A 65,285-nucleotide genomic window follows, 5' to 3' on the forward strand; every position below is an offset into this window, starting at 1 on the left:
TGACATCACCCCATCATTGCATCCTGTTGAACTGATGTAGCAATGACATGGTCTGTGTTTATATTCAGTAATGATACAGTTATAACCATTGGAAATGTTAATCAACTATTAGTAAAAGCTTCTACAAGCCATCAGGTCTGCAGTTACCTGTGTTTCTAAAACTTCCACCACAACACAAGTCTGATTAAATGTCTAAAGCTTGTTCATCTTTACTCTATTTACTCTTATTTGTTGTGGGTTATAAAAACCTACCTGCTGCTACTGTGAGCTGAAACGTGCACATCTCCTATATTTCACACATCCAGTCACCCCAGAACTAACAGCTGCAGATGTTGGAGACAAAGTCAATTGAACATAGGCCTACATATTAAGTTAATTTGAAAAGATCAGTTGATTGCACTCAATACAGTACCTGTATGATAATGATAATAATAATGCTGCCAATGTGCTTCACAGTGGTAATACACCAGATATAGTGAAACATCCTTCTGTTAAAATACATTAGTTGCACAGTCTGTCTGCAGCTCTTTCACACACTGTGAAAAACAGAATCACACAATACAAAGGAAGTGATGTTTGACACTGTGGTTAAGGGGGATTAGCTGTGAGCCCTGTGGCAAGGAAGTCAGTACTAGCCAGATACCTGCACTGGGTAATGGACAGAACAAGATCAACACATCCACCCTACCAGTCATCAGATATCCTGCCTGGCCAAAGGACCATGCATGGATGGTTTCACCCTAAGTCCAGCATCCTGAGACTGTACACTATGCAGAAGGAGGGAGGCTGAGGGCGAGTGAGCATCAAAGTCACTATGAAACAACCAACATCAATGAGTACATCAGGAAAATGGTGAATGTCTCAGGCAGCAGAAAATCAAATGGCTGTCATAGTGTCCAGTAGATGTTAATCAAGGGCTGGAGGTCACAGGGTCAAGATGGAAGATTTAAGGATACTTTGTAAATTCAAAGGTGAGAAGAAAAGTTTAAAACAATATAAGCACAGTAAAATGTGCAAGACACTTACAGATAGAGTTGTGGTTTCAGGTTTCAACACTTCAGTGTGGTTGAATAGCCGCACGCAAGCAACTGAGTTCCTGTTCTCATCTCATAGTCTGTGGTCTGATCTGTCCTTTTCATTTCAGTCTGTCAGCATGAGGGTCAAGATCTGCAGCGTCCTGTTGGCCTTTGTCCTGGGCTGTAACGTCTCTGCAGGTAAGGACCTTTTAATCCCATCAAAAATCGTAAACTTCTGTTTCTTTGTTGTTTTGATGTCATTAAGTGACCGACAACATATTGTGGAATACCACAGGGTCAACACTAGAACCGCCAACATTCCAAGTACTCCTAGAACCGCCAAGAGGTCATTTTGACCTCCATTCATTCTAAAGGCCCTTTCACACCGCGGACGTAACGAATAAACGACACGAAATTGCGAAATATTCGCGGCCAAATATTTCGCATCAAAACCATTCACACCGGCGGCGACGCGAATATGCGACAGATGTGACGATTAGATTCCAAAGTTTCGCTTTGCGACGGGTGGTTCTTCGCCTCCACGTCATTTCTTTAATCTGTTAATTATCCCTCATGTATTCGCTACGTTATGCCGCTGTCGTCTTGTTACCAACTTTACTCAACACAGCAGCAGCTCACTGTCTGATCACTGATCAATATCTGATATGAACACACTATTGCTATTTCTCCTCCTCCTCTCCTCTTTCCACTTACCCCCCCTCCTCCTCCTCTTCCTCTCCTTCTCCTCCTCTTCCTCTCCTCTTCCTCTCCTCCTCTTCCTCTCCTCATCCTCCTCCTCCTCTCTTCTCCTCCTCTTCCTCTCCTCCTCCTCCTCTCTTCTCCTCCTCTTCCTCTCCTCCTCCTCCTCTCTTCTCCTCCTCTTCCTCTCCTCCTCCTCTCTTCTCCTCCTCTTCCTCTCCTCCTCCTCCTCTCTTCTCCTCATCTTCCTCTCTCCTCCGAGACACAGGTTATTTATTGTTTACATTAGCGGCCAAGCACGTGTCCATGCGCCCGCATGTCCGTGTGTGTGTGTGTGTGTGTGTGCGCGTGTGCATGTGCGTGTGTCTGTGTGTACGTGCCCAGAGAGACGGCAGGTGGAGGCTGACTGGCAGAGATCAGAGCAAAGACGGTGAACAACTTATTTTTCCTGTGAGAGACTGTGGCGGCCCGAGACTGTGCGGCCACCGTCTGTTATGGGAAACAGCTGTCTGTGTTCTGACGTGGGGGCTGTGACGTACCTCCTTTTCACGGCACATGATTGGTTGATGCGTTTATTCGCCGGGCGAAAGCTCGGAAAAATCGACCGCACGACGAAAAAAAATTATGTCGCATTTTCGCCGCGACACATTCGCGGTAGGTGTGAAAGGACCCGTGATGAAAACCGGGGTTCGAAAAAAAATATTAATGCGCGAATTATTCGCGCGAAAAATACGTCTCCGGTGTGAAAGGGCCTTAATGCAAAAATGGTAAATGGACTGCATTTATGTAGCCATATACATTATATAGCCAGCCAGACACACAGTTCAAAACACATTATAGTAATGCTTCACATTCATATACACACACATACTTTACAAAAAATAACAATAGTCGTTGCTAGGCAACCAACATAGGCGACTCTTTATTTTTCTATTTTTCGAACAGTGTGTGTATATAAAAAAATTCAAAATTGTTACAAATTTCTGAAATCATGTCCATTTCTCATGAGAGCAAGGGACTGCCACTGTTATGTTCAATGTTTATGAGTAATGTTCATTTGTTATCTGTTTGACACCTGTTTTAACTGTTTGACAACTTTCTAATATCTGAACTCGTGTTGTGTTGTGGGATAAGCTTTTGCTTCTCCCGCTTTCCCTTTCGGCCATGTGTATGTATTATTTGAACTAAGATGAAGTGTGATGATGATGATTTAAATTGACATGCCCGAAATAAACAAACTGATTGATTGATGAGGTCAAAATGACTAACTAAATAACTAACTGTCTAACTAACTAACTGACAAACTGAGGGTGCACTCACACTAGGCAATCGTACCGTGCCCAAGCACGTTTGCCCCCTAAAGTCCGGATTCTATTGCTGGTGTGAGTGCAAGCGTTCCGTGCCTGAGCACGGTACACTTCCCTGGCCCGGCACGGTTGGGAGAGGTGTGCTTGGGCACGGTACGCTTGGCCAGGAATGCGCACACGTAATGCGCTGCGGGCTCGTTCTCCACCCAACACGTTCTCACTCCCAGTGCGTCAACCCCCTGACGAACGGTCACTGTCCCTCCTCGTCACATGCCTGACTCATTAGGTACCCGTTTTTCGTCATGAGGTGACGAGCGGGGATTTCAATTCATTCCAATGCAACCCCCTTCGCGGCGATATGTGACGCTCAGAGTAAAGTGATCCAGCCGACCGGACGCGGCGCTGAACGACGCACTGAGCTGGAAAACTTTTTTTCCCCTTTGAAGCTTTATTGAACCTGGTGTGTCTGACATAGCTTTCATCCAAGCCGTCATTTTGGTTATTATTTATTTACTGATCTTGGCGTTGGTGCAGAATAATAAATAAACAAACAAACAAACAAATAAATAAATTACATCCTTGTCGGAAGACCAGACGGGGTGGGGGTGTGTAATAAATAAATAAAGAAAGAAATATTTTTGTCCCGTGCGTAATTGTCAAGATCCGCATTTCGATTAAACTCGCCTTTCTTCTTTTGTACGAGTTGTTGGACGACTGCATTTTCATTTTATTTACTTATTTCCCTGTCCTAAGTCATGTTTATGGATACACAGTTGAACATATTGTCATTTTACCCTCGGCATTTTCCCCTCACTTTGCTGAATATCTGTTGATTCATGTCATAAACACGTTTTGTTCATTAAAAATATGTGGTGTTTATTAAAAATATGTTGTTCATTCAAATCGGTTGTTGTTCATTGCAGAACAATAGAATATTAATACGGTGATTTATATACAGATATTGATCGCGCAGTGTGACCACAATCACTACGCACATTGCATAGTTTAGGACCTGTTTATGTACGAATTCATCTGTTGTTAGGTCATATTATTATTGCATGAAACACACAATACAACTTTTGATCACAAAAAAACTACCGCACGTAACATTTTACTTTCCGTAGTAAAAAAAACAGGTTCGCGCTAATAACTTTTGAATGGCGTGACGTAATTTCACAAGCTTTCCCAGGATTGGTCGGTGTTGAGTGCTGAACTAGAGGATGTGACGTCATTGCAACGGCGCCACCATAGACTGCGACACTGCCATCTACGGCGTCTGGACGGAACTACAACACCTTAACAGTGTGTTTGTGATCATGAGGAGTGGAAATTAAGCCATGTTGATTTAATTCAACAGCATGTGAATAAACAGTGAGGAATCAGAACAGTTAGACAGCTCTTTTTCAACAAAGTCCAAATAATTCAAGTAACTCAAGTCATATAGGCCTTTTTTTTTTTAATTGCAGAAAACAACATTTCTCCCCCCTTCTCCCTCCTCCCGCCCAGGAACCTTAGTTTATAATATAGTGTAGAATGAACCCGTCCACTGTAGTAATGTTTATGCACAACTGCACCACTTTAGCCAGCTCCTTTATTTCTGGTTTTACATTGGACAAACTGATTAAGGCTCCATTTTCAGGAGACACAGCTATTCTTTAATAACTTCCACATTCGTTGGGTTACGTTCAGAGGTTTATCAGGGCAGGGCCTAGGGTCATCCAACTCTCTCATAGAGTTGGGTGTCGGGGTGATGAATAAGGGATGACCCTAGGCCCTGCCCTGATAAACCTCTGAACGTAACCCAACGAATGTGGAAGTTATTAAAGAATAGCTGTGTCTCCTGAAAATGGAGCCTTAATCAGTTTGTCCAATGTAAAACCAGAAATAAAGGAGCTGGCGCCGTAGATGGCAGTGTCGCAGTCTATGGTCGCGACCGGTGGCGCCGTTGCAATGACGTCACATCCTCTAGTTCAGCACTCAACACCGACCAATCCTGGGAAAGCTTGTGAAATTACGTCACGCCATTCAAAAGTTATTAGCGCGAACCTGTTTTTTTTACTACGGAAAGTAAAATGTTACGTGCGGTAGTTTTTTTGTGATCAAAAGTTGTATTGTGTGTTTCATGCAATAATAATATGACCTAACAACAGATGAATTCGTACATAAACAGGTCCTAAACTATGCAATGTCATAGTTTAGAAGTTTAGAGCCAAAACAGGTTGAAGTGTCAGTAGTCGCTGCAGGGACGATTGATACAGCTGTTTCAAATGTCCCTCACGCCTCCGTGCGTAGTGATTGTGGTCACACTGCGCGATCAATATCTGTATATAAATCACCGTATTAATATTCTATTGTTCTGCAATGAACAACAACCGATTTGAACGAACAACATATTTTTAATAAACACCACATATTTTTAATGAACAAAACGTGTTTATGACATGAATCAACAGATATTCAGCAAAGTGAGGGGAAAATGCCGAGGGTAAAATGACAATATGTTCAACTGTGTATCCATAAACATGACTTAGGACAGGGAAATAAGTAAATAAAATGAAAATGCAGTCGTCCAACAACTCGTACAAAAGAAGAAAGGCGAGTTTAATCGAAATGCGGATCTGCAATTACGCACGGGACAAAAATATTTATTTCTTTATTTATTTATTACACACCCCCACCCCGTCTGGTCTTCCGACAAGGATGTAATTTATTTATTTGTTTGTTTGTTTGTTTATTTATTATTCTGCACCAACGCCAAGATCAGTAAATAAATAATAACCAAAATGACGGCTTAGATGAAAGCTATGTCAGACACACCAGGTTCAATAAAGCTTCAAAGGGGAAAAAAGTTTTCCAGCTCAGTGCGTCAGCCGGTGTCATGATGGAGGCCAGTGGCAGGAGAGAAGGCGGCAGCCGGTCGTGGAAGCATTGTGGTCGGCTTCATTGCTGCTGCTTCGTGGGACTCTCGGACTCGTTAATTTTGATATTCAAAAACCGGTAACACTTTATTTTAAGGGGTCCTTGTTCCTGTGTATCTACCTAATTAATTACAGTGTAATTACCTATGTAACCGTATGTAATAACATGTACTTACATTGTAAATACATAGTGTATTTTGGTGTACTTACAGGTCCTTGTTACACTTGTAATAAGAAATGCCAAAGTGGCCTCTCTCTTTGCACAAGCATTTCTTATTACAAGTGTAACAAGGACCTGTAAGTACACCAAAATACACTATGTATTTACAATGTAAGTACATGTTATTACATACGGTTACATAGGTAATTACACTGTAATTAATTAGGTAGATACACAGGAACAAGGACCCCTTAAAATAAAGTGTTACCCAAAAACCTTCTAATGTCCGTTTTACCGGGCTTTTTTCTTTTAAAGCAGATAACAGCGGCACGGCCGTTTCGGCTAATGCTGTGTTCAAGGCAGGCTTTTGAAACCGTAAGTTACAGCTTCAAGTCACAACTACGACTTGGTAGCGTTCCAGGTAACCCGTAGCTCGTGTTTTTACCGTCCTGTTGTCTGTGAAAGTTCCCTATAACGGCCACTCGTAACTTCCGACCCGTGAACTCGTACCAGATCGAACTGGTATGACTTCACAGGAAGGAAAAACACAAAGTACGAGTTTCCTTGAACGCACCATGAGTTAGCAGCCCCCGCCCTTGTCAGGCATCAATTGGTCCTCGTGCTACGTCACCACATTCACGCGCATCCCTTGGCTGCACACACAGCCCTTCATGCCGTTCTCTCCCCTCATTGGATAACACTTGTATCCCACAAGGAAAATTTTCTCCTCGGGTTACAGCAGAGCAGAGTGACGGAGAGACTCGTGTTTAGGCTGAAATACTTCATGTAAGTGATTGCTGACGGAAAATAGGACTATTTAGGACTTATATTAACAAAAACATTCCACTGATATCTGCTTTAATTTCGCTGGACTGTCACTGACTAGCATAGCGAGGCAAAGGGGTAAGCTTCTACGCTGCGCGTTGTAGCTACACCGTGTGTACGTAATGACGCAGGTAACCAGTCAAATACCACTGAAATAAAAAATAAATAAACCATCGACGTAGGTAATATTTTAAAAATGTGTGTTTTAATGTATTTCCCACCTCTTTCTAAAATATAATTTAAAAACAACAACGAAAAAAAATGATTTTATTTTATTTTCTGTGACAATCTAGGGGAAGCTAGCTTCCCCTAGCCTATTGATAGCGCCGCCTATGGAATGACCTCTCTGATTTAAATCGATCTAACTGCCATAATAATGTTTTATTTGCGAGTCTGACAGCTGCCAAAAAGATGCTAGCACTTCGCTGGCAACCCTCTCACACACTCTCTCGGACTCATTGGTTATTTTCTCTGTTAGATATCCTATACATGGACTGTCAGCAGCCAGAATGCACAATGCAAAGCAAGCTGTCCTCAAACTGGTCTCTAGAGCCCCTGTGTGTGTGTGGGGTGGGGGGTAGGGGGTTGTCTATATTTGTCTGTTTTGATGGAAATGCGAATTAAAAATAAAAAAAAAGAGCTTGTTATCGTAAATTGATTGGTTTTATAAGTTGAAAACAAATTATTTCTTTTGCAGGAATAATATCCATAGTCGTTGTGGAGAATCATGGAGTCACTCTGCCTTGTCCTCAAACTGTGGAGGGTTCAGTGATATGGAGCAGAAAGATTAAGGAAAAGGTGGTTCAGATTCTTAGAAGTTATGGTGATGGAAGTGACACAATATACAATGATCCAGACAAACAATACTCCTCATTAGCAGATAAGTCCCTGCACAATCAGAGAGCTGTTGTCTCAGACAGTGGAAGATACTCCTGCAACGACCAACCAGCTGTGGATCTGACAGTGATCCCATCAGGTAACATCAACCTTTATCAATCGTGTTCATGTTTCTGTTAAGTGTGGATTTTTAAATGAGCTCCTTCACACTTTAAGTGTAAAGATTATTTCACTGTCAAGATTCCAACAGCATCCGGCTCAACATGTTAAATATTCATCACAGTCACTCACCATTTTTATTAGGAACATTTATGTGTTCAGTTTGTGTGAAGTCTGTTTTAGAGAAGTGTGACCTGGACTCTATGATTATTGTGCTGGCTGCAGTTTGTGATGCTGAGAAATTAATGTGTATTTTGTCCACCTCATTTACATCAGCAACAGAGGGCTATAACACTTCTCCACAACTTCAGCCGGATCAGGTGTTAGTTTACACAACATCAGGAATGCATGAAAAAACTTCATGACTGTAAATCACACAACATTAACTCTTTTGCGACCATTGATGAGTAAACTCGTCACAGCCTGCCGAACGTTCACAACCATCAACGAGTTAACTCGTCAAAACCGTTTTTTTTTTTTTACAGATTATGATAATAGACACTCTCAGGTACCCTGTGTGTGAATATGGTAGTCCTCTGATATGTAAAAACTGTTTTAAACTAAAATCAAAACATAATGTTTTTTATATAAAAGACTAATCGGTCTCCTTGAATGCTGCTCTGGGGACAGCGTGCAGCGCTGTGCGGCTGTCGGCTACAGTGTTACGACTTTCTCACTGAATCTGGCGACTTTCCAAACCCTCTAGGCGACTTTTTTTTTGTCAAGCGACTAGCGACAAATCTAGCGACTTTTTCCGGTGCTGTTACAAACGTTTCTGGTTTGGAGATTCGGACCTGAAAGCCCATTATCTCTGCTGTTTTCACCGTGCAGCGGAGCGGGCGCTGTGAGCCGACCGCCCCCGTCCCGAGCACTCAGCGGCGTCCAGTCACACAGCAGTGTCACGGAGCTGCTCCGCTGCAGCCAGAGACCCACACCGCTGCACCGCTGCACTCCACGCTGCCACACCCCCCAGATTTGCCTCTGAAAATATTTATTTAGCCGTAGAAATGATTTGGGAGACATGCCACACTGCAGAGTACCGGTAAAATGAGCGGATTGCCACTTGACACAAAAGTGCATTTTTCTCTGAAACTAGAGCGGGAGCTCCGTTTTTGGAGAAACCCTGCTCTCTTCTTCTCCTTCATACTCACGAACGAAACGGCAGAAAAACTCGCCATTTTTTCGAGGAGCACGTTGGAAAGTCACTCTTCAACCATGTGAAAACCGTTTGTTTCTAGGTGATGTACAGAGTTCGGTTCGACGTGAGAAAAAAGGTAAAAAATAGCCAAAAACATGTGGTCCTGAGCGGATGTGATGAGAAATTTGTGTGGTCGCAAAAGAGTTAACATTTGTTTCTCTCTGTATTTGCTCTGTACAGGAACAACAATAGAAAATGCTCCAGAGATGACCAACATCACTCTGACATGTCCTGGAGGATCAAATTATGAACCATGGAGAAGAGAAGTTGCTGGAAGACAAAAGAAAATCAGAGGTTCTATCTCCTATATGGACAGGACGTTGTCGTGGTCTATATCACATGTGCAGCTTGATGACTCTGGACTGTACAACTGTGGAGGAGGAGCTGTGTATCTGAACGTCACCAAAAGTGAGTGAGGTTATAGACAAAATGTCAGAGGGGAGGAAGAGAAAGATGGAGGGAAATAAGACAGAGTGAAGCAGTTCTTTATTTAGAGCTCAATGTTCTGACTGATACAACCTGCTAGCCTGACTCTGACTCAACACCACTGTATTGTAATGATGACATTTTGAATTACACTAGTCAATACGGAATTAGAGTGAAGTTTTCAATAGTCTCGTCATAAAGGTGGATATATTAATTGAATCATCAGTCATCAAAGTGTTGATAGAGCTTCCAATAATGTGTGTGTATTCCCTATATTACAGGTATGCTGACTTGCTGTCTCACTTTAAGTAAAATGTAACAGGGGGTATCTCTTCTCTACAGGTTCTCCACACAGCTTTTAAAAGTGTATAGTAATATAATCACAGATCCCTGACATTTTAAATTTGACCAGTCAATTTGGAACTAGGTTGTCTTTCTTAAAGTTTTCACTGGCAATAACTGTGGATATTTCAATAGAATACTGTCCTATATATTTCCAATACAGGTACGCTGACATCAACACCAGTGGCACCATCAACAACCATCACAACAACAACAAAAACAACAACAAAGCCTACAACAACAACAACAACAAAGCCTACAACGCCAACCACAACAACAACAAAGCCTACAACAACAACAGCAGTAACATCATGGACAAGTACAGGTATGAATATCACTGAGAACCCAAGATAGCCTGACTCTGATTCAGCACCAATGTAATGTAATGATTGGTACACCTTTTCTTTTTTTGTTTTTGTGTAACTTTTGACTTTGCCATCATAAGTCATTTTACATAAACATTGATACTTTGGTCACTGTTTACAAACTCCATGTGCTTGTGGATCTGTGTTCAGTCCAGCACATCAGTGACACGGAGGAGGTGTGGAGAGGTGTAACAGAAGAGGAGGATGATGAGCATAATAATAATTCACATACGTTATTTACATAGAATAAGGTGAATGTGTCTGAAAGCTTCTATTTCCTGTGTTTTAATTACAATTTCTCCACACAAAATACAAAACAACAGAAACAACAATGACAGTGACGACAGCATCACCAACAGCTTCAGCTTCTTCTTACCTGTGGCTAATGCCTGTTCACACGGTGCTTGTGATGCTCTATCTAATCACCATGATCAGCATCATCGTCGTTACCCGGAGAAAAGGTGAATATAGTTTGACTTGTGTTTGATTTCCTGTATTTGAAAATGCAAAATGTGCTGAAGCTGAGACATTTGATGTTTGTTGATTTGTCATCAGATTTGGAGGAAATGTATGAAATCTGAGGAATAAGATCTGTCATATATCCCCAGTGTTGTAGGCTCCTTAAACGACCACTTGGTGGTGCTGTTCCTAACCACTATGCCTCCTTTTGAGCATGTGCATTGGCTGAAAAGTTGCAACACCTAGTGAATTAAACTATCATCCATCATCTCCATATTTGTTCTCTGTCTTTTGCAGCTCAACAGATACAGAAGGAGAAACTTGAAGAATCTCTTGCACCTCCTCTCCAAACTCCTCCTCCTGTGGATGAAAGCGACTATGCAAATGTAGAATGAAGAAGTTTCCATTGTGTAAATAATGACTCTCCTGCATCATTGTATCCTGTTGAACCGATCATGATCTGTGTTTATATTCAGTAATGATACAGTTATAAATGTTGTAAAATCATTAAAATGTATAGATCATTAGTAAAAGCTTCTTACTTAACTTCTGCCATAGCACAATTCTGATTTCATGTCTAAATGCACATTCACACATTATGCACAACTTGTTCACTTTTGCTCAGTATTTGTTGTGGGTTATAAGAACCGACCTGCTACTGTGAGCTGAAATGTGCACGTCTCCAACATTGTATCTAATGACCTGCATCATTACTGCATCATCGTCAGAGCACTGTGTCGACATGAGGAAGTCAGAGTCAATGTGCCTCAGATCTCATTTCCTTTCTTTATTTCACTTTTTATGAGGGAAAACCATGTGAAATAAAATGTTAATCATCACACCAGAAGATTTCTACAGATTTTAAAACACTTATGGAAGGAAGGATCAAGGCACATCACCTTCTACTAAAATCAACCTGTAGCACACTGTCTGTCTGTCTGCAGCCCTTTCACCCACCCACCCACAGTGAATAGACAGAATCACACAGACAAAGGAAGTTAGGTCTGATACTGTGTGGTTAAGATAGAAAGAGATTAGCTCTGAGCCCTGATTCTACTCTTTTCTTTGAATCCTGTATTTGTTAACCCCTTCACCAAACCCTGCACAAGTTTTTACAAGTTGGTTTGTAGTGCACAAATTACTGTGATACTGAAGGAAAAGATTTTGGGGTTTGCATTGCATTGCAGGCGGCCACGGTTCGAGTCCCGCGTCGGGCGGCCCTATCCTGCATGTCACCCCCCCCCCCCTCTCTGCCTCCTATTTCCTGTCTCTCTCAACTCTTCTAAAAAAAAAAAAAAGGTACGATTTTGGCATAGGATGCAACTTCTTTCACTTCTTTTGTATAACACTCTTAATAACACATATCATATGGACATGTCCTATGTCCTCTTTTTCTTTCACCTTCTGTTTAAAGTTTCACCTTTCACATTAAGTGAAGAGAAAGATGCACAGACAGACAAGACAGACAGATGTGGCCTCAGATACGCTGCACACCCACAGTTTTGCAAAAATAGCAGGACATCTGGTTACTGGCCGGATGTGGCTCTCGTCATTCACTAACCGAAAGGTCGTCATGTGGACTGCAAGAACCAGGAATCGGACCGCTGAAGTGTTCTTGGGCAAGATACTGAACACACACAACCCCCCCTGACATTGGGTTTTGAGGGGTTTGGTCCATGTGAGGTTTATTTTAGTGGTGGGTGGTCTGAAATAGGTTAACCAGCACTGTTTTAAAGGAACAAGCAGTTTTCTTTAGTGTAGATTAGTTAACATTGAGGGCTTAGTCAAGTATTGATGCGGTTACTTGAATCAAGTCAGGGCATCTTGAAATACACCAGTTTGAACCTACAGTATAAATTGTCCTTATCCTCCTCCCGCCATTGGTTCCCAACCTGGGGTCCGGGCGTCAGTGATTTCAGGGAGTCCACAGAGCTTTGTCTTTTCTGAGGACAAAAGCAGGGAGGGGGGCTTCAAGGAAAAAAGGTTGCTTAACCAACATCCTAGCAAACGGTTTGCACACGCAAACGTACATGTGTGACAATGCATATGTAAGTTTGAGCAGTGAAAATCAGTGTCCTTCCATTTTCCTCAAATATGCGGCATGTGATTCTTGAATGAAGCCATTCAGTTTAAGTTTGGGTCATAGAATCCTTAACCTTTTTATTATTATTATTGTGAAAGAGAACAAATAAAACTGTTAATTGAAGGTATTAACTTTAAAAACATTCTCATATTTCCTGACTCTTCTTGACATGCACAGGGTTGTTTGTCATTATACATGCATGTGAGCTGTCAGTGTGGTTTTCAATGAACGCGTCAATGTGGTTGAAGAGGGGCACCAATCAGCTGAGTTCCTGTTCTCATCTCACATAGAAAGTGTGGTCTGGTCTGTTGTTTTCAGTTCAGTCTGTGTCAGGATGAGGGTCCAGCTCTGCAGTGTCCTGTTGGCCTTGGTCCTGGGCTGTAACGTCTCTACAGGTAAGGACTCTTTAAATCCATCAACTACATACAAGTATTAAGCTTCATTTGAACGTAATTGGACAATCTCAACAAACAATAATCAAACAAAAGAATAAACAACTGCTCAAACTCTGTCTGTTTTGTGTGTGTGTGTTTCTTTTGTTTTGTTTTTGTTTGTTAATGGGTTTTTTTTATGGAAACACTTATGAAAATTTTGAAAAAAAGGAGCTTGTTATTGAAAATTGTTTCTTTTGCAGGAATAATACCCATAGTTGTTGTGGAGAAACGTGAAGTCACTCTGCCTTGTCCTCAAACTGTGGAGGGTTCAGTGATGTGGAGCAGAAAGATTAATGGAAAGGTGGTTAAAATTCTTACCACTGATGGTGATGGAGACACAAGATACAATGATCCAGACAAACGATACAGTTCGTTAGCAGATAACTCACTGCACAATAGGAGAGCTGTTGTCTCAGACAGTGGAAGATACTTCTGCAATAACCAACCAGCGGCAGATCTGACAGTGATCCCAGGTAACATCAACCTTTATCAATATTGTTCATGTTTCTGTGTTGCTAAGTTGATTTAAAACATTATTTTACCGTAAAGATTCCCAATCTCTGGTGACTTGCACTTTCTGCATCAGATAACTCATCCTCTACTTTTGCTCACAATCACAGAAAAACTTGTTATCTTGAAATTTATGTTTAATACACATACATTGTTTCTTTTGCAGGAATAAAATCCATAGTTGTTGTGGCGAAACATCAAGTCACTCTGCCTTGTCCTCAAACTGTGGAGGGTTCAGTGACGTGGAGCAGAGAGATTAATAGAAAGGTGGTTAAAATTCTTACAAGTGATGGTGACAGGGAGACAAGATACAATGATACAGGGAAACGATACAGTTCAAGAGCCGATAAGTCACTGTACAATAGGAGAGCTGCTGTCTCAGACAGTGCAAGATACTTCTGCAACGACCAACCAGCTGTGGATCTGACAGTGATCCCATCAGGTAACATCAACCTTTATCAGTCTTGTTCATGTTTCTGTTCTTAAATGAGTTGCTAAGTTGATTTTATTTTACTCAAGATTCCCATCCTGTGGAGTGACCTAACAGCAGCATCCTGCTCAACATGTTAAATACTGTGTTATCACAGCTGGATACCAGTTTTATCAGGAAAATGTAGGCATTCAGCTCTGTGTGAAGTCTCTAAGTGTAAATTGGACTCTATTATCATTGTGGAGATTGTGATGCTGATGAACTGTAATGTATTTTGTCCACCTCATTTATATCAGTGACAGAGGACTGAACAACAACAACACTTCTCCACATAACTTCTGTCAGATCAGGAGTTAGTTTACACAACATCTACCATTAAAACATGAGAAAAGTACATGACCTTTACATTATACAACATTAACAGTTTCTCACTCTGTATTTGCTCTCTATAGGAACACCAATAGAAAATGCTCCAGAGATGACCAGCATCACTCTGACATGTCCTGGAGGATCAAATGATAAAACATGGAGAAGAGAAGTTGCTGGAAGACAAAACAATATCAGTCGTTCTGTCTCCTATGTGAACAGGACGTTGTTGTTGTCTATACCACATGTGCAGCTTGATGACTCTGGACTGTACTACTGTGGAGAAGGAGCTGTGTATCTGAACGTCACCGAAAGTGAGTGAGGTTATAGACAAAATGTCAGAGGGGAGGAACAGAAAGATGGAGGGAGATAAGACAGAGTGAAGCAGTTCTTTATTTAGAGCTAAATGTTCTGACTGATTTTAAAACCCTCATCTGTAAAATGGTGCTAAACAGCTAAATTGACTCTGACTCAACACCACTGTATTGTAATCATTGGTATGATCATTTTTGTAGTTTGGACACTGCCAGCCTCTGTTTATACTCAATACATAAATCTACGCTAACAAGTTGCTGACATTTCTGATTTCTTGGCTCAGAACAATACATAAATGAAGTAAAACAGGTCTGACTCCGGTTGAACACCACTGTCCACCACTGCAATCTTTGGTAGTACTACTATCATTTGTTTCAGTTTGCAGCTTTGGACACTGCCAGCCTGCTTATTTCCCCCTGTTTCCATTTGTTATTCTAAGATAAGCAACCCAGATTCTGTCCATAGCTTCGTAAATGATATTTATGTTTAAATTCTCCTTAAATTTGGTTTCAGTTTCTCATAATATAAAGAAAGACACATGGAATTCAAATCTCACTTAAAGTAAAATGTAACAGGGGGTATCTCTTCTCCACAGGTTCTCCACACAGCCTTTAAAAGTGTAGCCTATAGTAATATAATCACAGATCCCTGACATTTTAAATTCAACCAGTCAATTTGGAATTACGTTGTCTTTCTTAAAGTTTTCACTGGCAATAACTGTGGATATTTCAATACAAATCTAATACTGTTCTATGTATTTCATAGCATCAACAACACCACCGACAATAATTACTGCTGCTTTACTATGTGGAGTACTCATCCCCTTCTTCCTACTCCTCCTCCTCATCATCATCTTCGTCATCCGCTGCCTTACTTTGAGATCGAGGTCCAAAAAACGAGGTGAACAAAATCTGATCTGAAAATATTTGAAACAAACAGACTCACAAACAGAATGTTGAAGAATACAAAATGTAAAAATATAGGAAATGTTTTCAGTTATGATCTCTAGATATGAACTATGATCTCTAAAATATCTATGATCTCAGTGAACTATGAGTAAGTAAACCCCTGCCATACCCTGACCCTAAGACCTAATGCCGTTATTGCGTTTTATTGGATTTATTCTAATTTAACATTAACTTGATGATAGTGAAATTTTACTGAATTAGGTATTTTCACGAAAGATGGCAAAAACATCTTCAGAATTTAGATTCAACATTACAATCTTGTACAATATTGTGACACTGACAATATTTTTTTAGTAGAAACCAAAGAGACAAATCCAGTCTATGAAGAGATGCCGGACATATCAGTGTGTCAACCTTCACATGGTGAGTAATCAAACAATTTTCCTTCTATGATTGAGACGGTAGAGATTGTGACAAAAACATATATTATTTTGTACATTTCATTTTGCATATAGGAAGTTCCACTGCACCAACAGCTACCTATTATTTGGCAACATTTCCAGGTAAGTATCAAATCACTTTTATGATGGTGGGGGGTGGGAGGGTGCACTATGGCGAAGCACCAAATTGAGAAAAATATTTAATCTCATAAGTATTAAATATCTTAATTTTGTAGATCATATCAATATTTTATTCCAGTATTTAATATCTGTTGCCTGATGTGATGTGATGTAATATAATCTGATGTAGCTCAAAAACTCAATTTGATGTCATTGATAAATATTTGTTGGTTCATTTTTTCAACAGGTGTCTCAACTTCCAATGATCCCACATACTCCACTATTGATGAGCTCCCTCTACAAGACTGGTAAACAAACTGTTCACAATTTGAGAGAGAAAAAAAGCCCTTAATGTGCACTTCAGTGACCAGGTTAGTTATGAAGAAATGAAGTGGTTTCAGTAACCGGTTAAGGGGAGCAGAGAAACATGTTTACCTGCAGGTTGATCGTGAGATCTTTGTCATGAAGAAAGAAAACTTAAGATTCTCTTAACTGACCATGAAAGAACCCACATAGTCTAAATAGATCTTTTTCCACCACTGAAACTCACGGTGTCGTGTCAGATCATGTACACCAAATGCATTAATGAGAAAACGAGTCAAAGACTTCCTGAGAACCTACCAGCTTCTGAATGAGGTCATGGGTAAATGGGGCAGAGTGTGAGCACAACATGCAGTTAACTCTGGTGATATAACCTTCTCCTGATCACACCCAGTAAACAGTATACTCATTACTGTAATTTCTTTTTACAGTGACGTCACAACCTACTGATTCCACATATTCGGAGATCAGCGGCATGTTTTACTCAAAACAATAAAGGTAATTTTAATTATTAGCTGCCTATTTAGACTCTGGAAGGTTAATTTATGAACAGTAATGTTATTAACACTTGACTGCATGCCACCTGTATGTCCACTGTGAATTTAAGTCTATATTATAAATTAAAGTAACATTTGTATACCTATAAGATATACAGTATATCATACATGTTAGAACCATATGTTAATAGCATATCTTTAATTTGTATTTGATAGCATTGAAATGTAATAATTGTATTGATTAAGCTAAAACACATATACATATTTCATGTTTCTATACAAAATGTACTTCAAATTTAAAATATGCCAATCCTCAAAACTTAATGAAGGATATATTTTTGTAGCAGACAGAATATATGTACGGGTGCATAGCACATTCATAAGACCAGTGGCGTCATTAGGCCTATTTTAGGGGGGCTTCAGCCCCCCTAAAATATTCTTAAGCCCCCCCAAATAATTTGGTGTTCTTTTATTATGTGACATTTTTTGTGACATATATTCTCCTTTTAAGAACCCCAGCTGTCATCGCATTTGTCTCTTGTTATTTCTGATTTGTTGAGTGTGTGACCACCCCCCTTCCCAGCTGTGAGTTGGTTGCGCCCATGTAGCGGCGGCTTGTTTGAAGCTCCGCTCCGAGCCTGCAGTGACGGGCTGCAGGAGCTCTGATGTCAACAGAGGGAGAGAGTCAGTCCACCTGTAGCTAAAAGCAGGACTAGCAGGCATCAGACAGTAAGCTACTACATCTCTAAATAGCAGTGTTGATGTCAAAATGACCGCGATATTTTTAAAATTAATGTGAAATATTAATTGCGTTGTAAACGGGTCAGTTTTAAAGCTAGAGCGAAGATACAGATATTATATAAAACCAGGAGACGCTAGGCTTCTGTTGGTACCAACCATGTCGTGATAGCTTGTCAGAAAACGGGCTAAATAATGCTCCAAAGTTCGGCTAGATTCTGGTGAGGAAAACTTTTAAACGGGGATCCTGAACACTCCTGTGTCTCTCTCTCTCTCTCTCTCTCTCTCTCTCTCTCTCTCTCTCTCTCTCTCTCTCTTTCTCTCTCTCTCTCTCTGTCTCATGTGCCGTGTGTGTGTGTGTGTGTGTGTGTGTGTGTGTGTGTGTGCGTGTGCTGTGTATGTGTGTAATGTGTTAACATGAATCTGGTACTTTATAGCTTGGCTGTGTTAAAGAAAATAACATTTAGCAGTAAAACAGATTATTTAATGGATTCATTTGATATACTAATGATATCTGGTGCCACTGCAGGCAGCACAGACAGACAGGGAGAGAAATGCTGTAGGGAGAGGCCAGACACAGACATGTCCTGAAGATGCAGAAGATCAGGTAAGACACAGGAATATATAAAAACAGCATGATAACAATATATAGGTAGGCTATAAATATATATATTTTTAAACCTAGTCCAAATAAAACTACTAATAAAAGCAGAATATTCAAATTAAAATGATTCTCAGGGTCAGTCATTTGAACCACCCCCCAATGTCTATTTCAGCTCAGAAAAAAAAAAAAATCAGAAATTTCTTGTGAAGGTCCTGGTTGTGTAGAAGATGAAGGGGTTTCTAGGGTGAAATGTGCACTCTTTACCATAAATATCTGCTCCAGTTGGAGTCGCACTTCATTTCTGTTGTCTGGTCTTATTTGAATTGGAAAATGTGAAGAGGTCTGAGTGAAATCAAAATGAGCCAAAAACAGCTGTGTTTGGATGGAGTGTATAACCATTATGACACAGGCTACTAGTGAAATATAATTAGTTTTCCAAATTCCGCCTGGACATATCCATGATAGTCAAACATCTGAAAAATTACTCAGGTTCACTTTTTTTAGCATCTACTTTTACCCAGTTACTCATTAGATGTACTACTTTACTTATTCTTAGATTCAACTAGCCCATGATTCAATACTCTAAATTTACTCTAAATTCTAAATGTTGTGTTTTTTCCGGTCATTGTGAAAGTTCGTGCTTGCGCACTACATTCGCTCACATCCTGTGCATCTACTGGGGGCTAAGCCCCCCCTGTCCTTAAAACCTAGTGACGCCCCTGCATAAGACCTTTCATAAGGTATTCATAATGCACTCATGACAGCTTCATGAGACATGACTCAGCATTTATACATCAGGTTACATTGCTATGGAATAAAGACACGTGATTTTTTTTCAAAATAAGAGACCCCTAATTGCACCTGGGAATACAAGAACAAATTATAGCTGCTGCGCAGCGATGGGTCGGGTCCGGGCTACTTTTGGGCAAATTTAGGCAATTCTGAGCAACAAACAGGAGAACAGGAAGACAGGACGGTTGACCTTATAATGTTCAATTTGCATCAGTTGAGGATTGAACCCACAACCTCTGGAACCAGAGACCATTGTCTATCGCACTGAGCTAATTGACATGTGGCAGTTCAACAGTGGCTTCACAAATTGAGTAAGCCATTCACTGTCGTGTAGGCAGATTTGAAACCACAGTAAAAAGAAAAATCAGTTTTTGAGGTAAAATAATGATATGTATTTGTCAAACATCTACTATGAGTCTAAGATGTTAGGAGCCTTCGCACATGGTCCAGTCCAAGCTATTTGGATTTTTTTTTTTCTGTGATGCCACCATTAGGACAATTGTCTTGTGTTTCATGTTGAGAACAACTGACATTTTGATCTGTCATCATCATTATCATTGCCCTTGCTGGGTCTCGAACCCACAGCCTCTGACACCAAGAACCAGCTCCTAACTCACTGAGCTAATTAGCTGGTAGTGAGACCTGCTGTGTAGCTTCATTTATCCACTCAGGTGAGTCAGTGCCCGGGCAGCTGTTGTCAAGGCAGATTTCAGAAAGTCAGAAATTCTGTTATCTAAACAAAAATCTGTTAATACATAAATTGCATCTAGACAGCAAAACAGCTTGAGGACATGTGACATTTTGATCTGTCATTGTCATCATCACCCCGAGGGCTTAGAACCAAAAGGGCGTAAGTGACATTTGACAAACTTTACAGGAGAGGCAAAACAAAATTTTGACCAGACTTCAATCAACTGTATTCATTAACCTTAAACCACAACATTGCAACCACAGACATGCTTATATGAATGAGTATTTATGTAATAAACTTATGACATATTAACACAATGAACATGTTCTTAAACATTTTAAAATCAAAAAAATATGTCAAAAACGTCACATACGCCTTTTTGGCACCAAACATTTCCAAGTCTTCTAGGACATATTGGGCGTATCTGCTGAACAATGCATTGAACTGATTGAATAATTAACACTTGAATAAGTAATTAATTGTCATGTAACTCATTCATTAATTATTTTAAAAGGGTCCTATGTTCCCCGCTGTTGCTGGTCGATGGACTCTCTCTACTTATCTGGACTCTATCCATCTATCTGGCCTGTCTAGCCTCTACCTGGTCTTTTTACTGTACTAAACTTAACCAACTCCTGTCTTTATTGCCTAAACCCAACCAATGGGACAATTACACTTCTCACTCAAAGTCACAACTCAACTTCTCACTCAAAAATAGGCAAAAATCTGCAAAGTCACAACTCCACTGCAGGTATGGGACAAAAAATGGCATGTTGCCCTGGTCTTTTTGGGGAAAAGCGGGGAACATAGAACCCTTTTTCTATGAAAGGGTTCTATGTTCCCCAGTCACACACAAAACAGGTACATAGGAGCCAGGGAACATAGGGATGACCCCAGTAAGGCTCTCAAGGCATGATTCTGTCTTACTGTAATCACTCTTGTGAGGGCATACATTCAAAAACAACTCTGACTCATCTTTAACTTCTTTAATATAGGATTCATCAGTTTGTTTCATAATATTCATCAAAATCTTTTCTGCCTCAGGCAGTTCCATGTCTGCAGTTTTCTCAGCCATTTTCAATGCTGTTTAAGGGCAACAACTACACTTACGCCCTTCTGGCTCTGAACCAACATGTGGGTCCGACATGTATTTAGATGTATTTTTCAGGGCCAGAAGGGCGTAAGTGCACTTACGCCCTTCTGGCTCCAAACATTACTGACATTTTTTAGTTAGGTCTTTATTGTTTTGTTGCTTTATTCAATACAGTTTGATCTCAGATGGGTCATTTTGGCATCATTGGATAGAGCTCATCAAGACCTTTCTTTTGATATATAGAACTCATTTTCGCCCAAAATGTCACTTACGCCCTTTTGGTTCTAACCCCTCGACCCTTGCTGGGTCTCGAACTCACAATCTCTGACACCAAGAACCAGCTCCTAACTCGCTGAGCTAATTAGCTGGTAGTGAGACCTGCTGTGTAGCTTCATTTATCCACTCAGGTGAGTCAGTGCCCGGGCAGCTGTTGTGATGAAATGGTCAAAAGTCAGAAATTCAGTCATCTAAACAAAAATCTGATAATACATAAATTGCATCTTGACAGCATGGAAATGTTGGTGATTTGTTTTTAATGATAAGTGTTTTGCTTCATAAGAGAAAATATGATGTTTATAAATTCCACTCTCACGTTGACTGCAGTTGTTTCCATGAGAGCAGAATTCAAAATGTTCTCAAAAATTCAGTTTTTGAGATAAAATTCTGATATTTGCTAAACTTCATCAACCATGACTCCAGAATATTCTCATTTTTTTTCAGGAAGTTTGAAAATGTATTTAGCAAGAATTTGATGGTATATGTTTACAGTACCGTTTACAGTCAAACGTTTTCATGCACTGTAGGCTCAATTTTTGCTTAATCAAAAATCCGAGAAACAAGTTTTGTGGAGGACAGTCTGGAGATGCTCTGTAGCAAATTTGGTGTCAATTGAGCAAAAATTGTGGGAGGAGATACATTTTAAAGGTTTTACAGTTATTGAAAAAAACAGAGTGATGGACTTCATAATTTGTAATAAGTTTAAGTGGACAAAAGTTTCAGCAGTATTGAGGCTACATTGTGGTGAAGTTTCAACACTGTAGCATCTACCGTTGGTTTGGTAGGAATTTTTAAAGTTTTTAAATTTAAACGCTTACTGTGCCCCCCCTAGGAGGGGGGGGGCACATGTCCTTGGAGTTGAGTGAATCTGGCATGGGACTGAACCTTTGTGCAAAGTTTGGTGAGTTTTCACCCATGGGAAGTATGACTTCCTTGGAAGAAGAAAGAAAGAAGAAGAAGAAGAAGAAGAAGAAGAAGAAGAAGAAGAAGAAGAAGAAGAAGAAGAATTCCTAGGAATACAATAGTGTCCTGGCAGCTGCGCTGCCCGGACCCTAATTACAAATTACGTCATCTAATCCAATCTCAGAATGTGTTTTTAGTTTTGAACATCCCATTTTCAAGATTTGATCCACTCCATTATCCAAAAAAATTGATCAGATTACGTTTAAACAACTGGGCCCAAATGACAGAAGATCTTTCTTTCCATATGGTCATTTAAATCCAGTTTCTGCTTCTACATGTCCTCATTGCAGTCACACCTCCAATGTTGTAACCTTAAACAGCCACTTGGTGGTGCTGTTGCTAACAACTCCTCTAAACATAGAAATTCTGTGGCACACTGGCTGAAAAGTTGAAACAGAAGTGAAATAAAACCATAACCCGTCATCTCCATGTTTCTTCTCTGTCTTTTGCAGCTCAACAGATACAGGAGAACCTTGAAGAATCATTTGCACTTCCTTTCCAAACTACTTCTTATATGGATGAAGCCATCTATGTAAATTTAGAGTGTAGAAGTTTCCATTGTGATGTGTGAATAATGACTCTCCTGCATTGTTGTATCATGTTGAACTGATTGTTAGTAATAACAGTAACAGTAATAACATGTTTATATTTAGTAATGATACAGTTATAGATGTATTTAATGCAACCATGTAGCCATGGGGCTCAGATCATTGGGGGAAAGAGAAATGAGTCAAATCTGTCATCTGTGTTGTGTGGTTTTTTTTAACGGAAAGCAGGTATAAATTGAATAGGAGTAGGTTGAGGATTGAACCTTGTGGAACGCTGCAGGTCAGAGGAATTCTGTCAGATGAGAAATGCAGAATCCCATAATACCCATTTAGAAATAGAGTCCAGTGTAGGCACGAAATGTAAACAGTCATAGTCATAGCAGCAAAACACTGACATTTCAGAATCAGAAAAACAGATCAAAACAAAACAGGGGCACCAGAAAAAGACTTAGGACGGTTTATGTGCAGTGGTAAGATCTGAAGCCAGATTGAAAGTCATCAAACAGGTAATTTATTGTTACTATATGTATTTCTGCTAACTGGACCAGTGTCAGGTCAACAGTTACCTGTAATGTTTCTAAAAACTTCCACCACATAATAAGTCTGATTAAATGTCTAAATGTACATACACACAGATCCAATGCACAACTTTTTCTTATACTCTGTCAACATGAGGAAGTCAGGGTCCATGTGCCAAAGACCTAGTTTCCTTTTCTTTATTTCACTTTTTAAGGGAAAACCATGTTAAATAAAATGTTGATCATTACAGTAGATGATTTCTACATATTTTAAAACACGTCCGGAAGGGAACATCAAGTCACGTCAAGTCATCCTCTTGAGCTATAAAGTAAGAAATTCTAAGCTAAATGAACTTGAAGTTGACAAAACTAAATTTATTTAGTTCATAAGAATTGATCAGTTAATTGTACTTTGTACCTTTATGATGTTAAACGGTGTGAAAATAACTGCTGCCTATGTTCTTGTTGCAGCTCTTTCACACACTATGAAAAACAGAATCACACGGTAAAAAGGAAGTGAAGGTTTGAAACTGTGGTTAAGGGGGATTAGCTGTGAACTCTGCCAGCACCAGCCAGATACCCACACTACGTAAAGCAGGCCTCAAGAGATCAACACCATCAACACATTCGTCCTGCCAGTCATCAGATATCCTGGCTGGCCAAATGGAGGGTTTCACCCTAGGTCCAGCACACTAAAACTATTCAAAAGGAGGGAGGCTGGGGACTGGTGAGCATCAAAGTCACTATTTAGGATGAAATAACCAACATCAATGAGTACATCAGGAAGACGGCCCCCAGTGATAACCTGCTAAGTGAATGTCTCTAGGCAGCAGAAAACAAAAAAGGAGGAGGAGCCAGAGGAGCTACCATGGACGGACAAGTCAGCACAGGAACAGGTCGAAAGCACAAGATCAATAGAAGATGGAGACTGCAACACATCACACCAGGGTGTAAGATGCAGGCAGGGAAGGCGAACAGGCCAAGTGGCTGGCATAGTGTCCAGGAGCATCTGTGTTAAGTGGGCTGGAGGTCACAAGGTCAAGACAGAAGATTGAAGATTACTCCTTAAATTCAAAGCTGAAAAAACAAAAAAAACTTTTAAAGCAATATAATCATTGTCATATTTCCAGATCTAAGATTGTAATTGTTCACAAGCACAGTAACATTTGCAAGAAATGTACAGATACTATAAGTAGAGTTGTCAGTGTGGTTTCAGTGTACAACACGTCAATGCGGTTGAATGGGTTAATACGTGCAAACAACTAAGTTCCTGTTCTCATCTCATAGTCCGTGGTCTGATCTGTCCTTTTCATTTCAGTCTGTGTCAGGATGAGGGTCCAGCTCTGCAGCGTCCTGTTGGCCTTGGTCCTGGGCTGTAACGTCTCTACAGGTAAGGACTCTTTAAATCCATCAATAATTTTATAAAATACAATTTTTTAAAATGTCTTTATGGTCATATTTTTTCTGTGTCGTTGATGGTGGACTACCACAGTGGTTTTCACACTATTTTCAGTATTGTTATATGAGAGAAAGAACATGTAAAGTGCATTATGTTCACAGCTGTGAGTCAGACTGAGAGACAAACTAACACACTGTTCGATTCAGTGTTTTCTTGTCAATAAGAAGAATAAGAATTAAGATAATTTTCATTATGTATTCATTTTCTGTGGATTGACAGGTCATTGCAGTTTTATTCAACTTTATCATTCCTTTAAGGTTTTGTATTTCATGCTTAATGTGTGTTATCTTTGAAGGTTTGGTCCATAAGGAGAAATATTTGTACATTTAAAGTGACAGTTGGGGTTATCTGACATGTGGTTGATTGCAACACACGTCAGTACGCCGCCATAGAGAAGCAGCCGGGAGGTTTTTTACCTATCACATCCACAGCAGTGCATCGCTCTGCAGCTTCTGTGCCGTTGCTCCTGCTGCATCACACAAGGACATGTCAAATATCCTGAGCTTTAAACACCAAAAACCATCTCAGTGCAGTGAAGGAGACAAAGACATGAGCCCATAAACAATGTTTGATCTTTCAAATATAGACAAGAATTAAGCTTCATTTGAATGTAATTGGACTATCTCAACAAACAATAATGAAACAAAAGAATAAACAACTTCCCTTCCATCTGTATTTCTGTGCTCAAACTCTGATGGTGTGTGTGGTATGAAAACCTCATTCATTGTCACCAAACACAGGCTCACATTTTACAGTCAGTACGTTTACATGACACTTAAAAAAAACGAATTATTGCCTTAAATTCGATTTTCTCCATCATGTATACACCTTAGTCGGAGTATAACTGGACAATGCATGTGCGCATGCTCCACAACCATAGAGACGGCACCAAGTGGAGCAGAGAAGCCGCCCGAACCCGGCAAAGTAAAGGAAAAAACCCAACATCAGCGCCGATTCAATGCATTTCACACAGCGCGACCAGCAAGAGTGTTTTATTTTAAAAAAAGAGAGAGAGAGAGAGAGAGAGAGAGAGAGAGAGAGAGAGAGAGAGAGAGAGAGAGAGAGAGGGGGTGGGGGGGAGGAAGCCGTATCCTATTCTCAGCGCGCATCCAGCCCAGACTGGCGCGTCTGGTCGGGAACTGCAGTTGAGAATTTATTATTAAGCTTATAAGTTGTTTATATTCAGTTTTTTACGAGGTGACAGAAAAGTCAACAGGACAGGCGGCGTATTAACCTGCTGAAACAACGGGTGACGCCGCATGAGGGGGCGGACCTCGTCAGTTATTCGTTTTTTTCAGTTGCATGTATATTGAGACAAGGACAGAAGTCCGACTTGACGCCAAAATCGAATTTTGAACATAGCTCGATTAAGCTCTGCATGTAAACGTACTGTGTAACAAGCAATTTCTGCATCAGATAACCCATCTTCTAGTTTTGCTCACAATCTTAGACAAGTTGGAATAGTTTGTACCACACTTCTAAAAACCCTCATCATGAACTGATACATTTTAAAGCAGAAGTAAGCGGAATATTTGTGTTAATATAAGTCTTAAATAGTTATATCTTCCGACGGCAATCACTTATATAGAGTGTTTGGTCTGAAACACGGGTCTGTCAGTCACTCTGCCCTGCTGTAAGCCGAGGAGAAAACTTTCCTTGTATCCTACAACCTTCATCCAATGAGGAGAGAGAACGGCATGAAGGGCTGTGTGTGCAGCCAAGGGATGCGCGTGAATGTGGTGACGTAGGGACGAGGACCAATAGATCCATGACGAGGGCGGGGGCTGCTAACTAACGAAGTTAGCCAAAACGACCGGATCGCTTACTTCTGCTTTAAATGTTTACACAGGATGTACTTACACTTAAAGACTCCATCTAATGAAACTATCCTCCTCAAATTGCCCTCTGCCCAAATCCTGATGTTGGATCTTATATGCATATTATTGCATTGTCCAGAAGTCATAATTTTGTAGGGAAATTGTATCGTCTACACTGATAAAACTTTTTGATGTTGTAATTCCTTACTGTTTTAAATTGTTTTTATTGAATGACCTCTCTGCTTTAAATCGATCTAATTGCCATAATAATGTTTTATTTGCGAGTCTGACAGCTGCCAAAAAGATGCTAGCACTTCGCTGGCAACCCCCTCACACTCTCTTGGACTCATTGGTTATTTTCTCTGTTAGATATCCTATACATGGACTGTCAGTAGCCAGAATGCACAATGCAAAGCAAGTCACCCCCTGGACTTTCTGGTCTCTAGAGCCCCTGTGTGTGTGTGTGTGGGGGGGGGGGGGTCTATATTTGTCTGCTTTGATGGAAACGCAAATAAAGAATTTGAAAAAAAAAAAGAGCTTGTTATCGTAAATTGATTGGTTTCATAAATTGAAAAGAAATTATTTCTTTTGCAGGAATAATATCCATAGTCGTTGTGGAGAATCATGGAGTCACTCTGCCTTGTCCTCAAACTGTGGAGGGTTCAGTGACGTGGAGCAGAAAGATTAAGGAAAAGGTGGTTCAGATTCTTAGAAGTTATGGTGATGGAAGTGACACAATATACAATGATCCAGACAAACAATACTCCTCGTTAGCAGATAAGTCCCTGTACAATCAGAGAGCTGTTGTCTCAGACAGTGGAAGATACTTCTGCAACAACCGACCAGCTGTGGATCTGACAGTGATCCCATCAGGTAACATCAACCTTTATCAATCTTGTTCATGTTTCTGTTAAGTGTGGATTTTTAAATGAGCTCCTTCACACTTTAAGTGTAAAGATTATTTCACTGTCAAGATTCCAACAGCATCCGGCTCAACATGTTAAATATTCATCACAGTCACTCACCATTTTTATTAAGAACATTTATGTGTTCAGTTTGTGTGAAGTCTGTTTTAGAGAAGTGTGACCTGGACTCTATGATTATTGTGCTGGCTGCAGATTGTGATGCTGAGAAATTAATATGTATTTTGTCCACCTCATTTACATGAGCAACAGAGGGCTATAACACTTCTCCACAACTTCATCCAGATCAGGTGTTAGTTTACACAACATCAGGAATGCATGAAAAAAGTTCACGACTGTAAATCACACAACACTAACATTTTCTCACTCTGTATTTGCTCTGTACAGGAACACCAATAGAAAATGCTCCAGAGATGACCAACATCACTCTGACATGTCCTGGAGAATCAAATTATGTACCATGGAGAAGAGAAGTTGCTGGAAGACAAAAGATTATCAGAGGTTCTGTCTCCTATGCGGGCAGGACGTTGTCGTGGTCTATATCACATGTGCAGCTTAATGACTCTGGATTGTACAACTGTGGAGGAGGAGCTGTGTATCTGAACGTCACCAAAAGTGAGTGAGGTTATAGACAAAATGTCAGAGGGGAGGAACAGAAAGATGGAGGGAGATAAGACAGAGTGAAGCAGCTTAGTAATTTAGAGCTCAATGTTCTGACTGATACAACCTTCATATCTGCAAAATGATACTAAACAGCTAGCCTGACTCTGACTCAATACCAATGTATTGTAATGACATTTTGAATTCCACTAGTCAATATAGAATTAGAGTGAAGTTTTCAATAGTCTCGTCATAAAGGTGGATATATTAATTGAAATCCCGTCAGTCATCAAAGTGTTGATAGAGCTTCCAATAATGTTGTGTGTATCCCCTATACTACAGGTATGCTGACTTGCTGTCTCACTTTAAGTAAAATGTAACAGGGGGTATCTCTTCTCCACAGGTTCTCCACACAGCTTTTAAAAGTGTAGCCTATAGTAATATCATCACAGATCCCTGACATTTTAAATTTGACCAGTCAATTTGGAATTAGGTTGTCTTTCTTAAAGTTTTCACTGGCAATAACTGTGGATATTTCAATAGAAATCTAATACTGTTCTATGTATTTCCAATATAACAGGCATAACAACAACAACGCCAACCACAACAACAACAAAGCCTACAACAACGCCAACCACACCACCACCACCACCACCACCACCACCAACAACAACAACAACAACAACAACAACAACAACAGCATCATGGACAAGTGCAGGTATGAATATCACTGAGAACCCGAGATAGCCTGACTCTGATTCAACACCAATGTAATGTAATGATGGGTACACCTGTACTTTTTATTGTTTTTGTGTAACTTTTGACTTTGCCATCATAAGTCATTTTACATAAACATTGATACTGTGGTAACTGTTTACAAACTCCATGTGCTTGTGGATCTGTGTTCAGTCCAGCACATCAGTGACACTGCAGAAAGGGAGAGGTGTAACAGAAGAGGAGGATGATGAGCATAATAATAATTCACACGTTATTTACATAGAATAAGGTGAATGTGTCTGAAAGCTTCTATTTCCTGTGTTTTAATTACAATTTCTCCACACAAAATACAAAACAACAGAAACAACAATGACTTACCTGTGGCTAATGCCTGTTCGCACGGTGCTTGTGATGCTCTATCTAATCACCATGATCAGCATCATCGTCGTTACCCGGAGAAAAGGTGAGTATAGTTTGACTTGTGTTTGGTTTCCTGCATTTGAAAATGCAAAATGTGCTGAAGCTGAGACATTTGATGTTTGTTGCATCAGATTTGGAGGAAATTTATGAAATCTGAAGATTAAGATCTGTCATAGAGTCATATCCCCAGTGTTGTAGGCTCCTTAAACAACCACTTGGTGGTGCTGTTCCTAACCACTATTCCTCCTTTTGAACATGTGCATTGGCTGAAAAGTTGCAACACCTAGTGATTTAAAACTATCATCCATCATCTCCACGTTTGTTCTCTGTCTTTTGCAGCTCAACAGATACAGAAGGAGAAACTTGAAGAATCTCTTGCACCTCCTCTCCAAACTCCTCCTCCTGTGGATGAAAGCGACTATGTAAATGTAGAGTGAGGAAGTTTCCATTGTGTAAATAATGACTCTCCTGCATCATTGTATCCTGTTGAACTGAAGTGGTAAAAACATGTAGTAGTAGTAGTAGTAGTAAACCTTTATTTTACCAGGCAAGAATTGCTAAGAATACATTCTTATTAAGGCAATGGCCTGGTAGGAGGTGAAAGACCTCCTAAGGGGAAGGGAGAGGGGGAGTATAACATTAAAATATAGACAATAAAAGCACATACAACAACAGTGACACAAAAGAAGAAAGAATGATCTGTGTTTATATTCAGTAATGATACAGCAAATGTAAATAGATTAGTAAAAGCTTCCCACCGAACTTCCGCCACAGCACAAGTCTGATTTCATGTCTAAATACACATACGCATACACACAACTTGTTCACTTTTACTCAGTATTTGTTGTGAGCTGAAATATGCACGTCTCCAAAATTGTATCGAACTCCATTATCGTCAGAGCATGAGGAAGTCAGAGTCAATGTGCCCCAGATCTAATTTCCTTTTCTTTGTTTCACTTTTTATGAGGGAAAACCATTTGAAATAAAATGTTAATCATCACACCAGAAGATTTCTACAGATTTAAAAACACTTCTGGGAGGAAGGATCAAGTCACATCAAGTCATGCTCATGAGCTCTATAGCCAGAAATTCTAAGATTATTTAAATTCAAGTTGACAAAACTAAACTTATTTAGTCCATTATAAAAGTATCAATCAGTATCATTGAATCAACAGTTTATCACAACAGACAAACAGCTGCAGATGCTGGAGAGAAAGTTAACTACACGTATATATAGAGCTCATAATAAAAGATAAGTTGATTGCAGTAAATGCCTGTATGATGTTTATCAGTGTGAAAATAATGCTCCCTATTTGCTTCAAAGTTTTAATGCTACATACTGTATATGGAAACAGCCTTCTATTAAAATGCATTTGTTGTACACAGTCTGTCTACTGTACTCTTTCATATATTCACATTAAATAGAATCACACGATACAAAGGAAGTGAATGTCTGACACTGTGGTTTTAGGGGGATTAGCTGTGAACTCTGCCTGCAAGGAAGTCAGCACCAACCAGATACCTGCACTGGGTAAAGCAGGTCCTTAAGAGTCAGCTTCATGGACAGAACAAGACCATCAACACATTCACCCTGCCAGTCATCAGATATCCTGCCTGACCAAAGGACCATGCATGGATGGTTTCACCCTACGTCCAGCATCCTGAGACTGTACACTATACAGAAGGAGGGAGACTGAGGGCGAGTGAGCATTAAAGTCACTATGAAACAACCAACATCAATGAGTACATCAGGAAAATGGTCCCCAGTGATAACCTGCTAAGTGAATGTCTCAGGCAGCAGAAGATCAAATGGCTCTCATAGTGTCCAGGAACAACTGTGTTAATCAAGGGCTGGAGGTCACAGGGTCAAGATGGAAGATTTAAGGATACTCTGTGAATTCAAAGGTGAAGAAAAACTTTTAAAACAATGTAATTATTGTCTTATTTATATTTCCTGATAGAATATTTTACTTGCTGATGAGCACAGTAAAATTTGCAAGACATTAACAGATACTAGTAGTAGAGAGTGGTTTCAGGGTTCAACACTTCATGTGGTTGAATATATTAATACACCCAATAAACTGAGTTCCTGTTCTCACCTTATATATTCTGTGATCTGATCTGTCCTTTTCATTTCAGTCTGTGTCAGCATGAGGGTCCAGATCTGCAGCGTCCTGTTGGCCTTTGTCCTGGGCTGTAACGTCTCTGCAGGTAAGGACCTTTTAATTCCATCAAAAATCATAAACTTCTGTTTCTTTCTTGTTTTGATGTCATTAAGTGACCGACAACATATTGTGGAATACCACAGGGTTAAGGGAGTTTCACATGAAGCCTATCGTTAGCATGAGGTAAAGAACAAGTACAAGCACATTCAGTCAGACTGAGAGACAAACTAACACACAGTGTTTTCATGGGGTTTGTTCACAAGAATAAAACGATTCTAGTCATTTCTGCTAATTTTCTCGTCGATTGACCAGCCATTGCACTTTCATTCAATGTTCCTTTCACATCAAAGGCTCCATCAGATAAGGTTTAGTATTGTAGGCTTTACGCTTATTTTATTTTACGGTCTGATGCATAACGAGATACTGTGTTTGTAAGGTTCAAGTGATAGTTTGGATTATCTCACATATTGTTCGAGGCACTTCTGTCTTACCAATTTAGAGAAGCAGCCAAAAGTCGTTTTTTTTCTGACCACATCCACAGCACTGTACATCGCTGTGTGCAACTTCTGTGTCAGTGACTCTGCTGTTTCACACAACCCCACATCAAATATCCTGACTTTAAACACCAAAACCATCACTGTTTGGTTTTACATCTCCTCTCTCAGGCTTCTAACAACAGGGGCCTATACTACGAAGCAGGTTCAACATAGGTCAGTGAGCCAATCAGAGCAAAGGAGGCTCTGAGCCCATAAACAATGTGTGATCTTTAAACTATAGATACGTATAAAGTTTCACTGGAATCAAATTGGACTGTCCAAACAAACAATAATTAAACAAAAGAACAACAGCTTCCCTTCAATCTGAATTAGTGCTCAAAACTCTGCATCAGATAACTTCTCGCAATCTCAGAAAAGCTTGTTATCTTAAAATTGATGTTTTATACATTGAAAATGAATTGTTTCTTTTGCAGGAATAAAATCCATAGTTGTTGTGGAGAAACATGGAGTCACTCTGCCTTGTCCTCAAACTGTGGAGGGTTCAGTGACGTGGAGCAGAGAGAGTAATGGAGAGGTGGTTCAGATTCTTACAAGTGATGATGACAGGGAGACAAGATACAATGATCCAGGGAAACGATACAGTTCGTTAGCAGATAAGTCACTGTACAATAAGAGAGCTGATGTCTCAGACAGTGGAAGATACTTCTGCAACAACCAACCAGCTGTGGATCTGACAGTGAGCCCATCAGGTAACATCAACCTTTAGATAGATAGATAGATAGATAGATAGATAGATAGATAGATAGATAGATAGATAGATAGATAGATAGATAGATAGATAGATAGATAGATAGATAGATAGATAGATAGATAGATAGATTTACTTTATTAATCCCGAAGGAAATTCAGGTGTGGTCAACTGCTCACAGAGACTCAGTCACACACACATATGATAAAAACAGATTATAAATATCTAGAAATAAATAAATATAAAAATAAATAATAACAATAACTAAAAAACTGGAGGTTAAACTGGCTTGAGGACAAAGACAAAACCACACACAACAGCAGAAACAGAAACAGAAACAGAAACAAGAAGGACAGAAGTGTTCCAGCACTTCTGCCTTTAGATTAGATTCCCCCCCCCACACCCGCTTCTTCTGCTACTCCTACTACTCCCCCTCCCGCCTCTTCCTCCCACTTAAGGAGTTGTGCAGCCTGATGGCTCGGGGGACAAATGACTTTGCGTGTCTTGTAGTTGAACAGTTCAGTGACCGCAGTCTGTTGCTGATGGTGCTCCTCTGCTGGTTGAAGGCAGAGCTCAGTGGATGGTCGGCATTGTTCATAATTGCCAATCTTGCCAATTGTCAATCTTGTTTATGTTTCTGTTCTTAAGTGAGCTGCTTTGTGTGAAGTCTGTTTTAGAGAAGTGTGAATTGGACTCTATGATCATTGCGGTATACATTTTGATGCTGGTAAATTGACATGTATTTTGTCCAACTCATGTATATCAGCAAAAGAGGGCTGAACAAACATCGCTTCTCCACATAACTTCAGTCAGATCATGAGTTAGTTTACACAACATCTACAGCCATGAGAAAAGTTCAAGACTATATCATTAATATTTTCTCACTCTGTATTTGCTCTGTACAGGAACAACAATAGTAAATGCTCCAGAGATGACCAACATCACTCTGACATGTCCTGGAGGATCAAATGATACAACATGGAGAAGAGAAGTTGCTGGAAGAAAAGAGAACATCAGTGGTTCAGTCTTGTATGTGGACAGGACGTTGTCTATACCACATGTGCAGCTTGATGACTCTGGACTGTACTACTGTGGAGAAGGAGCTGTGTATCTGAACGTCACCAAAAGTGAGTGAGGTTATAGACAAAATGTCAGAGGGGAGGAACAGAAAGATGGAGGGAGATAAGACAGAGTGAAGCAGTTCTTTATTTAGAGCTCAATCTGACTGATAGGCCTACAACCTTCATATCTGCAAAATGGCACTAAACAGCTTCTAAAGTCTGACTCAACACCACTGTAGCCTATTGTAGGCTAATGATGACATTTTGAATTCCACTAGTCAATATAGAATTAGAGTGAAGTTTTCAATAGTCTCGTCATAAAGGTGGATATATTAACTGAAATCCCGTCAGTCATCAAAGTGTTGATAGAGCTTCCAATAATGTTGTGTGTATTCCCTATACTACATGCTGACTTGCTGTCTCACTTTAAAGCAGATATCAGTGGCACGGCCGTTTCGGCTAATGCTGTGTTCAAGGCAGGCTTTTGAAACCGTAAGTTACAGCTTCAAGTCACAACTACGACTTGGTAGCGTTCCAGGTAACCCGTAGCTCGTGTTTTTACCGTCCTGTTGTCTGTGAAAGTTCCCTATAACGGCCACTCGTAACTTCCGACCCGTGAACTCGTACCAGATCGAACTGGTATGACTTCACAGGAAGGAAAAACACAAAGTACGAGTTTCCTTGAATGTACCATGAGTTAGCAGCCCCCGCCCTTGTCAGGCATCAATTGGTCCTCGTGCTACGTCACCACATTCACGCGCATCCCTTGGCTGCACACACAGCCCTTCATGCCGTTCTCTCTCCTCATTGGATAACACTTGTATCCCACAAGGAAAATTTTCTCCTCGGGTTACAGCAGAGCAGAGTGACGGAGAGACTCGTGTTTAGGCTGAAATACTTCATGTAAGTGATTGCTGACGGAAAATAGGACTATTTAGGACTTATATTAACAAAAACATTCCACTGATATCTGCTTTAAGTAAAATGTAACAGGGGGTATCTCTTCTCCACAGGTTCTCCACACAGCTTTTAAAAGTGTAGCCTATAGTAATATAATCACAGATACCTGACAATTTAAATTTGACCAGTCAATTTGGAATTAGGTTGTCTTTCTTAAAGTTTTCACTGGCAATAACTGTGGATATTTCAATAGGAATCTAATACTGTTCTATGTATTTCCAATACAACAGGCATAACAACAACAACACCAACCACACCACCACCACCACCACCAACAACAACAACAACAACAGCAGTAACATCATGGACAAGTGCAGGTATGAATATCACTGAGAACCCGAGATAGCCTGACTCTGATTCAACACCAATGTAATGTAATGATTGGTACCTTTTCTTTTTTTTTTTGTTTTTGTGTAACTTTTGACTTTGCCAACACAGGAGCCTGGAGTCTAATAATCATAATCACAGTTAATTGATATTCAAACAGAAAAAACATGACTGAACAAGAGAGAGCAGATATACAAATCAAGGTCAAATGTAAGAATATTTTGCAGGCTGGTAAATTATATTTTAAGGTTTATAAGTTACTTAAAAGAAACCTGTTCACATTTTAACTGGTTTTAGCAGTTAACTTAAAGAGATTTTCTGGCACAGGAGTCATGGACCAATCCAGGCCACTTTGCCTCCAAATTGGTTATCATGCAATCACAGATCATCTGAAACAATGGGAAGTAGCCTATTGGGTCATTTAATGCACTTAATTTATTTATGCCATTGACAGGAATCATCAGTCCAGCGCATCAGTGACACTGCAGAAAGGGAGAGGTGCAACACAGAGGAGGATGTTTCTACTCATTATACTAAGCTACACTAACAAATTGTTGTCTGCTTCATACTTGAAATAAAGAAATAACAGCAGCATCAGTTTGAATATATAATTCAAAACAAAATAATTTATATATATAAAAAACTAAATTAAAAAGATATTTTAAATTCCACTAGTCAATATAGAATGAGATTTTATTTAAGTTTCCAATGGTTATACACGTGGATATCAATTTTGTTGAAAGTGTTAAAAGCCTTCCAATACTGTTGTATGTGTTCCTCATACAACAGGTATGCTCACATCCACGACAACACCAACAACAACCACACCACCAACAACAACTCCAACAACAACAACAAAGCCAACAACAACGCCAACAACAACCACACCACCACCACCAACAACAACAACAACAACAACAACAACAACAACGCCAACAACAACCACACCAACAACAATAACAACAATGCCAACAACAACAACAGTATCATCATGGACAAGTGCAGGTAAGAACACCACAAAGAACCCCAGATAGCCTGACTCTGATTCAACAACAATGTAATGTAATGGTTGGAACTCTTTTTTATTGTTGTGTATCTTTGGACAGCACAGGAGCCTGGAGTCAAATGATAATAATCACATGTTTATATTCAGACAGAACAAACATGACTGGACAAAAGAGGTTGTGTCAACACACCAAGGTCAAATACAAGAATATTTTGCAGGCTGGTTATTGCCTTGCTTGTAAATAAGGTTTATAAGTTACTAGAAGAACCTGCTCAAAGGCTTTGTCTAGCACAGGAGTCATGGACCAATCCGGGCCACTTTGCCTCTAAATTGGTTATCATGCAATCACAGATCAAAAAATGGGAAGTTGCCTGTTGGGTTATTTAATGTACATTATACAACAGTTAGTTCCGACCAAGTCAGAATATCTGAAAGCCTCTATTTCCTGTGTTTTAATGCATATTTCAATTTCTCCACACAGCTTCTTCTTACCTGTGGCAGATGCCTCTTCGCACGGTGCTTGTGATGCTCTATCTAATCACCATAATCAGCATCATCGTTGTTATCCGGAGAAAAGGTGAATATAGTTTGATCTACGTTTGGTTTCCTGCATTTGACAATGCAAAATGAGCTGAAGCTGAGACATTTATGAAATCTGAGGATTAAACGTGGGTCCAAATAAGATCTGTCATTGAGTCATACCTCCAATGTTGTAGGCTCCTTAAACGACCACTTGGTGGTGCTGTTGCTAACCACTACTAATACATTGGCTAAAAAGTTGCAACAGTCTATGGTTGCAACACAAAGTGAATTAAAACTACCATCCATCATCCCCATCCGTTTGTTCTCTGTCTTTTTCAGCTCAACAGATACAGAAGGAGAAACTTGAAGAATTTCTTACACCTCCTCTCCAAACTCCTCCTCTTGTGGATGAAAGTGACTATGTAAATGTAGAATGAGGATGTTTCCATTGTGTAAATAATGACTCTCCTGCATCATTGTATCTGTTGAACTGATCTGGTAATAACATGATCTGTGTTTATATTCAGTAATGATACAGTTATAAATGTTGGTAAATCATTAAAAATGTAAATAGATTATTAGTAAAAGCTTCCTACAGAACTTCCGCCACAGCACAAGTCTGATTTAACGTATAAATGTGCATTTAATGTGTGTATGTGCCCTTGTTCACCTTTACTCAGTATTTGTTATGGGTTATAAGAACCAACCTGCTACTGTGAGCTTGCACTGTATCTACTGTAATGACCTGCATCATTACTGTGTCATCATCACAGCACCGTGCTGACATGAGGAAGTCAGAGTCAATGTGCCTCAGATCTAATTTCCTTTTCTTTATTTAACTTTTTATTAAGGAAAACTAGTGAAATACGATGTTAATCATCACACCAGAAGATTTCTACAGATTTTAAAACACTTCTAGGAAGGAATGATCAAGTCACATCAAGTCATGCTCATGAGCTCTAAAGCCAGAAATTCTAAGATGAATTAAATTCAAGTTGACGAAACTAAACTTTCATATTTAGTCCATTATAAAAGTATCAATCAGTATCATTGAATCAACAGTTTATCACAACAGACAGATTTTCACATTTTCAGTCATCAGTTCTTTAGGCATGCAGACATGCTAACAGCTGCATATGTTGGAGACAAAGTGAACTACACATATATATTGAGTTCATATTAAAAGATTAGTTGATTGCAGTAAATGCCTGTATGATGTTTAACAGTGTGAAAATAATGCTCCCTATTTGCTTCAAAGTTTTAATGCTACATACTGTATATGGAAAAAGCCTTCTATTAAAATGCATTTGTTGTACACAGTCTTTCTACTGTACTCTTTCATATATTCACATTAAACAGAATCACACGATACCTGCACTGGCTAAGTCAGCTTCCTGGACAGAACAAGATCAATGCCATCAACATTCACCCTGCCAGTCATCAGATATCCTGCCTGGCCAAAGGACCATGCATGGAGCGTTTCACCATCCTGAGACTGTACACTATGCAGAAGAAGGGAGGCTGAGGGCGAGTGAGCATTAAAGTCACTATGAAACAACCAACATCAATGAGTACATCAGGAAAATGGTGAATGTCTCAGGCAGCAGAAAATCAAATGGCTGTCATAGTGTCCAGGAACATCTGTGTTAAGCAATGGCTGGAGGTCACAGGGTCAAGATAAAAGATTTAAGAATACTTTGTAAATTCAAAGGTGAAGAAAATTTTTTAAAACAATGTAATTATTGTCTTATTTATATTTCCTGATAGAATATGGGTAACTTGCTGACGAGCACAGTAAAATTTGCAAGACATTAACAGATACTTTAAGTAGAGAGTGGTTTCAGGGTTCAACACTTCATGTGGTTGAATATATTAATACACCCAATAAACTGAGTTCCTGTTCTCACCTTATATAGTCTGTGATCTGATCTGTTCTTTTCATTTCAGTCTGTCAGGATGAGGGTCCAGATCTGCAGCATCCTGTTGGCCTTTGTCCTGGGCTGTAACGTCTCTGCAGGTAAGAACATTTGAATCCATCAAAAATCGCAAACTTCTGTTTCTTAATTGTTTCTATTTTTGATGTCTTTTAGTGACATACCGACAACGCATTGCAGCAGTTCCGTATTTAGAGCTCGATGTTCTGACTGATACAACCCTCATATCCATAAAATGGTGCTAAACAGCTAGCCTGACTCTGGTTCAACACCAATGTATTGTAATGATTAGTTTTATAATGTGTAGTTGGACACTGCCAGGCTGGGTCTTTTCCTCTGTTAACAAAAGCTACGCTAAAAAGTTGCTGTCATCAGTTCGAAAATGTTCTGTATTTCGTATACAGGTATGCTGTCAACAACACAACACCAATCAACAACACCAATGCCAACAACACCAACAATAACAACAATGCCAACAACAACGCCAACAATAACAACAATGCCAACAACAACAACAGCAGCAGCAGCAGCAGCAGTAACATCATGGACAAGTGCAGGTATGAATACCACAAACAACCCAAGATAGTCTGATTCAACACCAAAATAATATAATGTAATGATGGGTAGCCTACACCTTTTTTTGTTATTGCGTAGCTTTGGACTCTGCCAGCTCAGGAGCCTACAGTACAGTAGAGTCTAACATGATAACACAGTTACAGTAAATGATATTCAAAAAGAACAAGGTCAAACAGAATATGTTGCAGGCTGGTTATTGTCTAGCTTGCAAATGAGGCTGTACCACAAAGCGAGGTCAATTTACCCAGGGTTACTGCTAGCCTAGCTGAACCTATCCACAACAATGGCAATCCGGATCCTAGATTGCCTAGAAGAAACCTGCTCACATCTTTTATTGTCTGAACTGGTTTTAGCAGTTAACTGAAAGGGCACAGGAGTCATCGACCAATCCAGGCCACATTGCCTCCAAATTGGTTATCATGCAATCACAGATCATCTGAAACAATGGGAAGTTTCCTATTGGGTCATTTAATGTACATAATTAATTGATGTCATTGACAGGGATCATAAGTCATTTTACATAAACGCTGATACTGTGGTCACTATTTACAAACTCCATGTGCTTGTGGATCTGTGTTCAGTCCAGCGCATCAGTGACACTGCAGAAAGGGAGAGGTGCAACACAGAGGAGGATGAAGAGCATAATAATAATTCACACAGGTTAAGGTGCTGAAAGTCTCTATTTCCTGTGTTTTAATGCATATTTCAATGTCCCCACACAAAATACAAAGCAACAACAGAAACGACAGTGACGACAGCATCACCAACAGCAACAACAGCATCATCACCAACAGCTTCAGCTTCTCCTGACCTGTGGCTAATGCCTGTTCGCACGGTGCTTGTGATGCTCTATCTAATCACCATGATCAGCATCATCGTCGTTATCCGGAGAAAAGGTGAATATAGTTTGACCTACGTTTGGTTTCCTGCATTTGAAAATACAAAATGTGCTGAAGCTGAGACATTTGATGTTTGTTGCATCAGATTTGGAGGAAATTTATGAAATCTGAGGATTAAACATAGGTCCAAATGATACAAGATCTGTCATAGTCACACATCCAATATTGTAGGCTCCTTAAACGGCCACTTGGTGGTGCTGTTTCTAACACCTCCTCTTAAACAGACACTGAGCTGTTTCATACTGTGCACTGGCTAAGAAGTTGCTGCAGAGGTTAAATAAATCATCCATCATCTCCATGTTTGTTCTCTGTCGTTTGCAGCTCAACAGATACAGAAGGAGAGACTTGAAGAATCTGTTACACCTCCTCTCCAAACTCCTCCTCCTGTGGATGAAGCCATCTATGTAAATTTAGAATGAAGAAGTTTCCATTGTGTAAATAATGACTCTCCTGCATCAGTGTATTCTGGTGACCTGTTGTGGTAATAACATGGTCCGTGTTTGTGTTTAGTAATGATACAGTTAAAGCAGAAGTAAGTGATATATTTGTGTTAAAGGGATAGTTCACCCTAGAATGATATTTCGCTCATTATCTACTCACCCTCATGTTGACTAAGGGCTGGAAGAAGTTTCAGATTCCTCCGTCCCTTCTCTGAGTTACAGGGGGTCTCGGCATAGCAGTGCATGTCCATATAACGGTTGCAAAGGGACACCGGAGCTCTTCGTAAAAAAACACACACAAAAAAACATCCAAATACCTCCATGATGCTCGTATGTAATGTCCGTCTTGTGCTGAAGCCCCAAATTGCGTAATTGTCCCGAAAAAAATTAAATAAGTCTATATTTTAAGCTTGTTTGTAGCGGAAGCTTCTCGAAGCTCCTCTTCCTGGTCCGTCCAAATCTCACGTGATTTGCGCCGGCGTCAGCATGCGTCAGTGCGGTTACTGCGAATCACGCGAGATTATATTAATATATATAAGATATATATATAAGATATTTAATTTTTTTCGGGACAATTACGCAATTTGGGGCTTCAGCACAAGACGGACATTACATACGAGCATCATGGAGGTATTTGGATGTTTTTTTGTGTGTGTTTTTTTACGAAGAGCTCCGGTGTCCCTTTGCAACCGTTATATGGACATGCACTGCTATGCCGAGACCCCCTGTAACTCAGAGAAGGGACGGAGGAATCTGAAACTTCTTCCAGCCCTTAGTCAACATGAGGGTGAGTAGATAATGAGCGAAATATCATTCTAGGGTGAACTATCCCTTTAATATAAGTCTTAAATAGTTATATCTTCCGACAGCAATCACTTACATAGAGTGTTTGGACCGAAACACGGGTCTGTCAGTCACTCTGCTCTGAGCCGAGGAGAAAACATTTATCGTATCCTACAGTTTTTATCCAATGAGGAGAGAGAACGGCATGCAGGGCTGTGTGTGCAGCCAAGGGACGCCGTGAATGTGGCGACGTAGGGACGAGGACTGTTATGGTGCGTTCAAGGAAACTCGTAACTCCTGTTTTTCCGACCTGTGAAGTTGTATCAGTTTGATCTGGTACGAGTTCACGGGTCGGAAGTTACGAGTGGCCGTTATAGTGCACTTTCACAGGTAAAACAGGTCGGAAAAACACGAGTGGGTTGCCTGGAACGCTACAAAGTCGTAAGTTGTGACTTGAAGCTGTAATTTACGATTTCAAAAGCCTGCCTGGAACGCAGCATTAGCGAAAATGACTGGATTGCTTACTTCTGCTTTAAATACGTTGCTAAATCGTTATAAGTGTTAATAAATCATTATAAGGCTTCTACAGTCCAGCAGTTACCTGTGATGTTTCTACAGAACTTCCACCACACCACAAGTCTGATTAAATGTCTAAATGCACACACACACACACACACACACATTAAATGCACAACTTGTTTCTTTCAGTTGGCTTATAAAAGACACACTGTGGTATTACAGTAAACAGTTATCGTGCTGTTGCATCACCTCCCGCTAAAATGACAGGTCATGGTTCATGGTATCTACTAACTGCATCATTATCTCTTAGGAATATCAGATATTTTTTGCGTTTGGGAGTGACACATGAACCCATGAAACCATGAAAAGGTTAATGATATATAAAACTCAGTGGGTGATGCAGAGTGGTTTTTGTTTTGTTTCCTGTTCTGTTTGACCTTGATGACACATGTAAAACACATTTTTCCATGAACAATGTGATGCCATACAATGCCAACAGTGTAGTCATTACAGACAGATTTATCTTCCTCTCACAGTTTCACATGTGGAAGCGTCAGTTCTTCTTTTGACATGTAGAAATACCAGCTGCACATGTTGGAGATGATAAACCCCGAAACCTTTCCAGGACAGGCCGTGGGAGTTTGTTGCATGATCACAAACACCCTGTTAGGATGAGGAAATAAGAGTCCATGCTCCTCAGATCTAATGTTTCACACAAAAAAAAACAACCAACAAACTCTTCTCTTTGGCCTTTAACAGAAATCTGGGCATTTATGTGTGTGGAAATGGAGCATGAATGTGTATTTTGGTAAAAGGAAGGGTGCTCTTGCGCTTCAGCCGGTATGACAACTGTTTCACAGTAATTGCATAGTTTGATCAATCCTGCACTTTGGTCAACTGTGTTTTTAAAGGAGCTTGAGGCAAGATCAAGGAATAAAACTCATTAGCGATACAACGGCCGTAGCGGCCGTCAGGGTTACTGCAGCCATCAGCCAAACTGGTGCGGGAGCGCGCATCAACTCTCCACTCTCCACAGCAGTGCAGCTGATGCTGTGACAGTGATACTGGCTGAATTGGAAACGGCATAACGTTACTATACCAGTGTTTTCCATTAATCAGCCGCCACAGTTCCGTTTGGGTCCGCCACAGCAGTGTGTGTGTGTGTGTGTGTGTGTCGTGAGAGAGACGGCAGGTAGAGGGGCTGACTGGCAGAGATGAGAGATAGTGAAAGCTGTTCTTTCACTATCTCTCATCTCTGCCAGTCAGCCCTTCTACCTGCCGTTTCTTTTCATTCAAATGAACTAACGCGACTGCCACTGTTAGATTTCATCAATGAGACCAGCATTTATCTCCTAAAAACAATTCAACCAGCCGGCAGAAAACCTCTAAAAACCTGTGGGGAAGTTACTCGGCTCGTTTTCTTTCCTGGGAGGAGGACAGAGGTTGCCCGGCCGATGAGCTCAGCTCCCCGGCTGCAGCCTCTGTGACGAGCCGCTGCTGCTGCTGCGTGTGTGTGGCTCTGCACTCCTCCGAAAAATGTCGGAGCAAATCTACTTACAGACGTTATTTGGATAAACTGACAACAGATTGGGAATCTAAACTGTCACTTTCTCGCATGAAAAAATATTAAAATTTAAGAAAGTGACGTTATTTCTCTACTCGCTGCTCACATAACTGTTCAGGCTGCAAGACATCCGCCGACCGCTGGTCGCAAGCGGTGGAAAGCCGGAGCTGTCGAGGACGCGCATGCAGCGTCATTTGACGTCACATCCGCGGACAGCGCGGGAAATTCTGACCCAGAATTGCAGCGCATTATGCAGCACACAGCCTGTTCAAGGCAACGGAGAGATACGCGAGTGGGCTCATTCTTTTTGGTTTTGAACGCTTCATCGCCCATTACCAGTAAAAAACTTAAAACGCATGTGCATTTCTTGCCTCATGAACCTTTAAATGCACTATAATATATTTGCACACTGACTATCAGAGAACACAATGTTCAATTAAATGTCAATAATGGCAGATGATTTCTAAGCTAAGCTAAATAAACGTAAAGTTGACGAAACTAACTTACACATTGAGTTCATAATGGAGACCAGTTGATCAGATGCAGTCTACAGTATGTGCTTGACAGTGTTAATGCTACAAATGTATGGAAACAACCTTCTACTAAAATAAACCTGTAGCACACTGTCTGTCTGTCTGCAGCCCTTTCACCCACCCACCCACAGTGAATAGACAGAATCACACAGTACAAAGGAAGTCTGATGTCTGATACTGTGTGGTTAAGATAGAAAGAGATTAGCTCTGAGCCCTGCTACTACTCTTTTCTTTGAATCCTGTATTTGTTAACCCCTTCACCATACCCTGCACAAGTTTTTACATGTTAGTTTGTAGTGCACAAATTACTGTGATACTGAAGAAAATTTCAAAAATGTTACAATTTTGGCATAGGATGCAACTTCTTTCACTTCTTATAATATATGGATATATCCTCTGAAAGTTTAAGTCACACTGGATCTTTAAGTGTTTCATGTCTGTGAGAGAGAGAGAAGGTGAAAGAGAAAACAATTCCTTCAGGAAGCTTTCTCTTTCACCGTCACCTTCTGTTTTAAGTTTCACCTTTCACATTAAGTTTTAGTGAAGAGAAAGATGCACAGACAGACAAGCCAGACAGATGTGGCCTCAGATACGCTGCACACCCGCAGTTTTGCAAAACTAGCAGGACATCTGGTTACTGGGCGGCTGTGGCTCTGAAGGTAGAGTGCATCATGCCATGGACGAAATTTTGATTACAGAGGTGGGGGGGACATAGCTGGCTTGAGTTGGCTCCGGGGGGGGGGGGGGGGGGGGGGGGGGGTAGGGGTTCTACTTGTGAAGATAACCCAACATTTAAAAGGCCTGCAATATCTTTTGTATAGTTTTATTTATGAAGAAACTCAGAATTCCTTTGCTGCTGTTTTACTCTAACTATCAGCACCGACATAAAAATGAGTTCCAACTGTGAGAAATTGATTACAACTGATTACAAGCGTGATCATTGGTGGATGGAGGCTTCAGACGCACATATGTGTAGACTACAATCAGTCACATGCTCTGATCATGTCACAAAACCTGGCGATCAGTGTTTGGGAAATTATAGTTAAGGGGCTGTGAACGCGATTTTATAACTTTATGATTACATGGTTTGGCTGAGGTTGGGTTAGGAGGTCGTGGTGGTAAAAAAAACAAAAACAAAACTGTGGAGATCACCTGAACAGGTATCGCACCAGAGCGGCTCCGACTGAGGAGCAGGAGATCTTCTACCTGGAGGAGGTCTGTGTGTAGGCTACTGCTCCAGCGGGGCCGTTTCTGTTCAAACAGCTGATTAATGAGCATCGGTCCTATCTGTCTGAGTGACAGCAGGGACGGCCAATCACACGTTAGCAAGAAACGACAGAGCCAATCGATCAGCTTGTGGGCGGTCTAAAGGGAAACAGGCTTCAGCTTGAGCGGCTGTGTTCCGCTTGGTCCTAGTGCTTGGCCCGTTTCTGTTTAATAAAGCGTAACATCGTTTTTGGATGGTAAAACTGCAGGGGACCAAGCCTGCCTTTGGAAAAAGTGCAGGGGACATGTCCCCTGTGTCCCCCCTTAAAATTACGTCCGTGCATCATGCACTAACCGAAAGGTCGTCACTGCAACAACCAAGAATGGGACGGCCCAAGTGTCCTTGGGCGAGACACTGAACCCACTTCCCCCTCAGAGGAGCAAACCAGACACTAAGACACCAGAACTGTAAAAAAAAAAAAAAAAAAAAAAAAGCAGTCTCTTTATTTGCACAAAAATAGATAAAAAAAAGTCTATGGTCTAGGAGGAAAGGGGGGGGGGGGGTTTAAAGGGCAAAGGTGAGAAATAGGTTAACCAGCACTGTTTTAAAGGAACAAACACTTACCTGCTTTTTGGAGGTTTCTTGTGCAAAAAGTTCTACTTGCTTGCAATGATGGGAGAAAAACCACCAACTGACCCCGTATGAATATTTTCTACAATGTTTTCTCACTTTTTCTTTTCTTCAAATTTTGATCTAATAATGATCTGAAACTAGGTCTGTACAAGCATGCTGTGGTTTTGTTTTCCTGTCTGTCTCATTCTCAGCGTTTTGTCATTTTGTTTGAGCTTTTCAATAGCTCCTTTGGCTGCAGTTTGTCTTTTGACAATTTTCTTCTATTCATTGGTTCTCATTGCATGTCCCACACATCAGCTGATTGTGCAACTAAATAGCTGATTATGTTATTATCATTCATCTGTTCCTGTTTGTTTGCTGCTTCTTTGTTTCCTGTATTCTGGATGTTAAGCTGTTTGCCACTTGAACATTAAAATATCTTTGATCACAACTTACAATCATTTTCTCCACAAACATGCTTTTCATACTATGAAAGTCATAAGTGTCATTGCTAGTTGCAATGACACTTATGACTCATTGTGAAAAGGGTGTAACATACTGTGTCTTCTAAAAGAGGAAACAATAATATAATCAGATAAACAACACAAATGGTCTGGGAGCTTACAGTAATCTATGAACTGTACTAAGCACAATGATGCACTGCACAAGCAATTACCTAAATAAACAAGATCACATTGATATCTATGCACAATTTAAAGTCACCAATCAACCTAATGTGTGTGCGTGTGTGTATGTGCGTGTCTGCGCAGGACCAGGCATCAAAACCAAGACCATCATGTTGTAAGGCATCAATGCTAACCACTGCACCACCCAATGCATGGGTTAAATATTTCTAAATGCACTTATTTTGAACATTGAGGGCTGAGTCAATGCTGATGTGGTTACTTGAATCAAGTCAGGGCATCTAAACCATTGGGGTCCGGGCATCAGAGATTTCAGGGGGTCCACAGAGCTTTGTCTGTTCTGAGGACAAAAGCAGGGGGGGGCTTCAAGGGAAAAAGGTTGGGAACCACTGCTCTAAGCCAATATCATAGCAAACAGTTTGCACACACAAAAGTACATGTGACTATACTGTATGTAAGTTTGAGCAGTGAAAATCAGTGTCCTTCCATTTTCCTCAAATATGCCGCATGTGATTCTTGAATGAAGCAATTCATTTAAGTTTGGGTCATAGAATCTTTAACCTTTTTATTATTATTATTGTGAAAGAGAACAAATAAAATTGTTAATTGAAAGTCACTTTAACTTTTAAAACATTCTCATATTTCCTGATCTAAGACTCTTAATTCTTGACATGCACAGGGTTGTTTGCAAGACATTTACAGATACATTACAGTAATGTGAGCTGCCAGTGTGGTTTCGATGTTGGACGCGCCATTGTGGTTGAAGAGGAACAAATATGAATACACCCAAACAGCTGAGTTCCTGTTCTCATCTCACATAGAAAGTGTGGTCTGGTCTGTCGTTTTCAGTTCAGTCTGTGTCAGGATGAGGGTCCAGCTCTGCAGCGTCCTGTTGGCCTTGGTCCTGGGTTGTAACGTCTCTACAGGTAAGGACTCTTTAAATCCATCAATAAGTTTATAAAATATAGATTTAAAAAAAAATTCTTTATAGTTCATCTTTGTTCAGTGTCATTGATGGTGGACTACCACAGTGTTAAGAAGTGCATTATGTGCAGCTGTGAGTCAGACTGAGAGACAAACTAACACTGTTCGATTCAGTGTTTTGTTGTCAACAAGAAGAACATTTTCATTATTAGTCTTAATTTTCTTGACAGGTCATTGCAGTTTTATTCAACTTCATCATTCCCTTTAACGTTTTGTATTTCATGCTTAAAGCAGAAGTAAGTGGAATGTTTGTGTTAATATAAGTCTTAAATAGTTATATCTTCCGACAGCAATCACTTACATAGAGTGTTTGGTCTGAAACACGGGTCTGTCAGTCACTCTGCTCTGCTGTAAGCCGAGGAGAAAACTTTCCTTGTATCCTACAACCTTTATCCAATGAGGAGAGAGAACGGCATGAAGGGGCGGTCCTCTCTGTGTGTGCAGCCAAGGGATGCGCGTGAATGTGGTGATGTAGGGACGAGGGCGGGGACTGCTAACTCCATCGGCTGACAAGAAGTTAGCCAAAACGACCGATCGCTTACTTCTGCTTTAATGTGTTATCTTTGAAGGTTTGATCCATAAGGAGATATATTTCTATGTTAAAAGTGACAGTTGGGGTTATCTGGCATGTGGTTGTTTGCGGCACACGTCAGTACGCCTCCATAGAGAAGCAGCCGGAGTTTTTTCACATACATCACTTTGCAGCTTCTGTGCTGGTGCTACTGCTGCTTCACACAACCACATGTCAAATATCCTGAGCTTTAAACACCAAAAACCATCTCAGTGTAGTGAAGGAGACAAAGACATGAGCCCATAAACAATGTTTGATCTTTCAACTATAGACAAGCATTGAGCTTCATTTGAATGTAATTGGACTATCTCAACAAACAATAATCAAACAAAAGAACAAACAACTTCCCTTCCATCTGTATGACTGTGCTCAAACTCTGATGGTGCGTGTGGTATGAAAAACACAGGTTCACGAGCACTTTCTGCATCAGATAACCCATCCTCTAGTTTTGCTCACAATCTTAGAAAAGCTGGAATAATTTATACCACACTTCTAAAATCCCTAATCATGAACTGATACATTTTAAAGATGTATCTTACACCTAAAGACTCAATCTACAGTAATGAAACTTGTATCCTCCCCTTATTGCGACCTCTGCCCAAATCCTGATTTGGATCTTTTATGCATATGGCATTGTCCAGAAGTCATCATTTTTAGGGAAATGATATCGTCTATACTGATAAAACATTTTGATGTTGTAATTCCTTACTGTCCTAAATATTTTTTTTATTGAATAACCCATCTGCTTTAATACTATCTAATTGCCACTATCCTGTTTTATTTAGCTGCTATGGTAGCACTTCGCTGGCAACCCCCTCACACTCTCTCTCGGACTCATTGGTTACATGGACTGTCAGTAGCCAGAATGCACAATACAAAGCAAGCCACTATCACCTCGATTTCCTCAATAGAAAAAAATCAGCAATTTGTTGTGTCCTCTAACTGGTCTCTAGAGCTGTGTGTGTTCTTTTTTCTGTGTTATTGTTATAATTTTTATTTATTTATTTACTCTAATTAATTATATTGTTATACTATCCAAGTGTAGTCGGATGTCCTAAGTCTGTCTTTGTGTGTTGCTGCCTGGGGTGGGGTGTCTGTTTTGTGTGTGTATTTTGTTTTTGTTTGTTAATGGGTTTTTTTTTTTATGGAAACACTAATGAACATTTTGAAAAAGAAGATCTTGTTATCATAAAATTGATGTTTCATAAATTAAAACTAAATTGTTTTGATTCTTTTGCAGGAATAAAATCCATAGTTGTTGTGGAGAAACGTGGAGTCACTCTGCCTTGTCCTCAAACTGTGGAGGGTTCAGTGACGTGGAGCAGAGAGATAAATGGAAAAGTGGTTGAAATTCTTAGCATTGATGGTGACAGGGAGACAAGATACAATGATCCAGACAAACGACACAGTACGTTAGCAGATAAGTCACTGTACAATAAGAGAGCTGTTGTCTCAGACAGTGGAAGATACTTCTGCAACAACCAACCAGCTGTGGATCTGACAGTGATCCCATCAGGTAACATCAACCTTTATCAATCTTGTTCATGTTTCTGTTCTTATATGAGTTGCTAAGTTCATTTTAAAAGATTATTTTACTGTCAAGATTCCCATTCTCTGACTCAACAGCATCCTGCTTAACATGTTACAGTAAATACTGTGTTATCACAGCTGGATACCAGTTTTATCAGGAAAGTGTAGGCATTCAGTCTGTGTGAAATCTGTTTTAGAGTGTGTAAGTGTGAATTGGACTCTGATCATTGTGGCAGCTGGAGATTGTGATGCTCATAAACTGTAATGTATTTTGCCCACCTCATTTATATCAGTGACAGAGGACTCCACAACACTTCTCCACATAACTTCAGGTGTTAGTTTACACAACATCTGAAACAGGAAAAAAGTCCATGACTTTTACATTATACAACATACAACATTAATATTTTCTCATTCTGTATTTGCTCTGTACGGGAACAACAATAGAAAATGCTCCAGAGATGACCAGCATCACTCTGACATGTCCTGAAGGATCAAATGATAAAACATGGAGAAGAGAAGTTGTTGGAAGACAAAAAAATATCAGAGGTTCTGTCTCCTATGTGGACAGGACGTTGTCTATACCACATGTGCAGCATGATGACTCTGGACTGTACTACTGTGGAGGAGGAGCTGTGTATCTGAACGTCACCAAAAGTGAGCGAGGTTATAGACAAAATGTCAGAGGGGAGAAACAGAAAGATGGAGGGAGATAAGACAGAGCTCAATCTTCTGACTGATTTTAAAACCCTCATCTGTAAAATGGTGCTAAACAGCTACCCTGACTCTGACTCAACACCACTGTATTGTAATAATTGGTATGGTAATCTTTTTAGAGTGTAGTTTGGACACTGCAGCCTCTGTTTCCTCAATATACACTAACAAGTTGCTGACATTTTTGACAAGTTTTCGATGGTCTAGTCATAAATGTATATTAATTGAAATCCTGTCAGTCTTCAAAGTGTTGATAGGCCTTCCAATAATGTTGTATGTGTTCCCTATACTATGCTGACGACAACAACAACAACAGCAACAGCAATGCCAACAACAACAACAACAGTATCATCATGGACAAGTGCAGGTATGAATACCACAAAGAACCCCAGATAGCCTGACTCTGATTCAACACCAATGTAATGTAATGATGCCGTATAAAAATGGTACAGCTCCTCTCTGGAATACCCCTCAGGTATGCCGACATCCACAACAGCACCACCAACAGAAACCATCACAACGACAACAACAAAGCCTACAACAACGCCAACCACAAAACGAAAAAAGCCAAAAAAAAACAAAACAACGACACCAACAAAAACAACAACAACGCCAACCACAACAACAACAACAACAACAACGACAGCAATAACAACAACAACAACAGCAAAGCCTAAAACAACACCAGCAACAACAACGCCAACGGCAACATCAACAACAGTGACAATTATTAAAGGTATGAATACCACAAAGAACCAAAAACTGACAACTACAACATATTTCATAAATGTTATTTGCACCCTGAAAATAATGTAATCATGAAAATCATTAGTTGTTTTAAATTTTTTTGTTTTCTATGCGGATCTGAAGACAAGATTACTGCTGCTTTGCTATGTGGAATACTTATCCCCATCTTCCTCTTCCTCATCATCATCATCTTCGTCATCCGCTGCCTTACTTCGAGATCGAGGTCCAAAAGGCGAGGTGAACAAAATCTGATCTGAAAATATTTGAGAATTGAGAACAGAATTTTGAAGAATACAAAATGTATAAATATAGGAAATGTTTTCAGATATGATCTCTAGATATGAGCTATTGTCTATAAAATAAAAGTAAACTGCTGCCATGCCCTAATCCTAAAACCGACGTAATGCCATTACTGGGCTTTATTGGAGGTATTTTAATTTACCATTTACTTAAAGGGATAGTTCACCCAAAATTGAAATTTCACTCTTTATCTACTCACCCTCATGTCGACTAAGGGCTGGGAGAAGTTTCAGAGTCCTCCGTGGCTTCTCTGAGTTACAGGGGGTCTCGGCGTAGCAGTGCATGTCCATATAACGGTTGCAAATGGATACCAACTGTCTTCGTAACAACAAGACACACCAAAAAACATCCAAATACCTCCATGCTGCTCAAATTTCGACGAACCGGGGAGGGGACGGACCCTGGTTTGTCCAAATTGGACAAACCGGGAAGAGGAGCTTCCGCTACAAACAAGCTTGAAATATAGACTTATTTAATTTTTTTCTGAACAATTTCGCATTTTGGGGCTTCAATACAAGGCGGACATTACATACGAGCACCATGGAGGTATTTGGATGTTTTTTGGTGTGTCTTTTTGTTACGACGACAGTTGGTATTCATTTGCAACCGTTATATGGACATGCACTGCTACGCCGAGACCCCCTGTAACTCAGAGAAGCCACGGAGGACTCTGAAACTTCTCCCAGCCCTTAGTCGACATGAGGGTGAGTAGATAATTTCAATTTTGGGTGAACTATCCCTTTAATGTATTCATGAGAGTGAAATTATACTTAATTAGGTATTTTCACGACAGATGGCAAAAACATCTTCAGAATTTAAAGTCCACATCACAATCTTGTATGGTATTGTGACAATGACAACATTTTTTATAGAAATTGAAGATAAAAATCCAGTCTATGAAGAGATACCGGACATAATAGTGTGTCCACCTTCACATGGTGAGTAATCAAACAATTTTCCTTCTATGATTGAGACGGTAACGATCGTGGATCCAAACATGATCCATTCCCTTTAATTTGTTGTAATCTTGTATATTTATTGACAAAAACATATTTATTTATGTTTTACCTCTCATTTTGCATATATAGGAAGTTCCACTGCACCAACAGCTACCTATTATTTGGCAACATTTCCCGGTAAGTATCAAAGCACTTTTAAGGTACAAAGAAGAACTGTCTAAGCTTTGGTGGGGGGTTTTTCATAGCACTATGGTGAAGCACCAAATTGAGAAAAATATTTCATCTCATAAGTATTAAATATCTTAACTTTGTAGATCATATCGATATTTTCTTCCTGTAATTAATATTGATAGCCTGATGTGATATGATGTAATATAATCTGATGTAGCTCAAAAACTCAGTTTGATGTCATTGATAAATGTTTGTTGGTTCATTTTTTCAACAGGTGTCTCAACCTCCAATGATCCCACATACTCTACTATCAGTGATCTCCCTCTGTCAGAAAACAAGACTGGTAAACAAACTGTTTGTTCACTTTTTTTTTTTTAAGAAAAAAGAATGAATGTGCACTTCAGTGACCGGGTTAGTTAAGTAAACAATGAAGTGGTTTCTGTAACTGGTTAAGGGGAGCAGAGAAACATGTTTCCCTGCAGGTTGATCATGAGATCTTTGTAATGAAGAAAGGAAACCTAACATTCTTTTAATTGTACAAAACTCCAGCTAAGTCTTTATACTATTTATGCTTGTCTGAAACCCTCTTACCCCCCAAAGCTTCCAAGCATCTCTGTAAATTTCCACAATTGATGATCTCTATGACAGCCCACCCTGAGACTAAGCCCTGGCTGCTGTTGATTTTCTGTCCTACATGGTTCAAAGACACGTTTTCTAAAGTAGCTCTGAAAGTGAAAGTCGTGAAAGAACCCACATAGTCTAAATAGATATTTTTCCACCACTGAAACTCACAGTGTCAGATCATGTACACCAAATGCATTAATGAGGAAACGAGTCATAAAGACTTCCTGAGAACCAACCAGCTTCTGAATGCGGTCATGGGTAAACGGGACAGAGTGCAGCACATGGAGTAGGGCTACTTTGGTGATATAACCTTCTCCTGATCACACCCAGTAAACAGTATACTCATTATTGTAATTTCTTTTTACAGTGACGTCACAACCTACTGATTCCACATATTCGGAGATCAGCGACACATGTTTTACTCAAAACAATAAAGGTAAATTGAATTATTAGCTGAATGCTGAAGAGGAGTATTTTGTTCTTTTATTTCCAGGTGCAATTAGGGGACTTTTATTTTAGAAAAAAAAAAAAAAAACACTTTGTTATTCCATAGCAGTGTAAGCTGATGTACGAATGCATTATGAACACATATTATGAAAGGTCTTATGAATCCCACCCATAATGTAAAGTGTTACCGTACATTTCAACTATATAGCTACTATCATATAAACATCCATGTCAGAATACGTTGTGGTGACCCACAATAGGGAACATAGTAAACACATTCACCCAGGTACCAGAGGGCTTGTACCTTTAAGAGCTAGAGTTTAGAATAGATGGTTACTTAGCAACCCGAGAGTTTATGCCAGTTCCGATTCTATAGATTTTAGATGGTTTCTTAGCAACCTCGGGTGTTTCAGTGTTTTTGTTGTGTGGAGAGTAAACAGACTCGACTCACCTCTGATCATTATTTACATCTCCACAATGTAATCATTCCACATTTTGTTTTATGTGGTTTTATTTTATGTGTACAGTTAATCTGTCAATATGGATCAGTAACATATGGGTTCCAACGAAACACTTTGATCATATAATCTGAAATAAGAAAGGCAAATGAGTATCAAATGTTTGCCAAATCATTTTAATCCAGCAGGAAATTTCATGAATATTATTGATTGTATTTTTATTCTTGATTGACAGGTTCATCACAGCCGACCAACACATATTGTTTACTGGAGAGACCCAAAGCTGCCGGAAACAACAATGATCAATAGTGTCTTTATATTTAGCCTATAGTTAAATAGCCTACTATATATTTTTTTAAAGGAAATAGATGGTAAAATCTGGTGCATTACCATACATCCATGTAATTACACTGTTAGTGGTTTTTAGATAAAAATCAAATATGTCTATGTATTTCTTTGTGTTTTGTATAGTTTAACTTTACAAATAGGCTATAATAATAATACACGTGATTTTGTGGTAGTTTAATTCACTATTCATATTTATTATTCTTTAAAAGGATATTCCATCGTAAGTTGTTCCCATGGTCTAATGCACCATGACCCCCACCCGCCTCGAGAGATGAAGTCTGCTGACCGCTAGGGCATAATGACTACAGTATGACCGCTAGGGTCTCTAGTTGTAGCAACTGCAGGATAACAAATAGCCTAGAGCAGTCTATTTCTCCATGCGCAAACAATCGATCAAAAAGCCACTGATAGCCACAAATAATGCTCAGAACAGCACCAAACGTCATCAACAGTACAAGCAGGGTCCCATCACATAATACCAGGCATCAAACATCTTTTAGCTTTGGTTTCTATTGAAAAGAGACGAAAACAACTCACACACTCTCCTCCAGTTATGCAGCAACTTTCTGTGTCCAGCACTGACAACACACGTCCGACTCCTCCTGGCAGCACAAACATTCAGTTCAGCGGCCATTGGCAGGCAGTGACCACTCGAACCCCCCAGGGCCCAGCACCGAGACTCCACCGGCAGATCTCCGCTTTCACTTTTCTCCTTCATTTCCTTCAGCTCGTCTTCGGTAAACTCGGTCTCAAACTGATAGGGGCGCCCTTCGAAATGAAACCAGTCGTCATTGTTCTCAAACTGCATAAACTCAGCCGTGTTGTCCCTTCTGTGATGTCTGCTCTCATGTCTAATCTTGTGCTTATTTACGCGATTTTCTCCCGTAAATATCTAAAGTCAGAAATTCCAAATTCCGTTAATTTCCCTGTGAACACTTGATTATAACTTTTATAAACTGATAGGCAAGATACATAGGAACTTTGACTGCATTTGCATGGAGTAATATAACCACACATTTTCATCCTTGAGCTGCGGGACTCTACTTCACTCAGTAATCGCCTCCACGCCAGCTGACTACCTGTAACCATGGCAGTAACAAGCAGACGTCACAGAAGGGACAGTACAGCAGCGCCCCCCAGTGGTTGTAGTAAGGCACGAGGGAATGAAGCAGATTGAAGTGGGTGGATGAAACAGCTCTTTGAAAAAGCAGATGTGTTTTCACTTGTTCTCATCTCAGATTCTTGTCCTGCTGGCACAATATGAATCAATACTTAAATATCATACATGTAGCAGGGTTATAAAGAAACATTTGTCTTTTACCAACAAAGATCAGTGAGCAGATAGGCTATGCATCACGAAAGAGCCCTTTTTTGGAAACGTGAACCCACAGTTTCTACACATATAGGCTAATGGTGATGAGACATTAGTCTCGTCATAAATGTGAATATATTAATTGAAATCCTGTCAGTCCTTGTGTTGATAGGGCTTCCAATAATGTTGTGTGTAGCCTATTCCCTATACTACAGGTATGCTGACAGCAACAACAACAATGCCAACAACAACAACAACAGCAGTAACATCATGGACAAGTGCAGGTATGAATATCACTGAGAACCCGAGATAGCCTGACTCTGATTCAACACCAATGTAATGTAATGATTGGTGCATCTTTTCTTTTTTTGTTTTTGTGTAACTTTGGACTCTGCCAACACAGGAGCCTGGAGTCTAATAATCATAATCACAGTTAATTGATATTCAAACAGAACAAACATGACTGGACAAGAGAGGTTAAATATGCAAATCAAGGTCAAATGTAAGAATATTTTGCAGGCTGGTATTATTTTTTTAAGGTTTATAAATTACTTAAAAGAAACCTGCTCGCATCTTTTATTGTCTGAACTGGTTTTAGCAGTTAACTGAAAGGCTTTTTCTGGCACAGGAGTCATGGACCAATCCTATGGCCACTTTGCCTCCAAATTAGTTATCATGCAATCACAGATCAAAAAATGGGAAGTTTCCTATTGGGTCATTTAATGTACATAATTAACTTATGTCATTGACAGGGATTATAAGTCATTTTACATAAAGATACTGTGGTCACTGTTCACAAACTCCATGTGCTTGTGGATCTGTGTTCAGATCTGTGATCAGTGACACTGCAGAAAGGGAGAGAGGTAACACAGAAGAGGATGATGATACATACATACATACAACACGTTACATCACATTGAAGATTGACTAGATTAGATTGGAACAAGGTACTTTTTGGTGTCCACGATGTCAAAAGTAAGAAACAGAACGAACTGTATGTCATAAACTTGATAATAATATTAGGAAAATATCACATACACAAAGCTAAATTTAGTCACTCTAAACCCTGTTTTGTGGCATTCCAAAGGGAAACGGAACAGTACATGCAAAGTATCTGTGACTCGAATAATAAGAAAGCTATGAAAACTTATGATTTGTGCTCTTTATTCTCTGTATTTATGTAATAGCCTACCCCCTGGCTGCTGTTCAATTGTTTGTTTGAAGATACATTAATAATAACTGCCTTTGTATTGATTATATTTCTGTCAATAAAGATTTATTGAAAAAAAGAAAAAAAAGAAGAGGATGATGAGCATAAAAATAATTCATAATTCATGGGGCAGCAGTGGCTCAAGTGGTAGAGCGGGTCGTCCAATGATCAGAGGCTTGGTGGTTTGAATCCCGCTCTGTCCCGGTTGCTGCCGTAGTGTCCTAGGGCAAGACACCTTACCCACCTTGCTCCTGATGGGTCGTGGTTTGCGCCTTGCATGGCAGCTTCCGCCATCAGTGTGTGAATGTGTGTGTGAATGGGTGAATGCGATGTATGATGTACTGTAAAGCGCTTTGGGTATCGTTCAGGTATGGTAAAGCCATTTACCACTCACACAGGTTATTTACATAGAATAAAGTGGATATGTCTGAAAGTCTCTATTTCCTGTGTTTTAATGCATATTTCAATGTCCCCACACAAAATACAAAGCAACAACAGAAACGACAGTGATGACAGCATCACCAACATCACCAACAACTTCAGCTTCTCCTGACCTGTGGCTAATGCCTGTTCGCACGGTGCTTGTGATGCTCTATCTAATCACCATGATCAGCATCATCGTCGTTATCCGGAGAAAAGGGGAATATAGTTTGACCTACGTTTGGTTTTCTACATTTGAAAATACAAAATGTGCTGAAGCTGAGACATTTGATGTTTGTTGCATCAGATTTGGAGGAAATTTATGAAATCTGAGGATTAAACATAGGTCCAAATGATACAAGATCTGTCATAGTCACGCATCCAATATTGTAGACTCCTTAAACGGCCACTTGGTGGTGCTGTTTCTAACAACTCCTCTTAAACAGACACTGAGCTGTTTTATACTGTGCACTGGCTGAGAAGTTGCTGCAGAGGTTAAATAAATCATCCATCATCTCCATGTTTGTTCTCTGTTTTTTGCAGCTCAACAGATACAGAAGGAGAAACTTGAAGAATCTGTTACACCTCCTCTCCAAACTCCTCCTCCTGTGGATGAAGCCATCTATGTAAATTTAGAATGAAGAGGTTTCCATTGTGTAAATAATGACTCTTCTGCATCAGTGTATTCTGTTGACCTGATTTGGTAATAACATGGTCTGTGTTTGTGTTTAATAATGATAGAGTTAAATATGTTGCTAAATCGTTATAAGTGTTAAAGCAGAAGTAAGTGATATATTTGTGTTAATATAAGTCTTAAATAGTTATATCTTCCGACACCAATCACTTACATAGAGTGTTTGGTCTGAAACACGGGTCTCAGTCTCAGTCACTCTGCTCTGCTCTGAGCCGAGGAGAAAACATTTATCGTATCCTACAGTTTTTATCCAATGAGGAGAGAGAACGGCATGCAGGGCTGTGTGTGCAGCCAAGGAACGCCGTGAATGTGGCGACGTAGGGACGAGGACTGTTATGGTGCGTTCAAGGAAACTCGTAGACTCGTGTTTTTCCGTCCTGTGAAGTTATAGCAGTTTGATCTGGTAGGAGTTCACCGGTCGGATGTTACGAGTGGCCGTTATAGTGACTTTCACAGGTAAAACAGGTCGGAAAAACACGAGTGGGTTGCCTGGAACGCTACAAAGTCGTAAGTTGTGACTTGAAGCTGTAATTTACGATTTCAAAAGCCTGCCTGGAACGCAGCATTAGCGAAAACGACCGGATCGCTTACTTCTGCTTTAATAAATCATTATAAGGCTTCTACAGTCCAGCAGTTTCCTGTGATGTTTCTACAGAACTTCCTCCACAACACAAGTCTGATTAAATGTCTAAATGCACATACACACACATTAAATGCACAACTTGTTCATACATCTTTACTCAGTTGGCTTATAAAAGACACACTGTGGTATTTACAAACAGTTATTGTGCTGTTGCACCACCTCCCGCTAAAATGACAGGTCATGGTTCAGACCAGAAATGGTATCTACTAACCTGCATCATTACCACATAGACATATCAGATATTTTTGCGAAACAGTCTGTGTGGTTGTATAGTAGTTGCGTGTCAGTGGTTCAAGTTGTCGGATTTTAAGCCACTTTGTCTGAGTGACACATGACACATGAACCCATGAAAAGGTTAATGATATATAAAACTCAGTGAGTGATGCAGAGTGGTTTTTGTTTTGTTTTGTTTTGTTTCGTTTTGTTTCCTGTTCTGTTTAACCTTGATGACACAACTTGATGCCATACAATGCCAACAGTGTAGTCATTACAGACAGATTTATCTTCCTCTCACAGTTTCACACGTGGAAACGTCAGTTCTTCTTTTGGCATGTCACAAACACCCTGTTAGGATGAGGAAATAAGAGTCCATGCTCCTCAGATCTAATGTTTCACACAAAAAAACATCCAACAAACTCTTCTCTTTGGCCTTTAACAGAAATCTGGGCATTTATGTGTGTGGAATTGGAGCATGAATGTGTATTTTGGTATATTTGAACTGTATGACAACTGTTTCACAGTAATTGTATTGTTTGATCAATCCTGCACTTTGGTCAACTGTGGTTGTTTTTAAATGCACTATACTAATATATTTGCACATTGACTATCAGAGAACACCATGTTCAATTAAATGTCAATACTGGCAGATGATTTCTCCAGATTATAAAACATGTCTGGAGGAGGAACATAAGTCACATCAACTCATGCTCATGAGCTCTAAAGTCAGAAATTCTAAGCTAAATAAACGTAAAGTTGACTAACTAACTTACACATTGAGTTCATAATGGACGCCAGTTGATCAGATGCAGTCTACAGTATGTGCTTGACAGTGTTAATGCTACAAATGTATGGAAACAACCTTCTACTAAAAATAAACCTGTAGCACACTGTCTGTCTGTCTGCAGCCCTTTCACCCACCCACCCACAGTGAATTTACAGAATCATACAGTACAAAGGAAGTCTGATGTCTGATACCATGTGGTTAAGATAGAAAGAGATTAGCTCTGAGCCCTGCTACTACTCTTTTCTTTGAATCCTGTATTTGTTAACCCCTTCACCAAACCCTGCACAAGTTTTTACATGTTGGTTTGTAGTGCACAAATTACTGTGAAGGAAAACTAAAAAAAGTTACAATTTTGGCATAGGATGCAACTTCTTTCACTTCTTTTGTATCACAGTCTTAATAACACATATCATGTGGATATATCCTCTGAAAGTTTAAGTCACACTGGATCTTTAAGTGTTTCATGTCTGTGAGAGAGAGAGAGAGAGAGAGAGAGAGAAGGTGAAAGAGAAAACATTTCCTTCAGGAAGCTTCCTCTTTCACCTTCACCTTCTGTTTTAAGTTTCACCTTTCACATTAAGTTTCAGTGAAGAGAAAGATGCACAGACAGACAAGACAGACACATGTGGCCTCAGATACTGTACTCTGCACACCCACAGTTTTGCAAAACTAGCAGCTGCAGGACATCTGGTTACTGGGCGGCTGTGGCTCTGAAGGTAGAGTGCGTCATGCACTAACCGAAAGGTCGTCACTGCAAGAACCAAGAATTGGACGGCCCAAGTGTCCTAGGGCGAGACACTGAACCCACAATTCCCCCCCTTGCATTGAGTGCGTTGAATGTGTGAATGGTTACAGTAGCTTTCACACGCTGTCTAGCACTGTATGAATGTGACATACAGTGTAAAGTGTGAGACTAGAAAAGCGCTATAAAAGGCCGAGCCCATGTACCATGCTAACTCTACTCTTTTCTAACTGTGTGACATTGTAGTATATTGTCTTCAATAATAAATCAGCTCATGTGTTAATGTGAACGTTGGCTCTTTAACTCCAACCTACAGTATGCTACTGAGCTTCACCATTTTAGAATAAGTGTTTATTTATGTCATTAATGAGACTGTGTAACATTTTAAAGAAAATGTGTCTGAAAGCTAACGGTTAGTTAGTTTACATTAAGATGAGATTAATTCAGCTAAAAGAAAATGAAATGTAACCTGCAACGTCATGAATACAAGAGACGAGTTTTCATTATTTTCGTGGTTATTCATCGCCTATCCAACAAGAATTGACATTCTGCAGGTTTCCACAGTACTACCCACACATTATGCCCTTGTGGGGGATGTTTGAGGGGTTTGGTCCATGTGAGATTTATTTTAGTGGTGGGTGGTCTGAAATAGGTTAACCAGCACTGTTTTAAAGGAACAAACACTTACCTGCTTTTTGGAGGTTTCTTGTGCAAAAAGTTCTACTTGCTTGCAATGATGGGAGAAAAACCACCAACTGACCCCGTATGAATATTTTCTACAATGTTTTCTCACAGTTTTTTTTTTATCTTCAAATTTTGATCTAATAATGATCTGAAACTAGGTCTATACAAGCATGCTGTGGTTTTGTTTTCCTGTCTGTCTCATTCTCAGCATTTTGCTGTTTTGTTTGAGCGATTGAAACTTTGGCCGCAGTTTGTCTTTTAACAATTTTCTTCTATTCCATTGCATGTCCTACACATCAGCTGATTGTGCAACTAAATAGCTGATTATATTTTAATCATTCATCTGTTCCTGTTTGTTTACTGCCTCTTTGTTTCCTGTATTCTGGATGTTAAGCTGTTTGCCACTTGAACATTAAAATATCTTTGATCACAACTTATTTTCTCCACAAACATGCTTTCATAGCAGTGACAATTAACGTATGACTCATTGTGAAAAGGCTGTAACATACTGTGTCTTCAAAAAGAGGAAACAATAATAGAATCAGATAAACAACACAAATGATCTGGGAGCTTAATCTATGAACTGTACTAAGCACAATGATGTACTGCACAAGCAATTACCTAAATAAACAAGATCGCACCAATAGTCACCAATCAACCTAATGTGTGTGCATGTGTGTGTGTCCGTGTCTGCGCAGGAGCAGGGTTCAAAACCAAGGCAATCATGTTGCAAGGCATCAATGCTAACCACTGCACCATCCTCTGCATGTGTTACATATTTCTAAATGCACTTATTTTGAAGTGTAGATTACTTAACATTGAGGGCTGAGTCAATGCTGATGCGGTTACTTGAATCAAGTCAGGGCATCTTGAAATAGACCAGTTCAAACCTATAAATAGTCCTTATCCTCCTCCCGCCATTGGTTCCCAACCTGGGGTCCGGGCGTCAGAGATTTCAGGGAGTCCACAGAGCGTTGTCTGTTCTGAGGACAAAAGGGGGCGGGGGGATTCAAGGAAAAAAGGTTGGGAACCACACAAGCCAATATCATAGCGGTTTGCACACACAAAACGTTTAAGTACATGTGTGACAATGCATATGTAAGTTTGAGCAGTGAAAATTTCCTGATCTAAGACTCTAAATTCTTGACATGCACAGGGTTGTTTGTCATTATACATGCATGTGAGCTGTCAGTGTGGTTTCGATGTTGGACGCGTCAATGTGGTTGAAGAGGAACAAATATGAATACACCCAAACAGCTGAGTTCCTGTTCTCATCTCACATAGAAAGTGTGGTCTGGTCTGTCGTTTTCAGTTCAGTCTGTGTCAGGATGAGGGTCCAGCTCTGCAGCGTCCTGTTGGCCTTGGTCCTGGGCTGTAACGTCTCTACAGGTAAGGACTCTTTAAATCCATCAGTAATTTTTTTTTACATTTCTTTATAGTTTCTTTTTTTCTGTGTCGTGGAATACCACAGTGTTAAGAAGATTTCACTATTTTCAGTATTGTTAGCATGACAGAAAGAACAAGTATAGGCTAAGTGCATTATGTTCCCAGCTGTGAGTCAGACTGAGAGACAAACTAACACACTGTTCGATTCAGTGTTTTGTTGTCAATAAGAAGAATAAGAAGAAAATTTTCATTATGTATTCATTTTCTGTCAACCATTTCCTTTAAGGTTTTGTATTTCATGCTTAATGTGTGTTATCTTTGAAGGTTTGATCAATAAAGAGATATAATTTCTATGTTAAAAGTGACAGTTGGGGTTATCTGACTGTGGTTGTTTGCGGCACACGTCAGTACGCCGCCATAGAGAAGCAGCCGGGAGGTTTTTTTACTAAACACATTCACAGCAGTACATCACTTTGCAGCTTCTGTGCCGTTGCTCCTGCTGCTTCACACAACCACATGTCAAATATCCTGAGCTTTAAACACCGAAAACCATCCCAGTGTAGAGAAGGAGACAAAGACATGAGCCCATAAACAATGTTTGATCTTTCAACTATAGACAAGAATTAAGCTTCATTTGAATGTAATTGGACTATCTCAACAAACAATAATCAAACAAAAGAACAAACAACTTCCCTTCCACCTGTATTTCTGTGTTCAAACTCTGATGGTGTGTGTGGAATGGGCTTTATGCACAGCTCCACTACTTCCTGAAATAAGCCAGCTCGTTTATTTCCTGTCTTACATTATTGGACCAACTGATTAATCCAGGTGTGTTTGACCATTGTTGTGAGGTCAGGCACACCTGGATTAAGCAGTTGGTCCAATAATGTAAGACAGGAAATAAACAAGCTGGCTTATTTCAGGGTGGAGCTGTGCATAAAGCCCATTGTCACCAAATACAGGTTCACATTTTAACAAGCACTTTCTGCATCAGATAACCCATCCTCTAGTTGTTTTGCTCATCATCTTAGAAAAGCTGGAATCATTTATACCACACTTCTAAAAACCCTCATCATGAACTGATACATTTTAAATATTTACACAGGATGTACTTACACCCAAAGACTCCATCTAATGAAACTATCCATATTGCGACCTCTGCCCGAATCCTGATGTTGGGTCTTTTATGCATATTATGGCATTGTCCAGAAGTCATCATTTTTAGGGAAATTGTATCGTCTACACTGATAAAACATTTTGATGTTGTAATTCCTTACTGTTTTAAATTGTTTTTGTTGAATGACCTCTCTGCTTTAAATCGATCTAACTGCCATAATAATGTTTTATTTGCGAGTCTGACAGCTGCCAAAAAGATGCTAGCACTATAGCAATCCCCTCACACTCTCTTGGACTCATTGGTTATTTTCTCTGTTAGATAGATACAGTACATGGACTGTCAGTAGCCAGAATGCACAATGCAAAGCAAGTCACCTCCTGGACTTCCTCAATAGAAAAAAACAACTTTCAATCAATTTTTTTGTCCTCAAACGGGTCTCTAGAGCCCCTGTGTGTGTGTGTGTGTGTGTGTGTGTGTGTTGTGTGTGTGTGTGTGTGTGTGTGTGTGTGTGTGTGTGTGTGTGTGTGTGTGTGTGTGTGTGTGTGTGTGTGTGTGTGCGTGTGTGTGCGTGTGTGTGTGTGTGGTATTTGTTTTATAAACTGAAAATAAATTATTTCTTTTGCAGGAATAAAATCCATAGGTGTTGTGGAGAATCATGGAGTCATTCTGCCTTGTCCTCAAACTGTAGAGGGTTCAGTGACATGGAGCAGAAAGATTAAGGGAAAGGTGGTTAAAAAAAAACTTCTTACAAGTTCTGGTGGTGAAGACACAGTATACAATGATCCAGACAAATATTACTCTTCGTTAGCCGGGAAGTACCTGCATAATAAGAGAGCTGCTGTCTCAGACAGTGGAAGCTACTTCTGCAACAACCAACCAGCTGTGGATCTGACAGTGATCCCATCAGGTAACATCAACCTTTATCAATATTGTTCATGTTTCTGTTAAGTGTGGATTTTTAAATGAGCTCCTTCACTCTTTAAGTGTAAAGATTATTTCACTGTCAAGATTCCAACAGCATCCGGCTCAACATGTTAAATATTCATCACAGTCACTCACCATTTTTATTAGGAACATTTATGTGTTCAGTTTGTGTGAAGTCTGTTTTAGAGAAGTGTGACCTGGACTCTATGATTATTGTGCTGGCTGCAGATTGTGATGCTGAGAAATTAATATGTATGTTGTCCACCTCATTTACATCAGCAACAGAGGGCTATAACACTTAACCACATAACTTCATCCAGATCAGGTGTTAGTTTACACAACATCAGGAATGCATGAAAAAAGTTCATGACTGTAAATCACACGACATTAACATTTGTTTCTCTCTGTATTTGCTCTGTACAGGAACACCAATAGAAAATGCTCCAAAGATGACCAACATCACTCTGACATGTCCTGGAGGATCAAATTATGAACCATGGAGAAGAGAAGTTGTTGGAGGACAAAAGAAAAACAGAGGTTCTGTCTCCGTGGACGGGACGTTGTCGTTGTCTATACCACATGTGCAGCTTGATGACTCTGGACTGTACTACTGTGGAGGAGAACGAGCTGTGTATCTGAACGTCACTGAAAGTGAGTGAAGTTATAGACAAATGTCAGAGGGGAGAAACAGAAAGATGGAGGGAGATAAGACACAGTGAAGCAGTTCTTTATTTAGAGCTCAATGTTCTGACTGATACAACCCTCATATTTGTAAAACTGTGCTAAGCAGAAAGCCTGACTCTGACTCAACACCGATGTATTGCGCCAACAAGTTGCTAACATTTTTGACAAGTTTTCGATAGGCTGGTCATAAATGTTAATATATTAATTGAAATCCTGTCAGTCCTCAAAGTGTTGATAGGCTTTCCAATAATGTTGTATGTATTCCCTACAGGTATGCTGACAACAACAACAACAACAACAACAACAACAACAACAGCAACAA

General features: G+C 39.9%; 3 protein-coding genes and 1 long non-coding RNA gene across 4 annotated transcripts; all 4 read left to right on the top strand.

Moving 5' to 3' along the window:
- Positions 1-16,273: 16,273 nt before the first annotated feature.
- LOC146978246 (uncharacterized) lies at positions 16,274-54,119 on the top strand. Its single transcript, XR_015036960.1, has 4 exons — positions 16,274-16,320; positions 52,542-52,610; positions 53,259-53,327; positions 54,032-54,119. It is a non-coding gene; the product is annotated as an uncharacterized LOC146978246 (long non-coding RNA).
- On the top strand, positions 24,688-29,798 carry LOC146978247 (uncharacterized). The gene is made up of 6 exons (XM_085790489.1): positions 24,688-24,748; positions 27,229-27,507; positions 27,945-28,172; positions 28,738-28,875; positions 29,236-29,337; positions 29,634-29,798. The coding sequence occupies exons 1-6, from the start codon at positions 24,688-24,690 to the stop codon at positions 29,729-29,731; spliced, it is 906 nt and encodes a 301-aa protein (XP_085646615.1). The 3' UTR covers positions 29,732-29,798.
- On the top strand, positions 31,417-33,839 carry LOC146978248 (uncharacterized). Its single transcript, XM_085790490.1, has 3 exons — positions 31,417-31,505; positions 32,430-32,705; positions 33,610-33,839. The coding sequence occupies exons 1-3, from the start codon at positions 31,445-31,447 to the stop codon at positions 33,837-33,839; spliced, it is 567 nt and encodes a 188-aa protein (XP_085646616.1). The 5' UTR covers positions 31,417-31,444.
- On the top strand, positions 38,537-50,092 carry LOC146978249 (uncharacterized). Its single transcript, XM_085790492.1, has 3 exons — positions 38,537-38,597; positions 49,087-49,372; positions 49,822-50,092. Exons 1-3 carry the CDS (start codon positions 38,537-38,539, stop codon positions 50,090-50,092), a joined length of 618 nt encoding a protein of 205 aa, XP_085646618.1.
- Positions 54,120-65,285: the final 11,166 nt, after the last annotated feature.

The sequence above is a fragment of the Trachurus japonicus genome, chromosome 11 (assembly GCF_045865225.1).
Source record: "Trachurus japonicus isolate A0001 chromosome 11, Traja_1.0".
In the NCBI taxonomy this organism is placed as follows: domain Eukaryota; kingdom Metazoa; phylum Chordata; class Actinopteri; order Carangiformes; family Carangidae; genus Trachurus; species Trachurus japonicus.

Bases quoted from the DNA above. Each gene is read 5' to 3' on its own strand.
- LOC146978247 (XM_085790489.1), top strand. From the start codon at position 24,688: ATGAGGGTCCAGCTCTGCAGCGTCCTGTTGGCCTTGGTCCTGGGCTGT. The intron at 24,749-27,228 runs GTAAGGACTCTT...TTTCTTTTGCAG, and splicing joins GGGCTGTAACGTCTCTACAG to GAATAATATCCATAGTCGTT. The intron at 27,508-27,944 runs GTAACATCAACC...TGCTCTGTACAG, and splicing joins TCTGACAGTGATCCCATCAG to GAACACCAATAGAAAATGCT.
- LOC146978248 (XM_085790490.1), top strand. From the start codon at position 31,445: ATGAGGGTCCAGATCTGCAGCGTCCTGTTGGCCTTTGTCCTGGGCTGT. The intron at 31,506-32,429 runs GTAAGGACCTTT...TTTCTTTTGCAG, and splicing joins GGGCTGTAACGTCTCTGCAG to GAATAAAATCCATAGTTGTT. The intron at 32,706-33,609 runs GTAACATCAACC...TGCTCTGTACAG, and splicing joins TCTGACAGTGAGCCCATCAG to GAACAACAATAGTAAATGCT.
- LOC146978249 (XM_085790492.1), top strand. From the start codon at position 38,537: ATGAGGGTCCAGATCTGCAGCATCCTGTTGGCCTTTGTCCTGGGCTGT. The intron at 38,598-49,086 runs GTAAGAACATTT...ATTCTTTTGCAG, and splicing joins GGGCTGTAACGTCTCTGCAG to GAATAAAATCCATAGTTGTT. The intron at 49,373-49,821 runs CCTTTATCAATC...GGGAACAACAAT, and splicing joins ATCCCATCAGGTAACATCAA to AGAAAATGCTCCAGAGATGA.